A 72,089-nucleotide genomic window follows, 5' to 3' on the forward strand; every position below is an offset into this window, starting at 1 on the left:
GTCGTAAGTCTATGTTAAATATAATGACTGTCGTAAGTATATGTTAAATGTAGGAGTTACGACAGCCGTAAGTCTATGTTAAATATAATGACTGTCGTAAGTCTATGTTAAATGTAGGAGTTACGACTGTCGTAAGTCTATGTTAAATATATACACCGTGGTAGCATGGCACTACGATCCAACTACGGTTAACTACGTTAAATACTACGGTCCAGTATTTGACCGTAAGATGTGACGGCGCCTTAAGTATATGGGTTACGACAGTCGTACCTTGACGACTGAAACGGGACCCAGGAGCCTACAATGGTGTTACGATAATTGGGCTTCGAGTTTATATTTTTAGCAACATTTTAAAATTTAATAATATGGAAAATGGCCTAAACATATCAAATGACAAAATTGAAAGCATAAGATAAATGATAATTATTATTCCATTTTGTGTGGAATTTTGCCTAGTGTGGAGTCAAACAACGAATTCAAACATGTTCGATTTCACACAGAAAGAGATAAGCGATTGATAGATGCACATATCGAATGTGTGGGTGAGCAACGCAGTGTCTGAAGGAGCAGTGTCAGTCAGTGTTTTGTGACTGTTGTGTCGTTGTGTCGTTGGCCCCGCTGTCTCAGCTGGATCACGCAGTTACGTCCAACGGTGTTACGTTACGTGTTCATAATTCACCTACCCATACATTAGGACAACGGTATTATTGCCACACAAGCAGCCTAACCGCATCTGTACCCGCCGCTACATAACGTGGTCATCATCTCCTTCCTCAACTCATGAGCTTGATGTCAGCCTCATGGTGTATGGTCGCTCCGTGTTCACGGGCAGGCCACATACATCAACTTTTCACCCTTCTGTTAATTAAATCTTGTGTGTTTCTGCGCAGTTTCACACCCAGCTTAAACAAATGCGACCCTCTCTCAACCTACCTCCTCGTGTGGTCAGCGAGGATCCACTCTGCCCACTTTGCGTTGTTGTGACACGTCATTTTCTACCTTGCCCTAATCTCACCTACACATGGCCCCACCTGTCTACAACATACCACACCTAACCTACCCGCCAACACTGAAAAATACGACCTGGTAATTATCAAACCGGACCATCTATAAACATTGCAAGGTGCTGTTTACAGGCTCTCACTCGGTGCTGTCCTCGCTGGGACTAGAGAGGCAGGATTACAGGTTTGTTCAAGGATGCCAACAATTCCACGTTTAAAGCGCTCATAGAGCCTGAATCAATGTCTGGGTAATTACTTTAGGTTTTAATTGCAAATATGTGGTACATTTACTGTATTTCCGCTAACAAATGTCTTAAAACAACTTTGACATTTTCAAGAAAAATTGTACCAACAGCGCTGAATTACGTGACTTTGTGTGTGCTTTGGATATCGGAAAAGAAGCTAAATGAACTTTAGGAATGAGAACATTGTAGCATATTGAAATCCAAATACATGTACAATACACGCCTCTGTTTGGGGTCAAATACATGTACAATACACGCCTCTGTGTGGGATCAAATACATGTACAATACACGCCTCTGTGTGGGGTCAAATACATGTACAATTCACGCCTCTGTGTGTGGGATTACAGGAAACGATACACTCCTCTGTGTCCTATCGCATATAATATCTCTTTATATGGTCTTACATAATTCACTAAGCAAAACGGAACGACACGGGGTGCTGAAGGGATGATGGTAGAGGTGCTGAAGGGATGATGGTAGGGGGTGCTGAAGTGATGATGGTAGAGGTGCTGAAGTGATGATGGTAAAGGTGCTGAAGGGATGATGGTAGGGGGTGCTTAAGGGATGATGGTAGAGGTGCTGACGGGATAATGGTAGGGGGTGCTGAAGGGATGATGGTAGGGGCTGAAGTGATGATGGTAGAGGTGCTGAAGGGATGATGGTAGGGGTTGTTGAAGTGATGATGGTAGAGGTGCTGAAGTGATGATGGTAAAGGTGCTGAAGGGATGATGGTAGGGGGTGCTGAAGGGATGATGGTAGAGGTGCTGAAGGGATGATGGTAGGGGGTGCTGAAGGGATGATGGTAGGGGCTGAAAGGGTGATGGTAGAGGTGATGACGGGATGATGGAAGAGGTGCTGAAGGGATGATGGTAGGGGTGCTGAAGTGATGATGGTAGGGGCTGAAGGGATGATGGTAGAGGTGCTGATGTGATGATGGTAGAGGTGCTGAAGTGATGATGGTAGGGGGTGCTGAAGTGATGATGGTAAAGGTGCTGAAGTGATGATGGTAAAGGTGCTGAAGGGATGATGGTAGGGGGTGCTGAAGGGATGATTGTAGAGGTGCTGAAGGGATGATGGTAGGGGGTGCTGAAGGGATGATGGTAGGGGCTGAAGGGATGATGGTAGAGGTGATGACGGGATGATGGTAGAGGTGCTGAAGGGATGATGGTAGGGGGTGCTGAAGGGATGATGGTAGGTGCTGAAGGGATGATGGTAGAGGTGCTGAAGTGATGATGGTAGAGGTGCTGAAGTGATGATGGTAAAGGTGCTGAAGGGATGATGGTAGGGGGTGCTGAAGGGATGATGGTAGAGGTGCTGAAGGGATGATGGTAGGGGGTGCTGAAGGGATGATGGTAGGGGCTGAAAGGGTGATGGTAGAGGTGATGACGGGATGATGGTAGAGGTGCTGAAGGGATGATGGTAGGGGGTGCTGAAGTGATGATGGTAGGGGCTGAAGGGATGATGGTAGAGGTGCTGAAGTGATGATGGTAGAGGTGCTGAAGTGATGATGGTAGAGGTGCTGACGGGATGATGGTAAAGGTGCTGAAGTGATGATGGTAGGGGCTGAAGGGATGATGGTAGAGGTGTTGAAGATGATGGTAGAGGTGTTGAAGTGATGATGGTAGAGGTGTTAAAGGGATGATGGTAGAGGTGCTGACGGGATGATGGTAGAGGTGTTGAAGGGATGATGGTAGAGGTGTTGAAGGGATGATGGTAGAGGTGTTGAAGGGATGATGGTAGAGGTGTTGAAGGGATGATGGTAGAGGTGTTGAAGGGATGATGGTAGAGGTGTTGAAGGGATGATGGTAGGGGTGTTGAAGGGATGATGATAAAGGTGTTGAAGTGATGATGGTAGAGGTGCTGAAGGGATGATGGTAGGGAGTGCTGAAGTGATGATGGTAGGGGGTGCGGAAGGGATGATGGTAGAGGTGTTGAAGGGATGATGGTAAAGGTGCTGAAGTGATGATGGTAGAGGTGCTGAAGGGATGATGGTAGGGGGTGCTGAAGGGATGATGGTAGAGGTGTTGAAGGGATGATGGTAGAGGTGTTGAAGGGATGAAGGTAGAGGTGTTGAAGGGATGATGGTAGAGGTGTTAAAGGGATGATGGTAGAGGTGCTGAAGGGATGATGGTAGAGGTGTTGAAGGGATGATGGTAGAGGTGTTGAAGGGATGATGGTAGAGGTGTTGAAGGGATGATGGCAGGGAGGCTGAAGAACGGTGGTATAGAGTGCTGGAGGAATGACGGGGGGGGGGGGGAGGTGAAGGGATTGTGTTAAGGGGCTGAAGGGATGGTTGTAGAGGTGCTGAAGTGATAATGGTAGAGGGTGCTGGAGGGATGACGGTAGGAGTGGCGAAGGGGTGATTGTACCGGTGCTAAAGGTGATGGTAGGGGGTAGGGGGCTGAAGGGATACTGGTAGGGGTGTGCTGAAGTGATGATGGTGGGGGTATTGAAGGTGATGGTAGGGGTGATGACGATATGACGGAAGCACTTGCTGAAGTTGTGATGGCAGGGATGGGGAAGGGGGCTGATGGTTGACGGTAGCAGGTACTGTTGGGATCACCGCGAGGGGCAACGTAAATGGAAAAGTCTCACGATCCTCACATTCTAAGTGGTTCAGCTGCCATAAATCTATTTCAGAGTATGGGAGTACAATCAGCGTTACGCTAAGAAGGCTTACTACAACATTAAAGCTATATGTTGTTGGTATGAGAAGCCAACGTACCCTCGCACGTGTTGGGTATCCATGGCTTCGTGTCTCCAGCGTCGCATCACTGTCATCGACCCAGTTGACAAAATATCACAGACTTCTCCTTAATCCTTCTGTCAACAATTCTACAATGTATTAAATAAAAACAAACTGGTATTAAATGTCATTTAAAATGTCATAAGCAGAAAGTTGGGGGGTTCGTTCCATGTCGTAGGACATTTATTTTTCATTTCAAAAGGTTGTGTAAATTTCCTCCTTCCTTTGACTTTTCTGTCGGTCTTTGAAAGTGTTGGCGTGGAACCAAGTCTGCGTGGAAGCACCCGCTGATTCCGTGAACACACTCCACAAACAGTTGATTCAGAAGTTGTCCACCCAGGAGAAGGGATGATGCCGGGAACATTACTGAAAGTTTAAGTCATATAACTTCAAAACTTCAACGTTAAATAACAAATGAATCATGAGCGTGAGACTTTATGTGCTTAATTAGCCGGCGAGTGGGTCCAGGCTATTTATCCAGACTGTACTGTGGTATAACACACTGAATAATCGAGGGTGGCCATCATACAATGGCGATAACAACTGGTTGTATACATATTACTGTAGAAAAGACCTTTTTCAGTACGTGACTGAAAGCTTTTTTATTCCTCAGTCGCAGTATTACAACTTACAGTCCCTAGATAATGTTGTTTGGGCCAAACAAACCAGAACGTGATCTCAAGTACGAAAAGTGAGTAGAAGTATGAGATACACAATCAGCAGGTCACACATATAAGTACCCGACCCCTACCGCAGGCTGCTCCTTCACGATCTTGTGGTCTACTCGGCATGCTTCTACCGATGGAGATGGAAACAGATTAGTTAAGGACATGTAGAAACATTAACGATAAATAGCCACACATTTCTACATCCTGAAAAACAGTTCAGGTGTTGGTAATGGAGCACACAAACGGGTTTTTAAAGATGGAAAACATTTAAATTGTCGTTTCGTGAAAAGGAATAGCCCTTCGTATCAGCATTGCTTGGATACATTTCTCATTAACTGGTAGGGTGTTTGTTGTTATTTCTACAAGGAGAGTTATTAAAGCGATCGGTAGTAATTATTTGTATTGTGGTGTGAATAATCTGACATAATTTGTTCAAAGGAAGTATACTTGAGATAAATGCCTTAAATTACTTACTTACTTACTGTTTGGTGTTCAACACCACAATCAACAATATTCCAGCTATATGGCGTTGGTTTGTAAATAATCGGGTCTGGAGCAGACAATCCAGTGATCAACAGCATGAGCATCGATCTATGCATTTGGGATGTGATGGGGTTTCTAAATTTGTGTGCCATCATTATTTCTTTCCCCCATTTCGTATCCTGATAACATCTGCTACTTGATAAGGTCTTTTAGATTAAAAATAACATGCTCTTTTCCTGTAGACAGGTGATCGAAGAATACAGTTCGTTATATTATATTATTTTAAAATTCGAAAATTGAGCAGCTGGTTATGTAGTAATAAATAAATAAGCCCCGGAACATCTAAAACAGCTTTGGTATCAAACCAAAAACCAATATGCTCACTCCCAAATAGTAATTACTATCACATACTGTTCGCGTAGAAGAAATCTGTTGCAATTCAAGGGCGAGTGGATAGACTCTCCCAGCTTGGTAAGTGCGGAGATATACGATTATTTTACGGGTGCTTCTAACAACGGCCATTTACTTTCACCTGGGTAGTAACCATCATTATCTTTATGTAACCCACTGCCAGATCCAGTAGATATCAGTTTACATTTAGCTCATTCAGTTAAACTTGAAGAAGACTGGTAAACAGACCTTACTGCCTTATGTAAATACAGTTTACATATTTACATAAGTGTGGGGGCTTCGGGGGTATTAGTAAACTAACTTACGGGAAACATGGACTCCTGCACATTTAAACTTACTCTGCCTGCCAATGGACGATTGTCGTCGATGAGCTGTGGTAATACGACAAGGTTCTTTATAGAGCAATATCAGTGCTATTGATGTCAACACTTACTCCCTGGTCTCCACGCACCAACCCAGCTATGTGATCGGCAGGTGCTTGTAAATAATCGTCTTCTAACTGACAGGCGTACACAAAACAAATATGGAAAGTAAGACATGTTGGCTTAGCTTCAGCGATTGTTAGATAACTGCTATGTCAACGCAACCCTGTAAATAAATTTGTCATGATACGCTCTTGTACTCTGTCAGCCAGAGGCTAAACGCGGTGACTTCACGGCGTGCTGTCTGGTAAGTACAGTCTCCTAACAAGTATACTACTCAAACAAGTTAAAGAACATCAGACTCCTTCATATAGCTGTAGTTAATCTATCATGCCATTACAGGTGTGAAACTGAAGCGTTGTCAGAAGTGCCAGGTGTTAAACTGGGGAATTGTCAGAGGTGCCAGGTGTTAAACTGGGGCATTGTCAGAAGTGCCAGGTGTTAAACTGGGGTGCTGTCAGAGGTGCCAGGTGTTAAACTGGGGTGTTGTCAGAGGTGCCAGGTGTTAAACTGGGGCGTTGTCAGAGATGTTATGCGTTAAACTGGGGCATTGTCAGAAGTGCCAGGTGTTAAACTGGGGTGTTGTCAGAAGTGCCAGGTGTTAAACTGGGGCGTTGTCAGAAGTGCCAGGTGTTAAACTAGGGAATTGTCAGAGGTGTTATGTGTTAAACTGGGGCATTGTCAGAAGTGTCAGGTGTTAAATGTATATGTGGGTGAGTGTATATATGTGAGTGAGTGTATATGTGGGTGAGTGTATATATGTGAGTGTATATATATGTGGGTGAGTGTGTATATGTATATATGGGTGAGTGTATATATGTGGGTGAGTGTATATATGTGGGTGAGTGTATATATGTGGGTGAGTGTATATATATGGGTGAGTGTATATATGTGGGTGAGTGTATATATATGTGGGTGAGTGTATATATATGGGTGAGTGTATATATGTGGGTGAGTGTATATATGTGGGTGTGAGTGTATATATATGTGGGTGAGTGTATATATATATGGGTGAGTGTATATATATATGGGTGAGTGTATATATATATGGTGGTGAGTATATATGGGTGAGTGTATATATATGGGTGTGAGTGTATATATGTGGGTGAGTGTATATATATGGGTGAGTGTATATATATGGGTGAGTGTGTGTATATATGTGTGTGAGTGTGTATATATGGGTGTGTGTATATATATGGGTGAGTGTATATATATGTGGGTGAGTGTATATATGTGAGTGTGTGTATATATGTATATGTGAGTGTATATATATGGGTGAGTGTATATATGTGGTATATATATGTGGTGAGTGTATATATGTGTATGTATATATATGGGTGAGTGTATATATGGGTGAGTGTGGGTGAGTGTATATATGTGGGTGAGTGTATATATATGTGGTGAGTGTATATATGTGTGGGTGAGTGTATATATGTGGGTGAGTGTATATATGTGGGTGAGTGTATATATGTGTGGGTGAGTGTATATATGTGGGTGAGTGTATATATGTGGGTGTGAGTGTATATATGTGGGTGAGTGTATATATATGTATATATGGGTGAGTGTATATATGTGGGTGAGTGTATATATGTGGGTGAGTGTATATATGTGGGTGTGTATATATGTGGGTGTATATATGTATATATGTACTGATGAGTGTGAGTGTATATATATATGTGTATATGTGGGTGAGTGTATATATATGGGTGAGTGTATATATATGGGTGAGTGTATATATGTGAGTGTGTATATGTGTGGGTGGGTGTGGGTGAGTATATATGTGGGTGAGTGTATATATGTGGGTGAGTGTGTATATGGGTGAGTGTATATATATGTGGGTGAGTGTATATATGTGGGTGAGTGTATATATGTGGGTGAGTGTGTATATATGTGTGTGAGTGTATATATGTGGGTGAGTGTATATATATATATGGCGGTGAAGGTGAGTGTGTATATATATGGGTGAGTGTATATGTATATATGTGGTGAGTGAGTGTATATATGTGTGGGTGAGTGTGAGTGTATATGTGGGTGAGTGTATATATGTGGGTGAGTGTGTATATATATATGTGGGTGAGAGTATATATATATATATGTGGGTGAGTGTATGTATATATATATATGTGGGTGAGTGTGTATATATATGGTGTGAGTGTGTATATATGTGGGTGAGTGTATATATATATGGGTGAGTTTATATATATATGGGTGAGTGTGTATATATGTGGGTGAGTGTATATATGTGGGTGAGTGTGTATATATACTGAGTCAAAAATGAAACTTAACAAAATGTAATTTGAAAAATAATGAATAATTTTTCTCTGATGATACATCTATGTATCCGAAATGGGATCCCTATCTTTCGACTCTAGACAAACGTGAGCAAAACCCACTCAAACCCATCCATTCCTCGTGGAAATGACGTTAGTGCCAAATCAGGTTTTGCACGTGCAGTCGATCACGTGATCTTCGCATCGAAGTTTTCTTCATATGCACTTGTTTGCATTGGCCTCAAGAATTGAAAAAACACTTTTAAACCACAGTTCTAACGGTACTTGAAATAACACGATTGTCAAATGTGCAACGTGAACGTTCCGTTGGCATGTTGCAAGCGGGAAGATCAGTTATTGACGTCGCAAGAGCAATGGGATGCAGCCGTCGTACTGTGTATGACTTGCGAGGTCGTCTACAACAAACTGGCACCACTTCTGATCGCCCAAGGTCGGGTCGTCCACGTGTGACGTCACGAGCAGAAGACCGTCAAATCGTCCTACGTCACCTACGTGACAGATTTCTGCCGGCTACACGAACCAGGGCTGAGATGTTTAGAGGTCGACTGTCCTCACAGACCATTCGAAATCGGTTGCGGGCTGCCAATCTACATTCTCGACGTCCATATCGTGGGCCAATATTGACGCCGTTTCATCAACGTCAACGTCTGCTGTGGGCCCAACGTCACCTCCGATGGACCCAGAGAGACTGGAATCCAGGTTTACCCTCAGATTCGCGGACGGCAGACATGGAGTCTGGAGACGACGTCGTGAACGGTATGCCCAATATTGTGTACAGTAAGTCGACAGATTCGGGGGCGGAAGTTGCATGGTGTGGGGTGCTTTCTTTCGGAACAACCGTTCCCGACTTCTGGTAATCCGTGGAAACCTCACAACCGTTCCCGACTTCTGGTAATCCGTGGAAACCTCACAGCTGCTGCTTACCGCGACCAGGTGTTCCTTTCATGGCGGCTCATGGCCCAGGTCTACAGTTCCAGCATGATAATGCTCGGCCGCATACCGCGATGTTGACACGAAATTTCCTTCAAAACGCTGGAATCAACGTCATGGACTGGCCATCCAGGTCCCCTGACCTTAATCCAATAGAGCACGTTTGGGATGCACTTGGGAGAAGGCTTCGTGGTCTTAGGAACCAACCTCAGAATTTGCAGGAACTTGGCGCTGCCTTGCAAGAGCAATGGCGCAGAATCCCCAACCACGTGTTCACAAGCATCAGGCAGTCGATGAGGAGACGGTGTTTGGCAGTGGTGAATGCGCGGGGCGGCCATACACGATATTGAACTGAGAAATTTCGCATTTTTATTCTTGTGACTTGACATTCTGTATAGCCATGTTTTGGAACGGCGGTGTAGCCTAATGGAACTGATTATGGCACTGTCAGTGTATCGAGTACATCACACAGATCTCAGCAATGAAATAATAACAATTTAACCATCTTACCATCTCTTGTTCTTTTATAGTGCCCTGAAGAAAGAATGTGAAGTTTCTTTTTTGACTCAGTATATGGGTGAGTGTATATATGTGGGTGAGTGTATATATATATATGGGTGAGTGTGTATATATGTGGGTGAGTGTATATATGTGGGTGAGTATATATATGTGGGTGAGCGTATATATATGGGTGAGTGTGTATATGTATGGGTGAGTGTATATATGTGGGTGAGTGTATATATGTGGGTGAGTGTATATATATATGGGTGTGTGTATATATATGGGTGAGTGTGTATATATATGGGTGAGTGTGTATATATATGGGTGAGTGTGTATATATATAGGTGAGTATATATGTGGGTGAGTGTATTTATGTGGGTGAGTGTATATATATGGGTGAGTGTGTATATATGTGGGTGAGTGTATATATATGGGTGAGTGTGTATATATATAGGTGAGTATATATGTTGGTGAGCGTATTTATGTGGGTGAGTGTATATATGTGGGTGAGTGTGTATATATGTGGGTGAGTGTATATATATGGGTGAGTGTGTATATATGTGGGTGAGTGTATATATGTGGGTGAGTGTATATATGTGGTTGAGTATATATATGTGGGTGAGTGTATTTATGTGGGTGGGTGTATATATATGTGGGTGAGTGTGTATATATGTGGGTGAGTGAAGTTTTAAGCACATTGTGGTGCGTAACGTCGTGAATGCTTTAAGGAAGCCCGGGGTGATGCACGATCACCCCTGGTGGAATCCACAAGTGACTTAGGAACTTCAGTAACTTTCAGTCTACAAATAAAACTAGTTTGTTTCCCAGTTATGGTATTTTCGGACAGGTTTGTCGTGCCACCAGTACGTAAATCATTCTAGATCGTCTAGTGTTTCTAGGATAGAGGAAAGTTGAGGCGTGTTACATTGGCGACTAAGACTTAAATCGGCCTCACTACTTACACTGTAAGCAGCTGTATAATGTAACTAAGCCAGTGAGATTTACAACTATTCATGAACTAAGGGTTAGTTGAACCACGATAGGTAACCCGGGGGCTACAGGGTGAGGTGATATCGGCACAGCTAAGGGGGAGAGAGAAACATTGAGCAATGTACGGATGGAGGGTGTGCTTAATGCAATGTATCTGCAAGACGTTATAGCAATACAATCTTTGACATTATAGCGACTTTATATATAAATTGGTCAAATGTTGCGTGATTTATGAAACATGTACAGGTACATCTAACGACATTTACAACACGGTGTACAGGAACATCTAACGACATTTACAGACATTTACAACAGATGTCTACGGGTGTACAGGTACATCTAACGACATTTACAACAGGTGTACAGGTACATCTAACGACATTTACAACAGGTGTACAGATACATCTAACGACATTTACAACAGGTGTACAGGTACATCTAACGACATTTACAACAGGTGTACAGGTACATCTAACGACATTTACAACAGGTGTACAGGTACATCTAACGACATTTACAACAGGTGTACAGGGTACATCTAACGACATTTACAACAGGTGTACAGGTACATCTAACGACATTTACAACAGGTGTACAGGTACATCTAACGACATTTACAACACGTGTACAGGTACATCTAACGACATTTACAACAGGTGTACAGGTACATCTAACGACATTTACAACAGGTGTACAGGAACATCTAACGACATTTACAACAGGTGTACAGGTACATCTAACGACATTTGTGTAGGACAGATCGAACGATTAACGTTAAACACGTGTACAGGTACACATCTTAACAACATTTACAACAGCGAGCGAACGCTTTAACCACTAGGCTACCCCACCGCCCCCACTACATTTAGAACATGTGTGGAGGAAGATCGAACGATTAAGTTAATTGTACAGGTACATTTAACAACATTAAGTGAGTGAGTGAGTTTAGTTTTACGCCGCACTCAGCAATATTCTAGCTATATTGCGGCGTTCTGTAAATAATTGAGTTTGGACAAGACAATCCAGTGATCAACAGCATGAATATCGATCTACTCAATTGGGATACGATGACATGTGTCAACCAAGTCAGCGAGCCTGACCACCTGGTCCCGTTAGTCGCCTCTTACGACAAGCATCGGTGACTGAAGATCAGGTCCCAATTTCTCGAAACAAACTTAAGTCTGAGTTTTGACTTAAGTTAGAGTTTTTACTCAAATTGGAGAAAAAGCATTTCCCATCCCAGAATGAACTGAAATCGAACATAGTAGACAATTTGAGTTTGGTGAATAGATTACTTAAACTGTTTGGGCTTTATTATTTTAAAAATTCAGCTGTTTCAAATTGTCAAACTCAGTTTGAAATTTGAGTAAAAACTTAAGTTTGTATCAAGAAATCGGGGCCTGTTCTAACCCGGATTTTCACGGGTCACCAACATTTAGTGTATAAGTTCGTGCAGCGTCACCAGGAACATTAAACAGGTGTCCCTTGATTGAGACCCACTTTCCCCTTACATTTTTCTTTTTGTAGCTGAGATTCTTGGTTGTATGATAAGAAACAATGAAAACATTAAAGGTATTGTCATCAATGATAAGGAATATAAACTGGATCAATACGCTGATGATACCGAACTATTTCTTGATGGAAGGGAGGAGTGTTTATATCGTGCTATCGACACAATAAATGCATTTTATAAAATGTCAGGTTTGAAAATAAATTTAGATAAATCAAAAGCAATCTGGATTGGATCAAAAGCTAAATATACTGATAAAATATGTAATGACCTGAAAATTGAATGGGTAAAGGGTGAATTCGATGTATTAGGTATTGAATTTATTCCATATCTTGAAAACCTATGGGTAATCAACACCAGAAAGAGACTGGAAGAAATTAATAGACTTTTAGCATCTTGGAGAAAAAGACATTTAACACTTATTTGTAAAATAACAGTAATAAAAACCCTAGCAATCTCCAAACTAGTTCATATTTTCAATTCCTTGCCCAACCCTCCAGCAACATTTATTACTTCGCTTGAAATACTATTTTTTAAATTCATTTGGAATGATAAAAATGATAAAATAAAGAGGAGTGTAATAAAAAGTAGATATGAAGATGGAGGATTGAGAATCATTGATACAAGTAGATTTATTGATGCTTTGAAATTATCAACCTTAAGATTATATTTTTTAAAAAGTGAAAATAAAAATCCATGCAATATACCTTTCAAAGACATATTTAACTTTGGAGCTAATTCTGAAAGTTTTCTTGAGATTGAAAACCCTTTTTGGCATGATGTGCTAAAAGCATGGAAACTATTCCACAAACAATATTATGTTGACCCAAATAACATTAATGAAATTCTATCCCAACCACTATGGTTCAATCACAACTTCAAAAACTCTACATATTTTATAAAGAATTGGGCAGAGAAAGGGATTATGAATATTAGGGATACATGTGATGAGAATGGATTACTATCAATAGAATCTTTAAAAGAAAATTATCATATCAAAGGCACTTTTTTAGATTTCAGATATTTACTGAACATATTACCTGAATCTTGGAATTATACTTTAAAGCACTGTCTCTCTATTCCAGTCAGTAATTTGAATGTTAACCAATGCCAGATACATTTAGTAAAAGCATCCAAAGACTTTGATTGGAAAAATATATTTACAGTATATAGAAAGGGATTGCAAGATACAAAGCTTATAGACTTTCAATATAGATTTCTACAAGGTATTATTTACACAAAAAAGGAACTGGTCAAAAAATGAAAAAAATTGAAAACAGTTTGTGTTGTTTTTGCAAAGATGTAAATGAGAGTGTGTGTCATGTGTACTGGGAATGTCAGGAGACTCAAACATTTTGGATAAACCTACAAATTTGGCTTAACAATTATTATCCACATCCATTGAAATTATCAAAAAACATGATTTTGTTTGGTACTCAACATGAAAATAAACTCTGTCAAAAAAGAAACGCAACCCCTGTCCTCAGATATGAAAAATTCGTTTGAATGAAGTTATTGCTTCCAAACTAAATTTTATTCGAATGTATTGAAATGATACACGTAATTAATGAAGATTACCATCCAAACAACTGCATTTGTACGCATAAGTGTATTTTATTGCTTATTCCGTCACAACGCATGAAATGACCCTCATGGTGACTTCGCACAAAAAAAAAACACATGCAAATCATGAAAATGGCAGTTAATGTAGGGGTGTATAAAAGCCCATGTGCTTCCGTATTATATTCATTCATTTGTCGCCGAAAAGCTATGTTAAAAATGCCACGATTGAGTGCTGCCGACCGAAATATCGCCATTGGTCGTGTTCAAGCCGGAGAAAGTTTTGGAACTGTTGCACGGCACCTAAATGTTCACAAAACAACGATATCCCGACTTTGGAGCCGCTACAACAACTTCAATTTGACCAACGATCGCCCGAGAAGTGGAAGGCCAAGAATCACGACCCCCCTTCAAGATCGGTACATCCGGGTCCATCACCTGCGTAATCGGCATGCCCTACCAACCGTGATTGCCACACAAATACCAGGTTTGAGGAGAGTGTCAGCTCAAACGATTAGGAACCGTCTGAAAGAAGCGGGTTTACGTGCCTGTAGACCAGTTGTTGGACCTGTACTACGCCCCCTACATCGACGCCGACGACTCAGGTGTTGCAACAACGTAAGGATACGGACTTTACAAAACTGGAGGCGAATCTGGTTTTCTGATGAATCACGTTTTCTTTTGCAACGTCACGACGGAAGACAGCGTCTGTATAGGAGACGTCATAAACGTTTTGCGCCCATCTGCGTCCGACAGGTGGACAGATTTGGCGGAGAAAGCGTCATGGTTTGGGGAACCATCTCATACAACCAGAAATCAGACTTGGTGATCGTTCCAGGGAACCTGACAGCCCAACGTTACATCAACCACGTGTTAGAGCTTCACCTTCTCCCGATTATTGACCAACAGACACAGATTTTCAACGGGACAACGCCCGGCCTCATACTGCACGTGCAACAATGAACTTTCTGCAGAATTCCAACGTCAATGTCTTGCCATGACCCTCTAAATCACCAGACCTCAACCCTATTGAACACCTGTGGGATACTCTGGATCGACGCGTACGTCAACGTCAGCCGCCGCCACAGACGCTGCAACAGCTCGCCGTTGCACTGCAGGAGGAGTGGAGAGCCATTCCCCAGGAAAGAATCCGGCGTCTTATCCGTTCTTGTCCAAGGAGATGCCGTGCAGTGATTGCAGCGCGTGGTGCTCATACGAGATACTGAGAAAGACGCCCCCCTGGTGACAAACTGGTGTCTGTGAGATGACTTTTGAAATGACAATTTTAAACATGCCCATCTGGGTTATTATTCTGCCAAATTTCAGACTTCTGTCTTAAATAATAAAAATGCCGTGTCGTCCTAAAACTTCAGATCAAAATCTCTAAAATACAGGGGTTGCGTTTCTTTTTTGACAGAGTTTAGATTACCAAATCACATCATCATTGCTGCAAAGAGACATATTCACTTATTCTGTATTAAAAATATGCTTCCAAATCTAACTTTCTATATAAAAACTCTAAAAGAAATATTCTTTTTGGAAAAACATATATCAGCAAATAATATAAAATAAATAATTTCCATCATAAATGGAGCCTTCTCTCCCCAGTACTTAGATGACTCAAACTGTATTGACTTGTACCTGACATTATCTGTACATTATCTATTTAATGAATTATGCATGTTTATAACTATATTAATACAAAAATATCTCACCTGTACATATTACTTTAAGCCGTACGTATCACGGCTTGGTATATCTGCAATATTGTAATCTTGGGAACCAATAAAAAAAACAAAATTAAAAAAAACAACAAAAAAACATGTAGTGTATAAGTTCGTGCAGCGTCACCAACCTTAAGGTTGGCTGCCACAGAATACAGTAACCCATGGCAACCGTTCAGTTATTGATTATGTCATCATGAATGAAACTTCATTTTCATTTTCAGTTACTAGTAGAATATTCATGAAACAGAAATGAAGTAAGTAGGTTTTTATTACAAGAAGCTATAGGTTAACGCCATGACATGGCCAGTCAAACCCAGAAGATCATTGTCCACTGGGTCAGGAGAGCATATTGATATTCAGCAGAATAACATACAGATTCATGACAGTGCTTGGTATTTACAGAGGTAGCCGGTTAATGAAGCATGAAACTGTCGTAGTTGGGAGTCTTGTACAGTGACTGAACATGTCACAAATGTGTGCCGATTGTGTGGAGCTGTGTTATGAAGTGTCGGGTTAAGAAGCTGTTACCACACACCGTTACCACACGCCGTGAAGCACATGCCAACAATGGCCATTGTAAACGACCGCTGAGATAACCCTGTCGAAGCTTTGACTTTCCTTTGTACGATGTGCGATAGGTTTACCGGACACGCAAGTTGACGTGGCGGTTAAAATCACCGTGGAGTGAGTGAGTGACTGACTGACTGAGTGAGAGCCGCTTATAGCAATATTCCCAGTGGGGAAACGAACCAGGCGAACGCTTTAACCACTAGGCTACCCAATCGCCCCGTATATTGAAGAGGAAAAGGGGCTTCATTATAATCTCACTAGTTATCTTTAAGTGCTATGTACTGTGATATTAAAAAGTGGTATACATATAGCATTTATATATAATATAATGATGATGATGGTGTGTGTGTGAGAGAGAGAGAGAGGGGGGAGAGAATACATTCATTTCATGATAATGTGATTTTGACCGAAAACGTGTAACGTGTGCTCACAGACGGCTCGCCTTCCTGAGTTTCAAGCGATTTACCCACAACACCGTCTTTCTACAGTATTTCTGTGGTTTATGATTGTCCGCTGAGAAAAAGTGTGTATGTTGCATTAATAAAGTGCTGACATGGTTATCGACTGTAATATCGGCGACCCGTCCAGGCCCGCCTTTAGGCAATCCCTTATCAGTGGGTATTGTTCCACGAGTAGACCTCCCTGCTTCGGGTATGCATGCGTGCAGTGACACCCTTATTCATTGAGTAGAACAATCAACAATCAGTGGGTCCGCACAGTCAGGACATATCGGTCGGTACATTTTCGCCAGTACGTATCGTCATCTCAACTCCGATCTCAGCATGTGTTCCATGCAATGGCCTCACGCCAGCTTTCACGTACGTTCATTGCATGCGTTTAGTGCTACCGGGGACGTCTCAACACGTGTACGGCTGATTTAGCATCTATCTCCACAATACAGTGACACAGTACGACAGGCAGGACACAACTGTCTTTCATCATGAGCACCTCAAACGCTCAGGGTCTTGTCGGTGACAAGGAACACTTTCTATACACTAATGATCCAATCGCTAAGCGACACACGACAATAAACATTTCATAATCCACTAGTACACACAACATATTCTTTATAATGTAGTCGACTTAAGTTTAGAAAAACGGATAACGACCTATTGCCACGACCCCGGTCCTATTGTAAGAGTAATGTATAGATGTGCACTAAGATGGTGGATTAGGTTGATCCTATCCAATCACATGCTGAATTTACACGTTAATGAGTTCTCACAAAGAGAAGTGTTTTATTCGACTTAGGTATTGCCAATCCTTTTAGGGATTAGTGCTCCATTGAAAGCGTCCCTGTAACACCCTCTCTGCGTTGCCCTCAATAGTAGGATTACTGCCGAAGTACTGCCAGAACCGACACCCTGTGTTTGGAGGGTAGATACGGCTTGAGTTCGAGTCGAGCGGACGGGTGTTTATGTGCTCCTGAAGTGTTGACATAACTGTCATGGTAACTAGTTTTCACAAGAGAGGTGGGTCGGAAAAGTTGTAATCAATGTTCGTTTGTTTATGAATTCATATAATGTTTGTTTTGTTTTCGAGCTTTGCTGTATGTATGTGAGATCCGAGAATTTCACACGCCTGGTTCTACAGCGGGTAAATGGTTAAAATATGAACTAGGCTGCACATGTAGTGCATCTTGCACTTGAACCAAACAGCTGTTTGCTTCCAGAAACAATCCTCCCAAAACATATAGCTGAACTTAATCCTCAAGTCAGTCCACACTTGAAGACGTTTGATTTAATTATAATAACATGTCATTAGAGTACATTTCGATGTTCTCATTTCAGCAGTATACGGGAAATAACTCTAGTGTAACGATGACGTCCGAGTCCTCAGTCAATCCACCCAGCAGTAAGCTCCCCTGGGGCACGATCCTGAAGCCTAACTTCGGACTGGGTCACCAGAAGCTGAGCGAAGAGGAGATCGAAGCTGTAGTGGCCAGGTTGAACCAAGTGTCGGATTCAAAGGAACCGTCGTACGTCAGACCAAACAAAGACATGAGTCAAGAGGAAATAAATGGAATGGTGGGTAAAAGACTAAATCAATTGTACCTAAACGGTGCTTTCTGAGACACGACATTTATTAGTGGTGGATTTAAAGGCCGACGCTAAAGAGAAAGCGTCGCAAGACTATTTCAGCTATTCCGATTGGGGTGGGGTGTGTGTTTTTATCAAGGGGTTTTGACATGACAGTTGTGCTTTTTCAAACTAATATATCTAAACATCTGAAAAATTACATCTAAAAATGTTTCAGGGATCGTGTTTTCATTGGGTGGTCGCCCTGTATAGGTTGTGATAGTCCTGAGATATACCCTACTGCTCCCCACCAACACATTCATGAGCAGTGCATCAATGGAAGCAGGGACAAATAGGGAACCAATAGATACATATCGATATTCCACAGGGTAGAAGCATTCTTTACGTTATTGCTGTGTGTAGGTCTACAGGACCCAACACATATTTCTTAACAATTTTTCTGTTATTGCTGAACTTCTGTATTGCACCGCCTTTAGATTTACAAAACGCGTTAACCATTTGTGCTGGCAATCATATGCTAAACATCTATGTACAATTTGTGTCTTGGTTTATCAATCCCATGATGTTTATTATTCTTTCTAAAACACAAAACATTCAACACTCCCAAAGTAACATTGAATCAGCCCCAGACTGTTATCTCATATACATTCATCTGCAGCGATTCTCCTGTTTCAGCTTGAACGACTAACCAAATGTAAAGAAATTCCCGACAGTGACCGCCGTGTTGTGAAGTCCATCTACAAAGATATGGGCGTGGTCGCATCGTACGCATGGAAGGGGTTTAACTAGGAGAGACATGGATTGGATGCAATACTTTCCGGGGAAGACACGTTACAGGTTAAGGATGTACAATGAGTGTGTGTAGTTATGTGAACGGAATCCGACGTTTCTGAGTTGTCTTGTCATGATACATGAGCATTAACTTATTTTCATATGCAAGTCACTTCACCACTGTAATAAACCACCTACACAAATAGCGTCTTTTTCTTATGTCGTGGAATCGGTTCCCAATTGCGCAGATCGATGCTCCTGCTGTTGATTACTGGATTGTGTGGTCCAGACTCGATTATTTACAGACCACCGCCATATAGCTGGAAAATTGCTGAGTGCGGTGTAAAACTCACTCACTCACTTATGTCGTGGAGGGTGCGTACCTGTTACCAGAGCACACATCCAACACGTTTGACAAACTGGAGCAAGGGCCCTGTGGGGAGCCAGCTATACCCGCTTGGCCAAAGACTGTAGATGTGGACATTATTTTGTCTGCTCCTGTTCTAATATTACCGGGCACAGCGAACAATGGACAGAACCTAATGTTGTGTCAAGGGCGGACGTATGACACATGTGACGTCATTTAACGTTGACAGAGATTTCATACATTAGTGTCTTATCCTGGTTTGGTCTTGTTGTAACAAATACGATGCTTGGGGTATGGTGGTGAACCCTTATGGTAAATCAAGGCTTATTTTAACACCACCATGCGTGAAATTGCAACAATTCAACCAACAGATGACGGTTACAAGGCAATCGGTTGAGGAGAAAATAAGAAATTGAGTCATGGTATGTTGTCCATATAAGTTACCTATTTCTAAAAAAATGTTTCATGCACTTAAAATGGGTGACATCTGTTTCAATTTTGCGAAAATACCAGCTGCAAGTCATGCTTTGATAAAAACCAACAAACACTTAAGTGATGTACTTGAAGTAGCCTGGTTTTAGCTGCAAGCCTAATGAGCCTCAGTTTCAACATGTATACCCCAGCTGACAAAAACACTACCATTCCTTTGCCCTCCCCTTAAATGCTAAGCAATCATGATACCAGAAAAGGGTTTTACACATTATGCAAATGTTGAGAATCGGACACCTTCACTCGTGATAAGCGAACACATTAACCACATAGCTACTCCATAACCTCCACCAACAGACATAGGGCACCTGGGATGTACTGCTACAGGAAACAAGGGTTAGCTAGGGCCTACTCCATAACCTCCACCAACAGACATGGGGCACCTGGGATGTACTGCTACAGGAAACAAGGGTTACCGAGGGCCTACTCCATAACCTCCACCAACAGACATGGGCCACCTGGGATGTACTGCTACAGGAAACAAGGGTTAGCTAGGGCCTACTCCATAACCTCCACCAACAGACATGGGGCACCTGGGATGTACTGCTACAGGAAACAAGGGTTAGCTAGGGCCTACTCCATAACCTCCACCAACAGACATGGGGCACCTGGGATGTACTGCTACAGGAAACAAGGGTTACCTAGGGCCCTGCTCCATAACCTCCACCAACAGACATGGGCCACCTGGGATGTACTGCTACAGGAAACAAGGGTTAGCTAGGGCCTACTCCATAACCTCCACCAACAGACATGGGCCACCTGGGATGTACTACTACAGGAAACAAGGGTTAGCTAGGGCCTACTCCATAACCTCCACCAACAGACATGGGGCACCTGGGATGTACTGCTACAGGAAACAAGGGTTACCTAGGGCCTACTCCATAACCTCCACCAACAGACATGGGGCACCTGGGATGTACTGCTACAGGAAACAAGGGTTACCTAGGGCCTACTCCATAACCTCCACCAACAGACATGGGGCACCTGGGATGTACTGCTACAGGAAACAAGGGTTAGCTAGGGCCTACTCCATAACCTCCACCAACAGACATGGGCCACCTGGGATGTACTGCTACAGGAAACAAGGGTTAGCTAGGGCCTACTCCATAACCTCCACCAACAGACATGGGCCACCTGGGATGTACTACTACAGGAAACATGGGTTAGCTAGGGCCCACTCCATAACCTCCACCAACAGACATGGGGCACCTGGGATGTACTGCTACAGGAAACAAGGGTTACCTAGGGCCCACTCCATAACCTCCACCAACAGACATGGGGCACCTGGGATGTACTGCTACAGGAAACAAGGGTTAGCTAGGGTTAGCTAGGGCCTACTCCATAACCTCCACCAACAGACATGGGGCACCTGGGATGTACTGCTACAGGAAACAAGGGGTTAGCTAGGGCCTACTCCATAACCTCCACCAACAGACATGGGGCACCTGGGATGTACTGCTACAGGAAACAAGGGTTAGCTAGGGCCTACTCCATAACCTCCACCAACAGACATGGGGCACCTGGGATGTACTGCTACAGGAAACAAGGGTTAGCTAGGGCCTACTCCATAACCTCCACCAACAGACATGGGGCACCTGGGATGTACTGCTACAGGAAACAAGGGTTACCTAGGGCCTACTCCATAACCTCCACCAACAGACATGGGGCACCTGGGATGTACTGCTACAGGAAACAAGGGTTAGCTAGGGCCTACTCCATAACCTCCACCAACAGACATGGGCCACCTGGGATGTACTGCTACAGGAAACAAGGGTTAGCTAGGGCCTACTCCATAACCTCCACCAACAGACATGGGCCACCTGGGATGTACTGCTACAGGAAACAAGGGTTAGCTAGGGCCTACTCCATAACCTCCACCAACAGACATGGGGCACCTGGGATGTACTGCTACAGGAAACAAGGGTTACCTAGGGCCTACTCCATAACCTCCACCAACAGACATGGGGCACCTGGGATGTACTGCTACAGGAAACAAGGGTTACCTAGGGCCTACTCCATAACCTCCACCAACAGACATGGGGCACCTGGGATGTACTGCTACAGGAAACAAGGGTTACCGAGGGCCTACTCCATAACCTCCACCAACAGACATGGGCCACCTGGGATGTACTGCTACAGGAAACAAGGGTTACCTAGGGCCTACTCCCATTCACAATATGCACTGTCCCAGAAACACATGGGTTCCCTTGGCTCCAGAAATCAAACAGATGCCTATCTGCCCAGGACACTGTACACCTGGAATGAGTGATATGCCTATCTGCCCAGGACACTGTACACCTGGAATGAGTGATATGCCTATCTGCCCAGGACACTGTACACCTGGAATGAGTGATATGCATATCTGCCCAGGACACTGTACACCTGGAATGAGTGATATGCCTATCTGCCCAGGACACTGTACACCTGGAATGAGTGATATGCCTATCTGCCCAGGACACTGTACACCTGGAATGAGTGACATCCCTGTGTCTGTGTTCAGCAGTGCAGGTCACACACAACAAATATATTCATGTGCACTATAAACAAAGAAACAACAGCGTATGTTAAAGTAAGAAAGTATTTAATCCTTCAAAGCGGACGCGCAGGCCTCTGATGATGGTTCAGCAGGAATGACCCAGCCATCCGGGATACGACTCCCTGCAGGGATGTTGGGTGGTACGAGATGAAGGTCCCACTCATGTCTGAAACACAACACGTTCAGATGTACTAGTCTTACATGAACTCCTTGTCTCTGTCATTAGTATCCTGCTAAGCTATAGCAGTTACAAATTGAAACGTGAGAAGATATTTTTCTGATGTATTATGTAGTGATACATTGCCCTGTTCACAATATTGACAAAGGAGGACGCTTTTCAATACAACTTGAATGTTTCAGAGACTGAGCATCATTGAACAAACTGTGACAAAATCAAATCATTTTTCGGAGTAATTTCTTAGAGATCACATACCAATGCTGCCCAATTTCATGTAAATTAATAACAGTAATAATGCTTGTTCTTATACGACTTCACTTAGATTACTTACAGACTGGACTAGAATTTTGAGAGCGGGCAAGGGGCTCAATACAGTGAATGCTCAACATCTTCTTTACTTTTTGTTAACTTTCCTCTACGATGAACAAACATAACAGCATGCATACTTTTATACTGAATGAGTGAGTTTGGCTACACTATACAAACAAGGAGTTACAGAGCAAGCAATGTTATCACTGACTACAGTTAATGTGCCATTGTGTGGTCTGCATATGTAGCATATCTCCAGTATTTCCAGGTGCATCAGACCAAAGACAATAATACAGGTGAATCTGTGATCTGACCATTCTCTTAAATACAACCCTGAAGCAGTGAACTGACCTAATCTGCACCAGTGCTTCTATGCTGTGTTCAGCCTGAGTGTAGTAGCTATAAAAGGGAAATAACTCCGCATCTTCTGTTACAGCAGCTGAAATACAGACATGTCAATCACCATCAAATACAAATAATTAGTTCATGTGAAATACTGGTGAACAGCCATCTGCTTAACTAAGGCAACAAAAGAGATGAATACAGTGGACTCTGTCAATACCGGCCTCTCTTAACACCGGCACTCTGTCTACATCGGCACAAAGTTTCAGTCCCGGCAGAAATGCACGTTATTATCATTTAGAAACTTCTGTAAACATCGGCATCTGTCTATTCAGGATATCGGCATTGTTTTTCAGTCCCAACGAACAAGTTGTTATGAAAACGAATCTGTAAAAACCGGCACATGAAAGACGGCGTAACCCTTTGATGCAATTAGGTCCAAATGATGTAACAACACAATTCACTGTGACTCCCGAGATTATTCAGAAACGGAAACTGTTAATCGGTATCTTGTTAATCAGTGAGTGAGTGCGTAACACTTACCCAGAGTAATTAATACATGTAGTGGGCAGCTTGACTGTATAAACAAGCAAGTGTTTACATTTTGTTGATTCAGCGGGTATTGACTCGAGATTATTCAGAAGCGGGAAGTGTCAATCAGTTTCTTGTTAATTAGTGAGTGCACGTGTCACTTACATAGAGGCTAATCGTTTGATGGCGGTATCGTTGAGCGCTCTGAACATCAACAATATCACTGTACTCTTGCCGAGTATTTTCACATTTGTAAGAAGCGATTTTATTGGATAAAGATTGGTTTCTAACGGCTTTTCACTACACTCTGCTTATAAGGGTCGTGATTGGTCAAAATCAGACACGTGACCTAAGCAGCCAATCATATTATGGAAATGGATACCGTTCTCGTAGCGAAAACTTTTAGATTAAGACGAAAGTTTTGGGGTAAAATAATGCTATTCTGAACATATTAAGAAAGACATCGCTACCTATACGTAAATTATGGAACTTATTGGACATAGCGTGCTAGGTTATGGCCTATGACAAAAATGCTTCATGCATATATTTTCACATTAAGCATCGTGTGAAAGCCGAGATGTAACTTGTCAGTGACTTGACTTACATTGCATGATCGCACAAAAGTATGGAAATAGTAATTTTATATGTACGTTTGACAACTTTTATGAATGTTATTGTTGATTTCAATTTATTTAATGATTTCCTCGATGTTTGAAACATCGTTACTTTGCTCTTTGACAATGCTATTGTAGACCCGCTGCCGAAGCATAAACAAGAATCGTTGTTTGCAATAACATTGCGAAAAATAGTTTATAATTTTAATTCTGCCGATAATGTAATTTTTTGAGTAAAATTGATATTTTATACTTATCCTGACTCATGCTCTTTTTGCTTGTCTCCTTCCTCTTGCGAACATAGTGGAACACTTGTATCTCCCTAATTGAAGTTCCCTTCAATGTAAAATGACTAATTAGTACACCACGAGTTACCTCCCTTCCACAAGCGCTGGAACGAGGGCCACCCTCTACCCATGTGCCTCACTCTCTCCTCATATACTGAGCCCAACATTTGAATTTACAGGGAAATCCAAAGTGTTATTTGGGGAGGATGGGAGGGCTGACCTCATGAGTCAGGATAAGTATAAAATATCAATTTTACTCAAAAAATTACATATTTTTCCTTATCCTGACTCATGCTCTTTTTGCTTGTAGAATCCAACAGAGCGGAGGTGGGAATATATAATACTTTGGATTTTAATAATTAGTGATTTGAACTGTGATGATTGTAATAACCCTATGGGAACTTCATAAAGGCATTGAACTGATGAATTCCTGCTGCCAGCTTATCAGCTGCCATATAGAGGTTATTACAATGTACTTATTATGATAAGTATATATAATATTAATACAATGCTTAAGACTAATAGACTTAAGCTTGTTAATATGCTAGTATAAACTCCTTAGAGTTTGTTAGCTAAAATACTTTAAGATATAAACATAGCACTAAGCTTAAAATATGATTAATTTTAAGCTAATTATATAATAACAAACCTCTTTAGGGTTTGTTAGTTAAAATATTTATATGATATAGACAGTGCTGAGCTTAAGATATGAATAAGCTTAGCTATATATATAACAGCAAACTTTGTAGAGTTTGTTAGCTAATACATTTTACAATATGAGTATAGTATTGTGCTTAAGATATAATTATCTTAAGCTACATATATAATAGCCAAACTTAGTAGAGTTTGTTAGCTAATATATTTTTACAATATGAGTATAATACTGTGCTTAAGATATAATTAACTTAAGCTACATATATAATAGCCAAACTTAGTATAGTTTGTTAGCTAATATATTTTACAATATGAGTATAGTACTGTGCTTAAGATATAATTAACTTAAGCTACATATATAATAGCCAAACTTAGTAAAGTTTGTTAGCTAATATATTTTTACAATATGAGTATAGTACTGTGCTTAAGATATAATTAACTTAAGCTACATATACAATAGCCAAAAACTCTGTAGAGCTTATTAGCTAATAGATTTATAATGTAACCATAGTACTAAGCTTAAGATATGATTAGACTTAAGCTAAATGTATATAGCAAAAACTCCTTAGAGTTTATTAACTAATATACTTTTATGTTATAAACATAGTACTGAGCTTAAGATATGATTAAACTTAAGCTATATATATATAATAGTAAAACTCCGTAGAGTTTGATAGCTAATACATTTTATTATGTTGATTTAGACCTAGTATTGAGCTTAAGATATGAAGTAAACCTTAAGCTAAATATATAATAGCAAAAAACCTTTTAGAGTTTTAATAGCTAATATACTTATATGGTATCAACATAGTATTGAGCTTAAGATATGAAGAAACCTTAAGCTACATATGTATAGCAAAACTCCGTGAGAGTTTGTTAGCTAATACATGATATAATGTAACCATAAAGCTTAAAATATGATGAAAACTTAAGCCCAATATATAATAGCAAAAAAACTCTTTTAGAGTTTTGATAGCTAATATACCTATATGCTATAAACATAGTACTGCGCTTAAGATATGAATAAGCTTAAGTTACATATATAATAGCAAAAAACTCCATAGAGTTTGTTAGCTAATACATGTTATAATGTAACCATATTGCTTAAGATATGATGAAACTTAAGCCAAATAGCAAAAGCTCTTTAGAATTTGTTAGCTAATATAGTTATATGATATAAACATAGTACTGAGCTTAAGATATGAATGAGCTTAAGCTACCTATATAATAGCAAAACTCCGTAGAGTTTGTTAGCTAATGTATTTTTACAATATGAGTATAGTACTATGCTTAAAATATACTTGACTTAAGCTACGTATATAATAGCCAAAAAAAACTCTGTAGAGTTTGTTAGCTAATGCATTTATCATGTAACCACTGTGATGATAAAAAAACGAGCTTAAGCAAATTATATATAGCATGAAGCTATTTAGTACTGTTATAAGATAAGTAAAAATCTGTAAGATTGACTTATCTTCTCCGAGGAACTGTCAACTGTTGTGCAAGGACCATGGGATCAAATTGGTGGATACCTGAGATGTCCTCGGTGGTGATATCTCTCAGATAATGGTTGGCAACCACCATATCGGATCTACAGTAATAAACCCTTCATTATTTCAAATAACATTTGTGTAGATGAAATTGTAGAAGTTAGCGCTCTAATATCAAGAGTATTAAAGCTCATGGAGGGTCGGATTAGGTCCATCTGTCTTGTATGCACGTAGTATGACAGTTCTGATCCAAACGGAGATATAGTACGTGAGACTACACTCTGCGTAAGTTGATGATAGAGGAAAAAATCTGTTGTATTTTTCTTCCTGTTTGGTTTGGTGGAGATAAATTTACAGTGCTCTTGCTGGCCAGCGTGATAGCATCATCGTATCATGGAGTCCAAGTATGTCATCCAGGCATGTTCATAAACCTCACTTGTGAGGTGTTGTAGCACTATATTCATATCCCCAAGTTGGTACGTGAAACTTCCGTTTATTCTCCAAACAGAAACTTAGTAGGTTTACTAACCATCTAGTTGTGTTAGTAGCTTGATGATGAAATTCAGGTGTAGTCTGAAACGCTGTGGATTTCGATCCACTTGTATCACGTCGTCTAGGTAAATCGTTGCGATGTCCTTGACGATGTATGTGCACAACCGGGAGTTTGTGTCCTCGATGAACTTTATGTAAAATCGCCTGACTGCTGTGCCCTTGTCTAAACTTGACAGGGGAGGTCTCTAACCTGAAGAAAGCAGCCTAATCCTGAAGGTTCAGGTTAACTGGGCTGTAAGGAGGCTTGCTCGTTCATTGATATAAAGTTGTCACTTGCAACCTATGTCTTGAACTGTGAACTATGCTCGACCTCTGTGTAGGGCGTTGTTCATCGGGGTCCAATCAGAATAAGGCATTTTGATTCTGTAGAGTACCCGCGCTGTGATGTCACCGGTGTAGCAGGAAAAGGAACCTTGTATAATATAGTGCCGTCGTTGATATTAGAACAATCGTCGGTCTTCATCGTAACTTCCCGAAGTTACCCGAGTGACCACGTGTTTCGAGGATTAATGGTAAACGCGCGAAAGCTTCGGCGCAAAATACCTCGCTCTGTAATATTAATGCTGGGTAGGTTATTTTCCTGGCTGTCGTGAAAGTGCTTCAGTTTTGAATATAATTCCGACTTCTTTATATATAAAGGTACAATAACTTGTAAGTTGTCAGCTTGTAGACTGTATACATGAATGTATCGTCATAATTGTAGAATTAAAGCTGAATTTGTTGTACATATTTCTTCTCAGAAATGTTGACGATTATGAGTTATACTCGCTGTAACAAGGCTGCTGTTCAATTTCGATATTGAATTGTCTGCAGATATGCGTAATGGTCACGCATGTAGATAATCGTATCGTCGTCCGGGATTGCATATACTAGCAATTTATACGGAATAGTTGATTTCTGTGAAGATCTATGAAACGTCGTTGACAAATTAATACAGCGACGTTCTGTGTTGTAAATAGCCTGTGCAATTGTCTTCGCGTAGGCTTATAGACGGCATCTGGCATACAGTTGATAGACAACTTATGCGATGTCTTGAACGGACTGAGGAGTAGCTATATATGACGAGTGGCTAGTATATGGAGACCTTGGAGGAGACTTCCTCGGTGAACGCCGGAGACTGCACGAAGCTCTCGAAGTATCCCTTCTAGATCTACTGGTGAAGTAGACTTGGAGCCACTTAGCCTTCGCGACCTTCGCGAAGGTATCGAGTCAAAGTCCGATTAGAATATATATATATATATATATATAAGAGCGCTTGCTTCGCGAATGGCCTCTGTGTTTAACAGGATGTGGGGTCGGCGAAGCGCTACTCCTCCGCGACGTCCCTTGTAGCTGGTGAGGCTCTAGCTCCTTCGCGGAGGCGGCCTGGGACTTGCTGGTTCTGCATAAGTAGGGCCGAGTGGATCATCTTATCATTTTCAGAAGTCGTGTTACGAAATCTGGCGATAAGTGTCTCAATGATCGTTCTAGATCTATTTAGGCCAACGAACATACGTCTCGTCATGGATTCAACTGAACCAATTTACGATTGTAGTTCTTATTGTTGATATCGATGATCAACTTGTAGTTTTCATCGATGTCTTAAGCATTGAAGAAGGGGTCCATGTTGTGCGTGGAAAACTTCTAGGCGTGAAAGTTCGGCAATTATGGTGTCTGAACTTTTGTGGCTTTATGGGATGCTATGTCTAGATTCTGTGCTACCGCAGCAATCGGGTCGATCGGAGGTAGGGTGATAGCATCTGCGTCGTCTTCCTTCATCAGGTATGTCTGCGTCGTACTGCCACTCTAGGAAGGTGATGTAGACTTGTGTGCAGACTTGTGTGGTAACCTGTGAGGCGATCGATGTGGTGATGTACGAGGAGATCGGAGACTATTGACAGCTTCGCGAAGCTCTTGAGTAGTCCCTTGACTCTGTTAAATGACGATCTATATTCGGGTGTCCTTCCCGAGTGCCTTCGCGAATGCCTTCGCGAACGCCTTCACGAACGTCTTCGCGAACGCCTTCGCGAAGCTTCCTCTGCGTTCGGTGCTGGGGAACGGCGATTTGAGCTTCGCGAAGGCTTCCGTGAGGTCTGGTGGCTGAGTCTGCATCTAAGGATGAAGCCGAGGAATGTGATGATCTATCCCGCCTTCGCGAAGGCTGTACATCTGGGTCCTTCGTCAAGGTGGTCTGCGACTTCCTTCGCGAAGGCTGCATCGTCTTGGCTGCTACGTTGACTGGAGGTGCCTCTAGAGTGTTGTCTAAGTTGGAGCCTTCGCGAAGGCTCGTACTCTGGGCTGGCTGCTTCTCCAGTTTGTAGTGACCCTCCATCACGACCATGATTTGCCGTAGTAGCTCGTCTGGGATGGTCTGCGACGAAGTAGTCGGTGCCATCTCTGCGCTGTTAGTGGTGGGGCCCTCAGGTAAGTCGTCTGACATCAGTGTAGAGACATCAGGCTGCATGACGATCTCTGCTGATGTCATTGTAGCTGTCACCGGTCGCTACTTGTCTCATACGTCGGGGATGATGATCGGCTGATCATCGTAGAGGCCAAGTTCAGCGGCTGGAACAATCTCGGTTGAGAAAGTCCTAGTAGACTTCGTTGAATTCCCCTCAGAGGTCGACGCTGCCCTGGGGGTGCGAAGTCTGCGTTGAGTGTTGGTAGCGACGGGACCCTCAGGAAGATCATCGAATGTTGATCTGCGCTGACATCACTGTTGCCGACATCAGTCATTCTTTGATGTACATCAGGAATGATGATCGGCTGATCATCATACAGGCCCAAATCTGCGATGAGAACAATCTCGCTGAGAAAGTTCTAGTAGACTTCGCTGAATACCCTCAGTGCGCATTTAAGGGATGTCTGGGGAAGCAGGACGCTTTGGAGGCGGCGGACTACGCCCCACGCCTCTCCACCATTCTAGCGGAAAACCAGACGGGAGGGGGTCGACCAACAGCAGTAGACTGGCGAGGGTTCAGGTGTATCAGTCATGCTAGACTCTGCATACGTGACCTATCTGCTGCGCTGCTGCCTCAAACGCAAAGTAATTATTTATTAAAGGTAGAATTGGATAAATTAGTATCGCAACTGCAACGTGAATCACATGAAACATGGCGCAGTACAGCTAGGGCATATTAATTGCGGATCAGCAGCAGAATAAAAAGCGTAATGTGCAACAGTACAGAATTTTATCAACGTAATCCACTGCAACAGCACGCGGGCCCCGCATAAACAGTAGAAACACGACTAAATATCAATATATAATTGTTGAAAGATACTAGCTAAACCTCTATAGATCTCTATACGAGGTAACTAACTAAACATAATCAAAGGATATAGTGTGTCGGAGACACAGGCGCTCACATATGATCAGTTGAAATTCAATAAGAGATTTCAGACATTTTTATTTGATTTAAACAACATGAATGTGCATTCAGTCACTGCCTTGTTTCTTATTCAAACATTTTGTTAATGCTAAAGTGACAGTACGACAGCGAACTTCCGTGTGCGCAGGCGTCATAAGCGAACCTAGCTAAACCGGCACTCTGTCAAAACCGGCATTTTTACTTGGTCCCGACTGATGCCGGTATTGACAGAGTACACTGTATGTCAAGATAATTAGGTTGTTATACTGCAGCGTAGCACATCACATAGTGTGTAGATATTTGACACCAGAACTTAGTTTGAACTTACTGAAGTTACTTCAATGATAAACACATACACACACAGTTCATATTTTCAGGTTAGACTTAGTTAATACTTTAAGTGAGTTCTGGCTTTGTTTTAGAGCAAACTGCCTGAAAAGATATACCCTGTGCTTGTTTGGGGTAGATGATTTTGATGATATTGTCCGACAACCATAACTCACCTTTTTTCCCAAATAATTTTTCCATGGCAAGTTTCTTGTCTCGCTTCTCCTTGGCCAGTTCCTTCAAGCGTTTAATCTCCTTATCTCTCTCCATGGTCTCCTCCTCCACTGTGTCCAGCATCACCTACAACATGGCCGACAGGAGCATATCTCTGGTTATCTATGGTGGGATAAATAATGTCCAAGAGGACAACACTGGTGAAACAGTAATGAGATCTACATGAAACTTATGAAATAAGACAGTACCTTCAATGTCCTCTCCTCACTCTCATACACTGTCTGCTGTGTCTCTATCAGTGACGTCAGCATCTTCATCTTCTTCTCAAAGTTGTTGTCATACACATCGGAGGCATAGCGGCCTGCAACCAACACAAGATTATGGTGTATTTGCCACATCATGTTGTGAAGATCAGGGTTTTTTCCATCTCAAGATTGTCAATTATTTTATTCACAACATATTTGCTGTCATGAGCTAAGCTGGCGTTGAAATGCTGAAAATTTCTATGGGGACCTCACACTCACCCTGGTTTATGGCGGCGACTCTCCTGACTTTCCGCAACTTCTGGAGGGCCTTCAGGAACTCCTGTGTCTTCTTGGCATCTGAGATCTTTTTCCGGACAGAACTCAGTGTGGTATCGGCAGACTTCTTCAGCTCTTCTTTCTAAACATATCAATTTCATTTCATGTAACTGTCATAACTGAGGAGGACCTGGATGTAACAAAGGAGGAGGAACAGGATGTAATTGATGGGGACACAGATGTAAGGGAGAAGGACCTGAATTCAGATCAGTATATAAAATGAGGAAATTTCATCGCAGCAACACCAATCTGTCTTATAATCTGTCCAATAATTGTCTTCACCTGTTTTTCATGTTCAGCCTGCTGTGACATCTTCTCCCTCCATTCCTCCAGCTGCTTATGACGCTGTTCTCGTTTTTTCAGCTGCTGCTAACTTCATCTCATACTCCTCCTTCTTGCGTCTCTTTACCTGTACCTGTAACACCAGTCAATTCAGCTCTTACAAAGTTCAAAACCGGGGGTTACGTTTTCAGGCTCTTATTAAGCTCCAAACACAAATGTACAGATTTCTGGTGATCACAAAACTCCACACTGGGAAGTACCAGGCTCCACACATAATTATCTACATATTTCAGGCTCTTACCAAGCTCCACACAATAACCAACAGAATTCAGGCACTTACCAATCTCCAAATAGCAATAAATATTCCAACTTATCCATAAACCTTTGGGGCATTTACATAACGGTATTAACCATAATAAACTAAATTTTTGTTGCCTTTTGACATGATGGACCGAATCCCAAATTTGGCTGTGATCAATGTTGATACAGGGAAATCAATATTTACTGGATCAACAGACTTCAAATACCAAGATCGCACACCACATGTTCTTAAACATGTTCAAGTATTATTATTAGTAGCAGTAGTATATTTCATCGTACATAAACCAGCAAGAATAAAATTAAGAAAAAGTCTCAAAAAGTTTTAAAAGATAGGTATCCGTCTTAATGCATGTATTGAAAAACTATCCATTTATATACACTGACAATAACTTGTATTTTGAACCATGACCATCACAATCAGATCTCATACTAGTCTGCCAACCCTACATTGTGCAGATATGGTGTGGACAGAAATATCCACTGATGGTAGTCTTCATTGTCTGTAATTCTGAACCAGTCCAATTTGTAACTGAATACAATGGTCAGAGTATGTAGGCATAGTAAATGTATTATGTACTCATGCATGACTAGCTACAAACACTAAGGACTACTCAGTTGCGTTGTTTCTTAACACAAATAAAAAAAGGATTGTCAAGTTTGAGTCATTAAGCAAATGAATGAATGTTGTTTAATGCCGTTCAGTAGATATTTCAATAATACCATTAGTGATGTGTATTTATTGCAAATATGATTCATGTGCTGCGATAAATACCATTATGCTTTCTGTCATCTGTAAGTTGTAAGAACTTCATAGTTATGCACCATTTTGTTTGATTTTGCAATGGTCACAATGCATAATAAACACACCATATATTTTCACATCTTCGATTACAGGAATCAGTTGGTAACCTGTGATTTGGGGAAAATACATGATTTCCCAAAATGCACATCATCAGTATTTTCCAAATGAATCAAGATGAATGTTTGTTAATATTTCAAAATTTGCCACACTGACACTGAGTTACTGGCAGCAAGTCACTAATACAGAGGCTCTGCTAGTCACTACTGACATGGACTCACTCCCACACAGTCAGTTACACAGTCAGTCACATGGAACCAGTACTTACACAGAATGATGTAAGCTCTCAATAACGATGGCAAGGTGAGCTGATTTGAGTCTGTAGTCATGCTAGTTCACCTAATCATTTTGGTATTGACAATGTGAGCCTCAGTCTTCAACACACATCAATAGAATGTGTTAGTGTAAGAGTGCTTCATGTAACCAGTATTTGGTGTACTAACCCACTGACCCAAGTATTTAACAGATTCATGTCACAAGATGCAATATATATTGATCAATGACAGGTGTAATGCAGTGTATGATATACAACCCAATGATGTAGATGAAATATAATTCTCATTCTGACAGGATACTTCTCTTTCTTAAGTTCATATTCTTTCAGCAGGTAATCATTCGTTTTCAAATTTCAGAGATTGGAGATAGGATATTGATGGCCAAAATCATTAACTAGAGGGTACTGTAAATAGCAAATATTATATAATCCTCTACTTTTCAAGGGCTAGCATTTCCAGTATATCACAGTTCTGAAATCAAATAATTTCATTTCTTTGAGTATTGTTTTATATATTTCACCAATATCATGGCTCGACACACCAGAAATGGGTTCACACATTGTACCCATTTGGGAGAATTGAACCCAGGACTTCAGCGTGACGAGCGAACATGATTCATTGTGCATCTTGTTCCTGCCTGTAGCAGTACTAGCCAGCTCTTTACCACTCCTGGCTTGTGGGAAAGGTTCACCCTAGACCAGATCATACCCCCTCTCTCACTCCAATATTGGCCAGTTCCATCCGAGATCTAAGTCTGAATAAACCTTCCCCATCTACAATGAGTTCATAATCTGAATCAGAAGATTTAAGCATGAGTAGGGAAGAACAGGCCTACAACATTCCTTCTCAAGAGAATATTTAGGCTCGTACTACATGTACAGCTGTAACATAACTTCCCCACAGTGTCTGTCCACGATACATGATAAAGGATACAAACATAAAGGATACAGTAGGTTAGATCAAAAAGGTGTCTCAGTCAAGAGAACAACACTGAAACACAACCATGACTGAAGCCAGTTAAGTTGACACTTACTGAAAGAAAGAAAATCATTAACATGATAAATGTGTGTATGGTTCAAGATGTCTAAACACATTACAACATAAACATGAAAAGACTAAATGAAGAACAACTTTAAAGAATTTCTTTTTTATTAATCATGTTAATACTGCAAAATTGTCTGAACTAAAGATAACTCTTCAGTATAAAAACTGTTTCCAACTATCAGGGTAAAACACAAGATTTTGAACCAATTATTTAACAGCAATATCTGTAAGATTACCTATCAACATGATCAATATCATTTGTGAAATAAAAAACATGAACAATCATGAATACAAAAAACTTGTTCATTGTTCATTAACTTGTTTGTATACATCATCAGCTGTGTATACATATCACATAGTGCCATCAACTTTTGTGTATGAGTCTATGAACCTACCCTCTTTCTCTGTCTTGCTTGACTTTTTGCCTTGATAGTTTCCAACATTTCTTCATTGCTGAGATACTTGTGGACATCTATGCACTTGTCCTGTGAGTAGAACAATAATCCTTACGTCTAGATGTCTTATGACACTCAAATTTCAAATGGACAAAATTCATGCTGCGATGTAACTAGTACCATGAATTGGTAATAGACACTTAGCATATGGATGAGATGATGGTGAGATGCAGAAAGCAAATCAGCAACTTTGTACAGCTTGGTGCCTGCCCTGAGGCTGGGTAAGGCAACAGAAGGACTGCAGCACAGGCCACACCATCAAAGTACAGGAACAAACTATCAGCTTCTTCAACATGTTGTTACCAAATTATCCAGACATCTCTTTGCTCTCAGTAGGGTCCTTGAGACCAGTTCAGCCGCACACTGCCCACAACATCTGATTATTCAGCTCAGTGCTCACTAGCATCATTGTTTCAGGATTGAGTTCTATCCCTTTCTTGAACATATGTATTTTCTTCTTCCTAAAAGACTGATACAGTGGAATCTGTCTATAACAGCCTGGCTTGGGACTGACTCATTTCTCCGGATCATAAAGCAGTTTGTTACCGTTGACACTGCCATGATGAAATGGTAATTTTACTTAAAATGTTAAAAAAGGAATGTTCATGTTAACTGCAGTGAAACCGTGTGCCCCTCCAATATTTATAACTTCAGCCTGCATTATTCACAGCAATCACTATCATACTGCATCTACTCACGTCTCAAAATGAAGTGTATTTGACAGAAAATGGATATGCATACTGTTTCTGTTTTGCTAAAAGTCATATTTAGTGTAGCTGGACGATCACATGTCAACAAAATGTTTTCGCAGTGGAAATAGCGAGAGTTTGCATGAAAACCTCATTGGTGACAGGTCAAATTATGCAAACTTTCAGCATTATAATTAGTTTCTTTGCATTTACCATGCAAATAGCATGCACAGTTTGGAGGCCTCTTCAATGTTCATATTATCAAGCTTATTTCTGAGTATGCACATCTTCTTCTTAAATATCATAACTGTATTGGTCATCCTGGTCATGGTAATGAAGAAAACCATTGAACAAATTTGACATTGGGTCTTTCTTCCAAGAATGTCCAGTAAAATGTTGTAAAACATATGAATCAGGAATCTGTTTCCTTTTGGAAGATTTGTAAACAATGGAATACCAGTCAACTAAATTATCATGAAACCAACAACTACTACAGTCCCAAGTAGAAATCTATCATTATTCTGAATATTCATGACCATATGTAAGTTTACTTTATACTCCTCTGTAAGATTCTTCTCGGACTCCCACACTTGGGGGTCAGCTGTGGTGGTCATTGTCTCCAGAGACTGTAATTGATGATGTAGTTTGGCCAGGAGGATGATGCTTTGATGGAATGCCTTCTGGACATCTGGGAACTAGTAATACATGGAATTATCAATTACACATGGAATTAGTTTCGCGCACTTCTTAGCATGTTTAGTGTATTAAGATACCAACTGAGGACACTTGTACTAGATTTATATAAAAGTATATTTTCACTTGCCATCAATACATCTTTTTTATGAAAAGATGTTCCAACTTAGTAAATGATAAAGAGGTTAGTATGGCATTGCAATTCCAATTACATAGAGAATTAAGCCAATTCATATTGTTTAATTTACCTTGTATTCTGCTGTTGTCACATCAGAAGATTTCTTATGTAATGGCATTGGCACTGTTTTTAATTTCCCACGTTTCTTTAACCAATTCTGTAACCAATTCTGATCGTTTTCTCTTTGATATTTGTCATAGCAAGGGTCAGATTTATCTTCATCATCTGATAAATTCAGCATCATATTGTGACCAGACATATGCTCAGAGTTATTGTTCCTCATGTCCATAGGCTCTATTGTGGCCTGTGTGGAATGCAAAGGCATCATCCCTACAGTCACCATATCAGGACCCCTAATGTTTGAGGAGTTAGCATTTCCGAATGTCATTGGTGGTGGTGGTAGTTGGAATGAATGATAAGTACTACTTGAACTGTTGGGTATGCTGTTCTCACCAATTGAGAAAGGTGGTTGATTAAACAGTGGAAGTGCTGAACTTTGGACATTCATATCAGCTCGTTGATTCAATATAAATGTATCACGAGGCGAATCTTTTATATGGGAAAAGGGTGGTTGCATCCTTGGCCCTAAATCGGGTGCATTAGGAAACTGTGACCTCGGATTTGTGTTTTGAAACATTGCTTGATTATGTACTGACTGGCCAGAATGGGGCGGACCCATGATGGATGGTGGTGGTGGTGCACCGAGAAAGGGTACGTTGGGTCCTGCCATCGGAGGTCTCCCTGTTGTCGTATCAGAAGGCCCATGCTGGTACACTTGTGGAAAATTCGGTGGTTGTGGAAGGCTTATGTGTTGAACGTGTGGTGAATTTTCATGAGTAAAACCATGGTGCGTCACCTGCATTCCTCTGGGTATATGTGCATTGAGCCCATTTTGAGGTATACTGTGTCGCATACGAGGAGAACGTGATGGAAACATATTTCAGTGACAACATCAATTCTCAAAAGCCAAGCATGTAACTGCTTCTCACACATGGACCGCCATTTTATCGCTGAGACTGTAGAAAAGATACACCAAATGACAAAACGGATTGGATATTTTGATTAACAAACTAAACGCGCTTCCGCAAAGACTTACAACATGAATAATGGATAATAATGAATACGTTGAAGTGAATATCATTTGTCAATTACACAAACTTAAAAATCGTAATGAAGGTCTAGGTTAGCATTTTTTATTCGTTTGTACAAATTGGCAAGTGGTTGTCCTCGTACTGGTTTTATAGATTGCAGGCGATGGCTCAAAAGTTAAACATGTTCCCGGCTTCCTTTGCGCGCTAACTTGCGATATGCGAGACGGGGCCCAGCTTATCTCTACAGTTAGATTAGACAGAACATAGTTTACTCAACTATATTTCCACATCACACTAATAATGAAATCAGTTAATAAAAACGGTTTATGTGTTTTAAGGGATTAGGAATTGCAAACGATTGAAATTAATAATTCACCATTGACATGTATTTTGTCACGTGATGCAAACAAACAAAATGGCGGATCAAAGAGGGGCACGGCTTTTTGCAGACATAAACAGTTGCTTCAGGAGAGATCCACTGATGTATGTTCACCCAATCGTAATTACCAAAATACATTTTCAACACACTCGTGAATGCTCGCTTCACATGTCTTTAGAAAATTGAATGTATCCTGCAAAATAGATCACATTCTCAAATAAAACGCGCAGTGAGCTGATGGCAGATTGACTTAAAGTTGAGACGAAGTTGAGTAGATCTTATAACATGAGTAAAGTGACACATCGCTATGGAAGTCTCTGAATCCCTGTAGACATTATAATTGTTATAACACGGCGAATGCACATAGATTCGGGCACACCAGACATACCCTGTTGGTTCGGGGATAGGCAGATCGACGGAGAAAGTCAGTCGAACGTAGTGTATTTAGGATAGTGATATTGTGAAGGGAGACGGTGATATATGTGGTCTACGAATGGTGCGTTAAACTCGTTGACACTGCCAACTGGTAGACAATTTACATTAGACTCGTAGACAAACCGAAGGTGTATTCGTTGAATTTCTGTATATTTCTTGTGTGTGAAACTAAGCACTGATCAGTATTATTATCATTATTATTAAAACTTAGTGAAATATTGGCTTGTCTTTTATTTACTTCAGTAACAGTTTGGTAAGAGTTCCTCCCGTTCCCCCATCCCAAATAATATGTGTAAATATTCTAGAATTATAAACAAAACTTAACACAACAATTACTAGAGAACTCACAAAATGATTAAAAGTCCAAAATTTAAGTTAGGGCTAGGTTTAGGGTTATGTTGAGAGTTTGGTTTAGAGTTGGGGGAACGGAAGGAACTCTTTCCAGCAAGTGGATTACAGTACTAATATTGTAGTCATTATTTTTTTACTTGCAAGATCTTTTGATCGCTAGTAACAGGGCTCCAGATAAGGGCCGTATCGGCGTATGTACGGATGATAAATATGCACGATATGGTTGGAAATAATTTAGAAAACATAGCAGCCGCAGCAATGGTGTATGGTCTTAGAATCATTTACAGACTTATTTATCTGAAAAAAGTATTGTTTTATTGCGTTTTTTACCTGTTTACACAAGAGTATCAATGTTGTGGTGCATATATGAAACGAAACACAAGATCACATACTCCATTAAATTCCATTCAGTACTTACGTTTTTCCAGTACTCCTATTTTTGAAAAATAAGGAATACATACTCCTAATGTTGAAAAATTATCTGGAGCCCTGCTAGTAAGAAATTAGAAAGATATCACTTGATCCTCACATCATGCTGTACTGGCTGCCAAACAGTTTTAGCGGTATTTACAAAAGTACTCCGCCATTCATTAGATTAATGAAACAGAATTAATTATGATACTTAATTATCTATTCACCGATGTGTCCATGCCGTTCATTGCCGCCGATGATGTTTTTAGATAACGCAGTGGAAGGGAATCACGGCAGTACAAATAGGTGTTTTCTCACAACAAACTGTAACAGTTATCGCCACATCAGAATGTATTATGTCATTCGGGAAATAATATATATTTATGTCCTAAAATGACCTTGAATAATTGATTGTGTGACCACTTGAGGTTTTTTTACGGTAGATTGATAGGGAATGAAACAATTAATGACTTATATGAACTTGCTATTATATAGATTGTGTGACAACATGGTATAAAATAATAAAACATCAACAAACAAAAAAACAGCAGTGAATGCAAGAGATTATGTTTGAACACTGAAATATCACAGATTAGTTTTGTTATGTATGAAATGATATAATGTTATTTGACTTATGTATGAAGTATAATCTGACCGATATATAAGTATTGTAAAGAGATAAGAATGTTCTATCTTGTAATTGGCAGTTATCCCCGGTCTAATAACACACTGCTTAGTTTCCTCAATTTATGCCTTCTTGGAGATATTGTTAAGCTTGTTATAGGTAACAGCACCCTTCACTCTAAATGTTTATGGTTGTGCTGGTTCCAAAATTAGCAATTATCAAGAAGTCCAGTAAACTTCAGTTCAATAGTAAACTCAGCTAGTAATACATGCACTGAAAATAATGCTGAGATTCTAGTTTGGGCAGACTGAAATATTTTGGTACAAATTGATATTTTTAACTTCTCACCGTTGGTTCAACCAGGAGGCAAACTGTCAGATAAAATAGATCTCCAGTATTGTACTGCAGTACTCACAAATGTAGAGATTGAACGCAGGAAAATAGACTGTGTCCCAAGGGATGTACAAAAATATTCATTCTACTTTCAACACATTAAGAGCAGTTACGGGCAATTGTCTTGTCACCCATCAGTCAAGACCACTGTCCACATGATCATTGACTAAACGATCTAAAGTAATGATCTAAGTGTATTGTTCACTACTCAGTTTATTTACCATGTAGGATCTTCACACTGCATGCAAGGACCTTTAACACTGATAATTGGGGGGTCCCCTGGACCTCTACTTTTGTATGTCATGGTTAACCCTGGTTCCCTTAGTAAATTGAAATGTATATTTTTGAACTAAATTGAAGTGTATGATATCTGAATAATGTCTTATATTCTCCAAATATTATGACATTTGTGATAATTGCTATGTACATTTCTCATTGGTAGCTACATGGCCCTCACATGTCAGGCTGTAAGAGCACAATGAAGTTTTCCGTGCTGTGATAAGACTTAATACTGTTTGAAGCAGCTATAATCCTTACTCACTCACACATTACACATGCTAGACTCTGACAAGGTTGGCTATGTAGAGTACAAGTTAATTACACACGGGTTGATAGATAAGTTGTAAGCTGTTCATGGAAGGAATTGCGTAAAAATGAAATCTTTCATTGTGGACATTACATGATGCAACAGAGCCAGTGAAATAAGCAGGGGCCTTCTTTTGAAAATGGAAAAATTTGAGAAAGTATTTTGATCTTTTGATGACATTGACATATTGAAAATCTCTCACGGGAATTAGTACCAGGATTGAAAACACCTTGAAAACACTAGCATGTTAAGGAGATATATTGAATGTAAACCTCTTAACATATGTTAAATGGACAAGTAAAGTATACATATGTACTCTCAAGAAAAATTCATAATTGATTTAATTCTCTAAGTCTAAATAGCACCAAACAACTGCTCTAATTCCACAACCTGTGCATATGCATAGCGTAATCCCAGCCTCAGCAGAGTTGTTTCGCTTTGTTTACAGTGCATTCATCTACATAACATGAGAGTGATTTTTCTGTTACTCTGAGTGGTAGACATGAGATAGCATATTTTTTCGTGGAGATGTCCCAGTCCATCCAAAAGAGGTACAGCATATATGTTATAAATGGTATATGCTCACAGCCACGTACATGACATGCAACTTTTCAAAAGTAAAGTCACCTGAAATCATGTAAATCTGTTGCAAATTACAAATTCAAGTCTTTCTGTAGTGACATCTGATAGGTCATCTTCACTTGATAGATCTACTTTACATTCTTTGATGCACTCAAAACTTGTTTACACAGCTAATACTAATATTTGAGAATGTGTAAGGTCATTGTGCAAAAATTCAATATTTTTATTTGTGTTATTGTCTGGTGATGCCATGGTGAATGCTAGTTATCTACTAAACACTGTACTGAAACACTGTACTGAAGCACTGTATATATCCTTTAAGGTTGTCTAAGTAGCTGATCAGAGTGTATTCAGTGCAGCAAAGTAGGGAAATCATGAACAGATTACATTTACACCTGTTCTATGACCTTACCATGCTTACTGGCTCTTCCACAGAGATGAATACGACTTCTTGCCAGTGACCGAACCAAAGCACAACAAGAGTCCATTGGTGGTGGTGGAGCACAAGCTAGGTCTGGAGGCATGGTGTGTTAAGATCCTCTTCCGATACTGCTATGACAGGCTTCTAGATTGGAGAAGTAAAGAGGGACAGGCAAAATTTGCACGTGAGTATACACATAAGACTGAAAGCCAAACCGTGTGTGACATACCATTTGGTTCCCTGCTGTCATCAGTACTCCCCATTGCACTGTGGAGTCATCTGTACTCCCCATGCCTCCATGCAGTCATCTGTACTTCCCATTGCACCTTAGAGTGATCTGTGTACCCAATGGCTCCATGCAGTCATCTGTACTTCCCATTGCACCGTAGAGTGATCTGTGTACCCAATGGCTCCATGCAGTCATCTGTACTTCCCATTGCACCGTGGAGTGATCTGTGTACCCAATGGCTCCATGCAGTCATCTGTACTTCCCATTGCACCGTGGAGTGATCTGTGTACCCAATGGCTCCATGCAGTCATCTGTACTTCCCATTGCACCGTAGAGTGATCTGTGTACCCAATGGCTCCATGCAGTCATCTGTACTTCCCATTGCACCATTAGTAGTGATCATCTGTGCACCGTACCCAATGGCTCCATGCAGTCATCTGTACTTCCCATTGCACCGTAGAGTGATCTGTGTACCCAATGGCTCCATGCAGTCATCTGTACTTCCCATTGCACCGTAGAGTGATCTGTGTACCCAATGGCTCCATGCAGTCATCTGTACTTCCCATTGCACCGTCTGATCTGTGTACCCAATGGCTCCATGCAGTCATCTGTACTTCCCATTGCACCGTAGAGTGATCTATGTACCCAATGGCTCCATGCAGTCATCTGTACTTCCCATTGCACCGTAGAGTGATCTGTGTACCCAATGGCTCCATGCAGTCATCTGTACTTCCCATTGCACCGTAGAGTGATCTGTGTACCCAATGGCTCCATGCAGTCATCTGTACTTCCCATTGCACCGTAGAGTGATCTGTGTACCCAATGGCTCCATGCAGTCATCTGTACTTCCCATTGCACCGTAGAGTGATCTGTGTACCCAATGGCTCCATGCAGTCATCTGTACTTCCCATTGCACCGCACCATAGAGTGATCTATGTACCCAATGGCTCCATGCAGTCATCTGTACTTCCCATTGCACCGTAGAGTGATCTATGTACCCAATGGCTCCATGCAGTCATCTGTACTTCCCATTGCACCGTAGAGTGATCTGTGTACCCAATGGCCCATGCAGTCATCTGGGCTCCATGCAGTCATCTGTACTCCCATGCTCCATGCAGTCATCTGTGTACCCAATGGCTCCATGCAGTCATCTGTACTCCCCATTGCACCATAGAGTGATCTGTGTACCCAATGGCTCCATGCAGTCATCTGTACTCCCCATGGCTCCATGGCTCCATGGCTCCATGCAGTCATCTGAACTCTCCATGGCTCCATGCAGTCATCTGCACCATATCTCCCCATGGCTCCATGCAGTCATCACTCCCATGGCTCCATGCAGTCATCTTGCACCATAGAGTGACCTGTGTACCCAATGGCTCCATGCAGTCATCTCTACTCCCATTGCACCATAGAGTGATCTGTGTACCCAATGGCTCCATGCAGTCATCTCTACTCCCATTGCACCTTAGAGTGATCTGTGTACCCAATGGCTCCATGCAGTCATCTGTACTCCCCATTGCACCGTAGAGTGATCTGTGTACCCAATGGTTCCATGCAGTCATCTGTACTCCCCATGGCTCCATGCAGTCATCTGTACTCCCCATTGCACCATAGAATGATCTGTGTACCCAATGGCTCCATGCAGTCATCTGTACTCCCCATGGCTCCATGCAGTCATCTGTACTCCCCATTGCACCATAGAGTGATCTCTATACCCATTATCCAGCCTCATGTAAGAATGTTAAGTTTTGATTGGTTCACTTGACTCTGATAAAATACCATGTACACCCATCACGATCCGCGAGCAGGGAGTACAAAAGTCATATTATCCCGCCATGCCTCGGTGACCACGCGAAGTGAGAAAAGCGTGCATAGCCAAGCCTTTAGTAACATGCGCTGCATTGAGGTCAATCTGTGAACCGTGGCATCTCACATAAATAAAAACAAGTCGATTCGATGTGTATTGTTTTCTTTTGATTTAGTAAAAACATTCGGCTAGATAAATGCGTTATCACATCGTGTCAAGGGAAATACGGGGTTTTATCAGTCCCGAGTAAGGTTGTATTCCCCGAGCCGGAGGAATACAACCTTACTCGGGACTGATAAAACCCTGTATTTCCCTCGACACGATGTGATAACTTATAATGGCTCCATGCAGTCATCTGTACTCTCCATAGATCCATGCAGTCATTTGTACTCCCCAATTCTCCATGCACAATTGTTGTGATATTTTAAGTTTAATTGAATCATCTAAAGGTATGGGGAGGCTTATTTTTAACAAAGGCATGCCCAAATTATGGAGGCTTGTGTCTGGTGACCTATGGCACATTTTGAAAAATTTGCATTTCTATCCTTGCTTTAGAGTTGCGCTTCATCATTCAAGATTTCCACCAGTCCCAAGGAGAATTTCGTTCATCTTTCTTTACATAATGTATTTGTTTGTGTCTCACAGATCCTCAGGAAGTTTCTGGTCTGTCAAGAGCTGTTCTTCTTATTCAACCCGACTGCTACACAGTCTGGAATATTAGGTAACTATCCAGTTTCTGAACTCCATTTTCACTCAACACCAGTGTCATATATAACTGTATCTTGACTGAATGTCTAATGCATGATTTATGAGATGAAACACCTTGTTGTGCTAAAAACCTCAGAGATCAAGCAGTGCTGAATGAGGCCTCGATGGCTTCTTTGAAGAATGAAAATGCTGGTCCTAAATTACTTGATTTAACAATACTGATATGGTTCCCTTCTAATGAAGAAATGTAAAGTTGGCCGGAACTATCCCGGAGTTGGAGATATGACAAACTTGGTCATCAGGATGTTCACACCTGACATATTCAGGGCAGCGGTCTCACAATATTCAGAATAATCTCATGAGACTTCCTAGGGGGCATCTCGATATATGATACACAATTGTAAATACACAATAATTACCAACGCATGGAATTTATGATGAAATTCATGACTATTAATCTGACATTCTTCTTTGTAGGAAGGACCTTGTGGAGTGTGGGGATGTAACAATTGCAGATGACTTGAAACTAGGATCCTTGATTCTATCTAAACATCCTAAAAGTGCTGAAACATTTATACACAGGTAACATGGTGTTGGGTGTAAATGATATCAACTAATTCTGCAGTACTAGAAGTGGATCTAGAAACATTCCAAATTTACATCTCCATTCTTTCTAATGACAGTTGATATTAATGAGGTAAATGATGTCACTGATCCGTATTTCTTCTATGTATTGCAGCAATCTTCATGTCATTAGTAGACATTAATCTCAATGTTCTTCTGTTATGAAGTTGTGTGTGACAAAATCAATAGCATACACACTGTTTATATTGGTGCACTGTTTACTGGGATTGCCATGGTTATGCAGTCTTCCAAGATTCACATAGTTAATTAACAATGTATTCCTGTGTTCAGATTTGAAAATGTACATGAGTTTTCTTTCAAATATCCTGTAAGGCACATGTTGAGTTTTAGATAACAAAGCTGTTCTGTAGTTCTCTCTGCACAACTTGTGACTCAGTCACCTGACACACCACCTTGGCCCTAAACCCGTTATGTTGATTCTGGACAAGGGATGCACTGGCCATTCTAAAACTGTATAGATGATTCAAACATAATAAATTACGCAAAATTATTGAAACATTATTTATCTAGCAGAACATGGTTTAGTCATAGAAATTTCAGGAATCTGTAGATTCTTCTTCCAGAATCAATAGATTCCGATGAATACTCCAGTACACAGTGCTATGCTTGTGGATATAAGTCCAAGATTCACCATGAATATGTTTGTCAGCTTTGTTAGCACAATAACCATTCCCTGGTGGCAGACCCCTACCATCTGATGCCACATTGACTTGTACACCATGATATCACTGAGCTCCAAATGACTCTCTCTGCATGTCTGTCAGGCGATGGCTGCTGCTGAAGCTGCTCAACCAGTGTCTTGCCTCCAGTAACGACAGCAATGCCAGTAACAACAGTTGCCAACAAGATGGCTGCATCAACATGGATGCTATTGGTGTGGACTTCCTGCCCCACGTGGATGACCACGCCCCCAACAATCACATGCTCCAGATGGCCATCCACAGAGATGTCCAGGGACAGATGCAGGAGGAGTTGAGTGTATGCAGGCGTGCCGCGGACAGGTACCCATGTAACTACCACGCCTGGAGCCATCGGATCTGGACATTACAACACTGCTATAACTGTTCAACACGGGTATGTCATCTGTGTCCATTAAGACACCGCTGTGACAGTCATCTCAGGGCTGTTAATGCTTAAAGAGGTTAATGATACTAACAGATTCAAACTTGGCTTTAACTTTTCAAGCTTTTATTTATGGAGTAAGTGTGTAGCAGAAGTTAGGTTCAGTTACCTGATGTAGGCAGAAGAAGTTAGGTTTAGTTGTGTGAGTGTGATACCTGAGGCAGGTTGGGTGGCAGACACTGATTGCAGGGTTCTCATGGTTGAACCAATACCTAGTGCTATGCTGCCAAGAGAAACTGGTGCTGTTTGATATATGCACTTTCTCATTGCTTATGCTGAGTTATGCTCGTAAGAGAAATTTCCACAGGAGTTAAAAGTAAATATGAAAATAATAGATTCAATTTTTGAAACTTCAGGCACAGTACCTCACAGTACCATAAGCACCTGCCTGACACCTGTAGTGAAGGTGTCTTGTGTGGAGAACACCTGTTAAGGTGTCTTCTGTGCAGAAAACCTGTGTGGTTAAGATGTCTTGTGTGAAGAACACCTCTGTGGTTAAGGTGTCTTGTGTGCAGACACCTGTGTGGTTAAGGTGTATTGTGTTAAGAACACCTCTGTGGTTAAGGTGTCCTGTGTGAAGAACACCTGAGTGATGAAGGTGTCTTGCATGGAGAACACCTGTGGAGAAGGTGTCTTGCATGGAGAACACCTCAGTGATGAAAGTGTCTTGTGTGGAGAACACCTCTGTAGTGAAGGTGTCTTGTGTGAAGAACACCTCTGTGGTGAAGGTGTCTTGCATGGAGAATAGGGCTGCGCAATATAACCGGTTTACCGGTATTTACCGGTTCAGACATGAACACGATACGTATTGCGCTATGCTGATCGAAAACCGGTATTTTGACATGCATTCGGAAAACTTCCTAACACCAGGAAATCTTTGGATATTTCCAATTTTTAAATCGTTCCTTTCCTTGTTTCATTTGTGCCAAACATTATTTACATTTATATATTGTCATCATTAAAAGTTCTTATCAAAGCCTAGTCAAGCATAGTGATTTTGTTCTGTTTTTGCTTTATAAATCAAGCATTAATTCGATAATAAGTAGTTTTTGCTAAAAAAAACTTCTTACAATATATTGCAATACATATTTCAATATATGCTTTCGCATCGCAATATGAAAATTCTATGCAATACCCACCCCTAATTGAGAATACCTCTGTTATTAAGGTGTCTTGTGTGTAGAACACCTCAGTGATGAAGGTGTCCTGTGTGAAGAACAACTCTGTGATGAAGGTGTCTTGTGTTGACCACCTCATTGATGAAGGTGTCCTATGTGAAGAACACCTCTGTGATGAAGGTGTCTCGTGTGTAGAACACCTCAGTGATTAAGGTGTCCTGTGTGATGAACACCTCTGGTTAAGGTGTCTTGTGTGGAGAACACCTCTGTGGTGAAAGTGTCTTGTGTGAAGAACACCTCTATAGTGAAAGTGTCTTGCATTGAGAACACCTGTGGTTAAGATGTCTTGTGTGTAGAACACCTCTGTGGTGAAGGTGTCCTGTATGAAGAACACCTCTGTCATGAAGATGTCTTGTGTTTAGAACACCCCAGTGATGAAGGTGTCCTGTGTGTAGAACACCTAATTGATGAAGGTGTCTTGTGTGGAGAACACCTCATTGATGAAGGTGTCCTATGAGAAGAACACCTCTGTGGTTAAGGTGTCTTGTGTGTAGAACACCTCTGTGGTGAAAGTGTCTTGCATGAAGAACACCTCTTTGGTTACGGTGTCTTGTGTGAAGAACACCTCTATGGTGAAAGTGTCTTGCATGGAGAACACCTCTGTGGTTAAGGTGTCTTGTGTGTTGACCACCTCAGTGATGAAGGTGTCCTGTGTGAAGAACACCTCTGTGATGAAGGTGTCTCATGTGTAGAACACCTCATTGATGAAGGTGTCCTGTGTGATGAACACCTCTGGTTAAGGTGTCTTGTGTGGAGAACAACTCTGGTTAAGCTGTCTTGTGTGAAGAACACCTCTTTGGTTAAGGTGTCTTGTGTGGAGAACAACTCTGGTTAAGCTGTCTTGTGTGAAGAACACCTCTTTGGTTAAGGTGTCTTGTGTGAAGAACACCTCTGTAGTGAAAGTGTCTTGCATGGAGGACACCTGTAGTTAAGATGTCTTGTGTGTAGAACACCTCTGTGGTGAAGGTGTCCTGTGTGAAGAACACCACTGTCATGAAGGTGTCTTGTGTCTAGAACACCCCAGTGATGAAGGTGTCCTGTGTGTAGAACACCTCTGTGGTTAAGGTAGCTTGTGTGTGGGACACCTCTGTGGTGAAAGTGGCTTGTGTAAAGAACACCTGAGTGGTGAATGTGTCTTGTGTGTAGAACACCTCTGTGGTGAAAGTGTCTTGTGTAAAGAATACCACAGTGGTGAAGGTGTGTCTTGTGTGTAGAACACCTCTGTGGTGAAAGTGTCTTGTGTAAAGAATACCACAGTGGTGAATGTGTCTTGTGTGTAGAACACCTCTGTGGTTAAGGTGGCTTGTGTGTAGAACACCTCTGTGGTGAAAGTGTCTTGTGTGTAGAACACCTCTGTGGTATGGTGAATGGAGCATATGCCTAGAGTGGAGAAAGTCAGTGGTTTGATCCCAGACTGTACTTGTTGTTGCCCTGCCTGGCGGTGGTTGACCTGGAGACAGTTTTCTGTTTTTAAGCCCTATTTCCCATCACCTTGTGTGCATTCTGCTGATATGAACTGCCTCCACTCCCTGCCTACAGGTCCTCCTAGCAGAGCTTCATGCAACACAGTCTTGGGTTTCTAAGCACATCTCCGATCACAGTGGCTTCCACTACCGCCAGTTTATCCTCAACCAGCTGCTCCAGCAAGCTGACATTCTCAGGGACAAGTTCTGTACTAATGCCCACAACCTTCTAGAGAGGGAGCTTGAGCTGATCCTTGATCTCATCAATTCCTATCCCAGTCATGAAGCTCTCTGGTATCACAGGTAATGTCCTTGATCTCATCAATTCCTACCCTAGTCATGAAGCTCTCTGGTATCAAAGGTAATGTCCTTGATCTCATCAATTCCTACCCCAGTCATGAAACTCTCTGGTATCACAGGTAATGTCCTTGATCTCATCAATTCCTACCCCAGTCATGAAGCTCTCTGGTATCACAGGTAATGTCCTTGATCTCATCAATTCCTACCCCAGTCATGAAGCTCTCTGGTATCACAGGTAATGTCCTTGATGTCATCAATTCCTACCCCAGTCATGAAGCTCTCTGGTATCACAGGTAATGTCCTTGATGTCATCAATTCCTACCCCAGTCATGAAGCTCTCTGGTATCACAGGTAATGTCCTTGATGTCATCAATTCCCCCAGTACCCCAGTCATGAAAGCTCTCTGGTATCACAGGTATCACAGGTAATGTCCTTGATACTCATCAATTCCTACCCCAGTCATCAATTCCTACCCCAGTCATGAAGCTCTGTGGTATCACAGGTAATGTCCTTGATCTCATCAATTCCTACCCCAGTCATGAAGCTCTCTGGTATCACAGGTAATGTCCTTGATCTCATCAATTCCTACCCCAGTCATGAAGCTCTGTGGTATCACAGGTAATGTCCTTGATCTCATCAATTCCTACCCCAGTCATGAAGCTCTCTGGTATCACAGGTAATGTCCTTGATCTCATCAATTCCTGTATGCAGTGTGTAGATTTGACACATATCAGTTTCACAGTTCACAATGTCATAGACCTGAGTCATATATAGAGATTAGTACATGAGCAAGTGTGTCATATGACTTATGTGAAATGAATGTGAAATTTGTAGCGAGGACAATACTTAATTTTGCATGAGTTTCGTATAAGTTATCTGACACACTTGCTCGAATGTAATAATTTCTTTATAATCCATTTTATTCATGTACATTTGTGCAGTAATGGTAAGCAAGTGTGACGTCCCTCTTCATTGACGTCACGTCACATTCAATATGACACTGGTTATGTTTCACCATATGGGTAATAATTGTGTTTAAGCCATTTTTGTGTTTACATATGAGCTGCCAACAAAAGAGTTTGGTTAAAATCCATCTTTATTTGGCAAAATCAGTATCCTGAAATCAGCTTCAGTGGATTCTAATGTATTTTCCTGGTACTATCCAGAAACCAACATGATAATTTTAGTACTTGGAACGAATATCTTTTCTCAATGGTCATAATAATCAGTTTCATTAAAATTTCGGTATGTTTAGCATACCAGCAGCCTTTCAGGTACTGACAGAAAACTGGCAGTTAGTGGCAATTTTATCTACATCCATTGACTGACTCTCTCCAGAAAATTCGTCTTCCATTCACTTCATCATTCCCTGAGTAAAACTGCCAAGACCTCCTCCCACTCCCAGCAGCCCCTCTCATGTGACAAGAATGGCGGCTCGTGTTCCAGTGATGAACATGGAACCACAGATGAGCATCAAGGGCAGAAAAAGTTCAAGTCAGAGAACAGCGAACAACAAGGGCTGGTCCTGAGGGAGCTGGACTCTGTATCCCACAAAACAGCCCCAGACTCACACACACGTCACCTAGCAACACGATATAAAGAATGGATTCAACAATGTTTTAGTCATTAGAAACATGTTATAGATTAATGTATAATTATACGTATACTTTTAATCTTAATCTTATGCATTGTTATGAAAATGAAGTTACAGTGATATTAAAAGTGAGTGAAGGGAGTGATGTATTGCTGAAATCATTCTGTGATGTCTGTATTGTGCTATACATGTGTTGCTGTGAACATAATCAGAGGAATTATGTGTCTCCTGAGATTGGTAGAACAGTTTCATGTTGAATGTATGAAGTGAATGAGATTAATGAGAGATACATCAATAGCTTTAGGCTACTTTTGTATTTTGGGTTAAGTCTCTAATGTTCCCAGGAGAGTATTTCTCTCCAAACACACTACTTGGCAGGGGTTTGTGTGTCAAGCGCTCTGCTGTCAGGATTTGTTGCGATAAACCTTGGGACATTTCTCAAGAAATATGGTTCATGTAAACAGATCAAATACATTTTCCTTAAGACTTTGTATACAAATAGACCATATACAGATTTTGGTGTGTTGCTACTTGGGTAACCAGTTTTCTTGCCTCATCTACTGAATCATCACTGGATAGAGTGAAATCCACATAAGAATTCTTTTCAAAACCTTCCTGAAATATCTTTGAGAAATATCACCCAGCCACACTAGTGTTTACATTGATTTTTTCCCCATTTATTACATCAAACTGATTTCTCCCTCCACTGCTGATGAGATGCTGTTAGATGAAGAGGTACAGCGATCATTGCATGTTGTTTTCATCAGTTATCTGCCAGTTTAGTATAAACAAGATGTTCAATGTGATTATCATTACACCCAATCCCCAGGTCCAAATCCCCACATGGGTAGATGTGTACAACACATTTCTGGTGTCCCCTACCATGATATGGACTATTGCTCAGAAACCCCACATCACTCAGTAGAGCTGGACTAAAATAAACTGGCAATCTGGAAATGTCATTATTGCCATTCCAAACTTACTGACCCGATTTCTGACCTCTCGTGACATTTATTGCGACATCTGGCAGTCTTGAAATATCCAACACAGTCAGTCTGAAACTCAGCAACAGACAAGGGAGATAATATTTTGTTAATCTGTTTGCACAACGAGATGAGTTGACTGCTGAATCTTGATGAAATGGTTAGGTTCAATATGTTACTGTATGAGTTCTGTACCCACAAATCTTGGTTTTGACCCCTACTCAAACATTCAGATGTATGGAAGTTGCGTTCCCACTTCCGGCTATCCTTAGGCTGTAACTGATTTGCTTTGCTCAAGGTTGCCTTTTGTGAGTTAACGTTAGACGCCGGCATATTGTTATGTCAGTTTCCAAGGGGACTCACTGTCAGTCTGGTAGAATTGATCCATCCAACATGTATATGTTGTAGTGGTAGTGGTAGCTGTAGTGTGCAGTAGTAGTCATACTACTAGTAGCAGCAGCAGTAGTAGTAATAGTAATTTGCATCAAATCCGTACCGCCAAGCATGCTCAAATTGCAACATTATTCCCCTAGTCAGTTGATCAGTGTGTGCTCCACTTCCACGCTCAGCTCCCTGTGGAGCACACAAACCATGCAACCTGTAAAGGTTAACACATTACCACCTGAGATTAGGTACCCATTTACTGCTCCATGAACAGAGATATATTTCCTACAAAGTCACTTCTTCAGGTAACAGGAGCGGTAGGATAGCCTAGTGGATAAAGCGTTCGCTCGTCACACCGAAGACCCGTGTTTGATTCCCAACATGGTTACAATGTGTGAAGCCCATTTCTGGTGTCAGCGCCATGATATTGCTAGAATGTTGTTAAAAGCGGCATAAAATCAAACTCACTCACTCACTTGAGGTAACACCATATGTATTGTGGATGCTACGTTGATGCTTCAGTATGTATTTACTGTTGTCTAGGTTAGAGGTTGGGTGACTGTAACCACTGGTAGTAGATGCAGCTCCCGCCATGTAATAAATAAGTGACTACCTATATTAATGGAAGATGCAGATTCAGATGCCAAAACCTATGCAATGCAAACATAGCATATTTATATGTGAGCATTTTCTGTTACAATGGATCCTGTATGACTGCAACATATTAAGCTGTTTATGGTTGAATTGTATTAAAGCACATGTGTAGATCGCTCCCCCGTGGACTATTCAAGATAAGAACATATAGTTGTGCTTAAGGTCAGGGTACCATAGGACCACCAAATGTGACTCAACCTTAACAACAGCAAAGGGGGATAACTCTCTGATAGTTCACAGTCTGCCGCATGATTGCCCAAACTATTACAGATACTGGACACCACTAGGAAGGATATTACTGGTGCTTCACAGATTCAGGCAGGCAGGCTCATGACAGCCGAACCTGCACAAGCAATTGAACCAGCTGTGAGTTCAGGGATTATCCTAGACAAGGAAGATATAGTGATGGAAATGGTCAGTCTGTATATTGGCCTCGTGTAATTTCAGTTCCAGCTATCTCATGTACAGGTTGATGTAAGTCTGTCCTTGAACTCAGGACTGTTAGTTGTTGTACCAGTCTGACACAGTATATATATAGTTGATCTATCTGTATATTGTAACCAGATGGTTTGGTTTGACCCAGTATATATATAGTTGATCTATCTGTATATTGTAACTAGATGGTTTGGTTTGACACAGTATATACATGTATAAAGTTGATCTATCTGTATATTTTAACTAGATGGTTTGGCTCAAAATGCACTGATCAATTGTCATAATAAATCAAATATAAAAATATGTATATCTACATAATATTTTCAATCAAATAGAAACATGATTATTTTCCCAGATGATAAATCTAAAAAGTATTTTTATGGTCAATGAAATGTTTATAACCTATCAAGGAAATTCTACAACTGTAGTTAGTACTCATGGTTGAAACCCTCCCTTCTCCTCCCGACATTGTTCATGTATCTCTGCTTCCGACACTTTTATCAGTAGGATCATCTGCACTGGTTTCTAACTTTACACATTTTGTGTGGTACGTCCACCAAAATGGCATTTGTTCATGTGTAGATAAATGCCTTAAAATTCTTCTCTTTTAAATTCAGTTGATTCATTACCATTTTTCTGGTTGAAACAAGTACACAGTGCTCTTCCCTTCACACTGATAGGTGGCAGTATCTTGCTAGATTTGACACTCCAATATAAACGTCCACAGTTAGCTCCCTTGAGTGTTGAACTTCAGACTTTTGGGTTGGCGATACATGGATGATGTTCAATGGCAATGTTTGGTTCATGTTTCCAGATATTATGTGCAGCTGAAGGATGTTGGTAGGAGAGCGATGTCAGTGTTGTGTGTCGGGTCATACATGCCAACAAAACAAACAATTATATATCCTGTTTGTTTGTTTTGCCCAAGTAGTGCACATCCTTCTACACCAATGGTTGTGGTTTATACTTAATTCTGGAACCATTCGCCTAGAATATGACACAAACATGTATCCGCCATCTTCTTTTATCAAGTGTATTATTTATCTGCCCTATAAGTGATAAGTACTGAGGGTATTTCTGATGCTGTTTTGTTTCCAGTCCATATTGTGCATTGTGTTGTTTAAGCACCCATTTAGTTTCTTGTTTTTCATATTAATTCATAGCAGAATGTTTTTCTTCATGATCTTGTTAGATGGTAGCAGATGCTTTTACATTCATACAAGTATTAGCATCATTTGGGTTTGTTTTGTTGACACTACTTTTGAGTTAATGAGTCAAAGCGAGTTTCTGTTTTTGAATTGTTTCGTCAGCTTTATTGATATTATCTACCTCAGAGTTCATATTATATCTGCCGTAGACCTCACTGCCATACTGAAGGCAAAACACCAGATTGAGTTGCATAGGCTCTGTTGTCTGTGGTATTGCTGTTCGTCATTAGCTGTTGCCCAGCAGTTTGTGCTACCATGGATACATAGAGGTCTCTCATTGTTGTACAGGTGTACTGGATTGAAGGTTATATGTCTGTGTTGGCACAGATAAGGTTTTGTGGGACCCTCCCGAGAACCATTTTGTAATCAACTGTGAGATGAAATCTGAACACAGGGAAACGGGATGTGACTTGTAGTAGTACAACATGAATAAGTGCTTGTATGCACCAGGTTTTATACCACAAATCACAGGCATTAAGCCACACAAAGCCCCATGTGATATTGCTTCAACAAATTTATCTTGCCAACATGTTTTATTCTGCCATTGTGAAAGAATTTAATCAAATGTAAATTTGATAGAAAACAGTGGTTCGATTTGTACAGTGTCACATGAATTCTGTGACTTGTTCACGATGTGTAGCTTTTCCTTCAGGCGGTACAAGGAATTTATTCTGCTCAGAAATATGTTTCCACCCAAGTGGGTACATAGTATTTACGCCATATAGCTGGAATATTGCTGAGTGTGGCGTCAAACTAAACTCACTCACATAGTATTTTATCCTGATGACATGAACCAGTCAGATATCAAGGTTCTAAGATGGAGGTTAGATTCAGCTTTTGTTGACCATACTGGAGCAGTGACTGCTGCTTGAATTGTTTTCATGATAAGAGTTGATGCACGATGTTCAGCATCTGAATAGTCCAGGATTTCAAGTTGCAGTGCGGCGTTGTCTCCACCCAGGATCCGATATCATTGGTAAGAACTACACACAAACCTGGTTGTTGGTGGGTCTCCTGTATATGTTGGTGTTGTAATATTCAGTGATTTCCTCTTGTTCCTCTAGTCAGCTGACATGCTGTGATGTAAGTGAATTACTGTAGTGTTAAACCAAACTCACTCACTCACTCATTACTGGTGAATCCTTTAACTACATCTTGTCCTGTCCTGGTAAATGGAATACAGGCCAATGTCCAGTCCAGTTTTATATCACCTGTACTTTGTAGCGATTGTAGAGTTTTAGGGGGGTAAATCCCACTCAGAATTGTGTCACATTTTGTTTGTTGATAGTTGTTATAAGTATGTTCTCATGACGCAGTTTGATATCACGTAACTCCTGTAGTTGGGTTGATTAATCTGGTGGTGGTGATGAACCTTGTGATGTGTGAAGCCCAGGAGTGATGCAGCATGATAGTGTGAACTAGGGGCAAACAACAGAGCCTCTGTGTTGAACTGCGGACGTCAACAGGGAATTTGATACCTCTAGTTGTAGTAGAGAACTGATAGTAATTCAGATATTCTATGGAGGAAGTATTCCAGGGATAATTTTGCTAGCTGTATAGTTTAGTCAATCATACTCATGAATCAATATCAAATGGTGATACAGGGTGTTTGTGAAATGGTGAGTGGTAGCAACCATCACAAACACATGCAAAGGCAAGTTAATTGGCTGAAAGAACACAGGAATAAAGGCACAAGTCAATATAGGGAATTACGTTATGGCATTAGTTGGGTGGAGCATGTTCGATTGTATCTCAACAGTTTGGTTGCTGTCAAGTTTCCAACTGTGTTGTGTTAAGCACTTTTTTCTACAGTGGATGTAACAGGATTTCAAATCTCCCCTTGATACATGATGGTGATGATGATGATGATGATGATGATGATGATGATGATGATGATGATGATGATTATGATGATTTGGAGATTTAAAGTGCACTTTCCAACATAATGCGTATTTTGCACACGGAAGCCCTTGCTATGTACAAGCATTTCACATGTATAGTATAATTAAGTAAGGCAGCTGAAACAAACACTAGCAAATCAAAACAGTTATGACTACAAAATGAATACTTGTGATTTCTTTCATCTATATAAAATATTTTTGTTTACATATATCATTTAATATAATATTCAACAAATGTCAATAGCACCATATGAGTTAATATTGCTAATATCACTGAATGAGATTGACATTTTAATGTGTTATAGCAGTATTTATATCCCACCATTTACCACATTCAGCCTTTTATTCATTACTCATATATGTTCTGTTTGTTGACACATTATGATGGTCATATTGTTTTGTGAAGAGCAGCTGAAACAATGCTTGGTAGTAATCTATAGTCTGGGCCCTGAATCAGAACAGTCTGGCCTAGATGATGGACTAAATGCATGCTTGCATGTACTTCATCATTTTCCTGTTATTGTTACCTCAGAAGTTCCACAGTAACTACAGGGAACACTTAATGGCTACCAATATGCAGAGACTTTTAGATTTTCATTTTATCTTGAGACATGTTTTTGCTGAATTGCCAGATACCAAATAGTGGATGTTTACTGGCTGATGGTACCTGTTCATTTTATTTTTTCTTCTTTGGGAATGTGTTCCTGTTCTTCCTTGTCATCAGTTACTCAAGTATTCCAGAAACCATGTCCGTCATCAAAGACAATATACAGACTCCCTGCTGTCTCCTGGACATACACCAAACGATATTTCAGTCTTTAAAAAAACCAGGCAGGTGCATGTCACACCTGTTTGTGATCTGACAGATACAGTTACTATGCAAAATTTCACGAATATTTAAAACTTTCAAACATATGATTGATATGTTTTTGATTGTTTGCCATCCACACCTTGAACAGTAGTTTGTCATAAGTCAGTCATCAATCTCAGAATTCTCAGATCTTTTACTTCATTACATACAGAACCTCTCCCAAGTGTCTTTCAAGATCAATTTTATCAAAACAGTAAATATCCAAGCTTGGAAGACAGGAGTAACATTCTGGTTATCATCCAAAATCAGTCTTCCTACTTTTTCACTTTGGAAATGTTAATTACCAGTGTCTTGACAATACAGATGACCAGCTTCGGTGGCAGAGAGGTCAGTGATGTCATTTGATTGTGACTTCATGGTAACCCAGCAACTCAGTTTGTATAGTATTGTGATGCACTTTCAATGTAGCAATATCTCAGATTGCTTCATCTCATTCTCAGTTTGGATTTGAATTAGCTTGGGTTCCAAGTAACCATTATTGATGTCTCACATTAATATTCATTAGATGTGCATTCTCGGCCAAACAGTTTCATTCAAACACTTCAGGATGGATTGTGATTATGTAAAGTCAGGCAGTGATAATGCAGCATAAATGCAGCTAACGTGGAGTGGTGATTGTTGAGGGTATTTTGAGAGGCGTTGAAAGAAAAGTACAGTCTTTATATGAAAAACTCTAACTTCTTAATTCGTTTAGACAGCCTCTGGTTAGATGATCTGTTAGGCATGGGTGTTCAGAGTGGAATATGGGCATATGTGTGGGTAGTGGTGTGATTGTTCCAAGGACACTGTATGGAGACCCCTTCATAGTGTCTGTACTTAAACACAGTTTGTTGTTTTAATTTATATCCCAGACGAATTTTTTACAATTTTATCACAGTTGCCATCAAACTAATGTGTTTTTGTCTTCCCTCAACTCAGAAGACATGGCAGAACCTATTGATGAATAAACTTTTTACTTTGATTACTTCTTCTGCAGTGTTCTGTTTTATGTCAGGAGAGGGATCGGGGTAGGGGATTAGCTGCAGATCGGATACTACTGTGATCCTGTGGACTGGTCATGCTGCAGATCGGATACTACTGTGATCCTGTGGACTGGTCATGCTGCAGACCGGATACTACTGTGATCCTGTGGACTGGTCATGCTGCAGATCGGATACTACTGTGATCCTGTGGACTGGTCATGCAGACCGCTACTGTCATCCTGTGGACTGGTCATGCTGCAGATCCGATACCTGTGATCCTGTGGATACTACTGTGATCCTGTGGACTGGTCATGCTGCAGACCGGATACTACTGTGATCCTGTGGACTGGTCATGCTGCAGACCGGATACTACTGTCATCCTGTGGACTGGTCATACTGCAGATCGGATACTACTGTCATCCTGTGGACTGGTCACGCTGCAGGTCGGATACTACTGTCATCCTGTGGACTGGTCATGCTGCAGATCGGATACTACTGTCATCCTGTGGACTGGTCATACTGCAGACCGGATACTACTGTCATCCTGTGGACTGGTCATGCTGCAGATCGGATACTACTGTGATCCTGTGGACTGGTCATGCTGCAGATCGGATACTACTGTGATCCTGTGGACTGGTCATGCTGCAGACCGGATACTACTGTGATCCTGTGGACTGGTCATGCTGCAGATCGGATACTACTGTCATCCTGTGGACTGGTCATGCTGCAGATCGGATACTACTGTGATCCTGTGGACTGGTCATGCTGCAGACCGGATACTACTGTCATCCTGTGGACTGGTCATGCTGCAGATCGGATACTACTGTGATCCTGTGGACTGGTCATGCTGCAGACCGGATACTACTGTGATCCTGTGGACTGGTCATGCTGCAGATCGGATACTACTGTGATCCTGTGGACTGGTCATGCTGCAGATCGGATACTACTGTGATCCTGTGGACTGGTCATGCTGCAGACCGGATACTACTGTGATCCTGTGGACTGGTCATGCTGCAGATCGGATACTACTGTGATCCTGTGGACTGGTCATGCTGCAGACCGGATACTACTGTGATCCTGTGGACTGGTCATGCTGCAGATCGGATACTACTGTGATCCTGTGGACTGGTCATGCTGCAGATCGGATACTACTGTGATCCTGTGGACTGGTCATGCTGCAGATCGATACTACTGTGATCCTGTGGACTGGTCATGCTGCAGATCGGATACTACTGTGATCCTGTGGACTGGTCATGCTGCAGACCGGATACTACTGTCATCCTGTGGACTGGTCATGCTGCAGACCGGATACTACTGTCATCCTGTGGACTGGTCATGCTGCAGACCGGATACTACTGTGATCCTGTGGACTGGTCATGCTGCAGACCGGATACTACTGTGATCCTGTGGACTGGTCATGCTGCAGATCGGATACTACTGTGATCCTGTGGACTGGTCATGCTGCAGATCGGATACTACTGTGATCCTGTGGACTGGTCATGCTGCAGATCGGATACTACTGTGATCCTGTGGACTGGTCATGCTGCAGATCGGATACTACTGTCATCCTGTGGACTGGTCATGCTGCAGATCGGATACTACTGTGATCCTGTAGACGGGTCATGCTGCAGATCGGATACTACTGTGATCCTGTGGACTGGTCATGCTGCAGATCGGATACTACTGTGATCCTGTGGACTGGTCATGTTAGCTTCGGATTCACGACACTCTTTCTTATGGCCACGGTGAATCCATTGTCTATTCTGTTGCAAACCCACAACACGATTAGCCAAGGTTTTGGGGTCCAGATTCTAACAATGTGAACCTTTCGTTCAGTGTTCCATGTCAGTGAGAAGGGTTAGATGTAAAGGTAGGTTATTGCCAGACTGACTGGATAGGATTGCCCAGCTGTTCTACTTATTCTTACTGAACCACCCACTCATTCTGTTGACCTCAGCAGATACTGGTTAGAAGTCGTCACCAGCAACCTATGGTTGTAAGAGGCAACCGAACACATGGGATGAACAGCCGTAAATCCTGTGCTGACTCTATGCGATCGCATCCCCACAGTATGAATAGTTGCTCACACTGTCGGACACTGAATTGTCTTCACCTTGAGTCATCTAAGATTCCATACTTCGCTTGTGGGCAGGACCACTGGTGGCTGTGGGCTGGAATTCCGGTTGGTCCAATATATATCTGTATGTTAGTCATCGCCATACTGGGTTCATATATTTCATCAAACTGGTAGACATCATAGACCTGCGTCACCCGGGCCTGGCCTGACACACTAAGCTGACACGCCGTCATACCGGAATACCTTCCAAAGCCTGTTAAAGACAGCACACTCTTGCATAAGGTAGAAATGCATCCCCAAAACATTAGAAAATTACAACAAATTCATTGTTTAGATTTGCGGTTATTCTAATGCTTGCTGCAGGTGTCTGGTGTTTTTTGGAAAGTAATAATGGCAGAATGTCGCGAGAAATCAATATAGATATGTGTATAAATTGCTTTTTAGCGTGATCATTGCCATTTTATTAGATGTTAAGAGCAGAACATATTAGTCACGAGAGACAGAACAGATTAAGCTAACGTTACAACGACCTAGAACAGTAGTAAATGGATGACTATTGTTGTATTATAGTTTCTAGTCTGTTTCTTGCATGTCTAGGTTTGAATAGAAATACAACTGAATAACTAACAAACAGCCGACAAGAGCTACCAGAACGAAAGGAACATGTTATAACCACTCTTTTAGCAAAATGAAAATTATGTTCCTTCTAGTCCACTGAGGCTATATTTCAATTACTCACAAGTTCCGTGTACTTTTCACAAAACTAGTACAGTCATGGCAGCCTTGAACACACAAGCAAGTTCCAGGGGCGTACCCAGGAAAGAAATGAAGTGTAGGCGTGATACTTCTAGTTTTTATCAATAAAAACAACAACTTTCCATGCATTCTCTTTGGGGTGTGTGTGGGGTTAACAGACATCAGTACACAATTCATATGCATACAGAAAAATCTATCGACTGAAGCCAGTTGTTGCATGTGGTGTTGTAAATACATATTGAATGCTGGATTACTTTATATATAAACATAATCTGAAAAATGACAATTATGTGGATCAATAAGAAAAGAAAATCTGTATTCCGAGGAGTAAACTTTAATGCTGTCAGCACCTTATGTATAGTCTTACACGAAATCCATGCGCCTCCTCTTCCGAGCAGCAAATTTCTCAGTGACGCGGTGCGTGTATAAGTGCAAGGGAACGCATACGGACGTGGAGCGAAGGAACGTCTTGATCCTCCTCGTTGCACTGAAGGATCTCTCCCTTGATGCGGATGTCACGGGCATAGCAGTGAATTGCCGAAAAACTTAAGTGTAGGCACGTGCCTAAAGTACCAAATGACAGGTACGCTACTGACAACTACACTGAAAGGCAAAAGAAACGTCGCTGGATATTGTGTCATAAAGTGGTTGCATTGTAACGTTCCCTTGTGCGACGCCAGACCCTAGCTCTCCCATCAGCCACTGAAATGCAGTACCGACTTTCATCAGAGAAGATTCTCCATTTTCTCCCACGCCAGTTTTGCCGCTGTTGTGCCCACTGGAGACGTTCCCGGCGGTGACGTTTGGCGAATATGGGTCCCCTGGCCTGACGTTTAAAAAACAGGTTCCTGGCTTGGAGACGTCGCCGAATGGTTCGGTCACTGACTGGTCGATGGTGGTTTCCTATGGCCCCCCGAGCTGTTTCTGTAGCCCTTGCGAATCGGTCTTGCAGGTGTTGATGGATGATATGACGGTCCTGGCGACGTGTTGTTACACGGGGTCGACCACTACGTGGAAGGTCATCAGTGCTGTTGGTGGCGTTGTATCGCTGCCTAAGACGTTCTATCGTTCGTCTAGACATCCAATGGCTTCTTGTCGTTCATCACTCGTTAACCTAACCATAGCTGCTGTGTTCAGAAAACAAGTAAACAATTGCCACTCAAACCAGCAATTTATGCCTGAATGCATGCATGATGCACGTGCATCTCGATTTCAATTTTGTGTTTGTGCGAACTCTTCCCTTTCCACAAAAAATACATTTCTAACCTCAATCTCAAACAATACTTTATTGGGCAAAACAGTCTATACGACCACGATTCATGTTTTCCCAAACTTGACTTCCGGTGTATATTTAAAAAAAGAAAAATAGGTTTAAATCCTCCATTGATGCTTGAATGTCATTTCCAATATTACGACGTGTTTTTTGCCTTTCAGTATATTATGGGCGATACTTTTCATGTTACAAAACTGTTAGGACATCACGGTGCACATGTTTGAACTGACTGTACGGATAAGGAGGTAATCACTCACACACGAGGTAGCTACAATAGGTTGTTATTACCTTACACTTCGCCTAGCAAGCCAGGCAAACAACTGTTCAGGGGTCATTGCAGCTGATGATTCTACTAATGTTAGGCATACCTTTGACAGGGTTGGTCATGGAGAAAATACATTTACTTCAAAAACCTTTCATCATAAAATACCTGGGAGTGCCCAGATAAATCCTTGTGGTAATGGACTGAGGCATATGCAACTATTCCTGAAAGGACACTCATGTTGATGTAAGCGACACCAGTACTTCTACTGTCCTCCCATGTTGATGTAAGCGACACCAGTACTTCTACTGTCCTCCCATGTTGATGTAAGCGACACAAGTACTTCTACTGTCCTCCCATGTTGATGTAAGCGACACAAGTACTTCTACTGTCCTCCCATGTTGATGTAAGCGACACCAGTACTTCTACTGTCCTCCCATGTTGATGTAAGCGACACAAGTACTTCTACTGTCCCATCCCATGTTGATGTAAGCGACACCAGTACTTCTACTGTCCTCCCATGTTGATGTAAGCGACACCAGTACTTCTACTGTCCTCCCATGTTGATGTAAGCGACACAAGTACTTCTACTGTCCTCCCATGTTGATGTAAGCGACACAAGTACTTCTACTGTCCTCCCATGTTGATGTAAGCGACACAAGTACTTCTACTGTCCTCCCATGAGATGAAGGAGATCAAATGTTGAATGAATTGATTCCAGAATCAGGTACTGATGGTATAAATTGCAGCCCTTTATGAAACAGGGATGTGGCTAACACCTCAATACAGCATTGCTGGGGTATCATCGAACACTTAAACAGTTTACTCTAGTAGATGTCCCTTATTACTCTAGTAGATGTCCCTTATTACTCTAGTAGATGTCCCTTATTACTCTAGTAGATGTCCCTTATTACTCTAGTAGATGTCCCTTATTACTCAAGTAGATGTCCCTTATTACTCTAGTAGATGTCCCTTATTACTATGGACTGGTTTGTCGCTTCATTCTTTTCCACTTTCTGTTTCTATCGACACTTGTTCGATAATGGTCCAAGCACCGGTACCGAAACGCGTCATTGAAGTTGGGATTCGGTTGAAATGTCAACGATAACGAAGCAAACGATATTATAGATAACATCTTGTTTGTTGACTAGAGCGACGTTTCGGTGGGGATTCGTATAGCCTACCGGTATCACCTCAGCTTGATAACGGTGTAAGAATCTCCACCGAAACGCCGCACTATGCATCAGATAAGAAGATGGTTAATGTCGTCTGCTTGGTTATTCACTCATCAACCTCTAGTATGCCGTAGTCAGTTTCATAGTGCAGGTATGGAGAGTGCAGCACATTGTGCACTGAGATAAGTTGAATGTTGACACGGGTTCCGGTGTAGCGAGTCGATACAGCGTTAATTGACATAGTGGCTTGTCCCGATGGTTATTCCTCATCATTAGCAGATAATGGAAGTCTGTTTGCAATATTTATTAAATTAACAGTGGTCGAATACACACGTCCGCGATTATTGTTTACATTAAGATCGATGTGTTGTAATTCAAAAGGAACATAGATGGCATAAATTCAAGGGAGAGCCGTATCAGTCGAGACAGACAATAGATAAACTCGTTGTTGCCAATAAAACATGTCTACGACCTTGTACCCAAGTATGTGAGTGTCTACACGACCCACTGAGCGTAAGCTGGGACGGTATAGCACTTGACCTACGTTAGGGAGTAGTCATTTTATCTGTATGGGAGGTGAGGAGGGAGGGATTTATTTCAGAACAATCTATTGTTTTCCCAGCTATATCCAAGAATTATTTATTTACCAAACACTATCAATCAACCTAACTTTTAACTATGAACTTTTTCAACCAACATAAAATTGACGTTTGGGAATTTTCCACGAAACCAGCTATTCATTTTTCTCTTAACTGCGAAAAGAATATTTATTTTAGGCAGCAGTTCTGTCACTTGTGGTAGAATATTGCATATTACGACGACAAAGAAACCAGTATACTGGCTCTTCTGGATAATGAGAAAGCATTTTCCAAGAATACCTATGTTTCATTCAGGTGAGTTACACAACCTTATGGTTAGGCAACGTGAGTATTTGTCCTTGGCAGTGCACATGTCTCATGACAAATGGATCATTACCTTGTTAGTCAAGAGACTATATCAACACCACTTTCATATGTCCATTACACGTAATATGCTCCCCGCCAACGGGACTGAGAGAATCGTTATTCTCTTTCAACACTTTCAATGGATTAGTAAACGGTAATATAAAATAAAGTACCATTAAATAAACAACACCGTAATGTCAGCTTGCCTTCTGATAATGCAAGTGTGCAAAGCAACGAATCTACAAGTTTCATCTAATTTTACACTCGGACAGGTTCAGCCTCAATCTAAGGGTCCACTTGTTGCCATGACCCTGAATTTCAGAACCCAATATGTTGAATAGTTTTTTTAAAAACAACATTTTATGGATCCTTATTAATTTATATGTCAGTTATGTGGCAGTGAGTACATCTGTCCCCACCCGTCAAGAGTAAGCCCACTGACGTAGCGTTCTGTAAATGTTTCTGATAACCTACGATGCCGTCCAAGATTTATGTCAGTTATATACATAAGGTTGACAACGCCACCTACAGTAGGTCAATTACAATATTATAATCATGTGATCGAACCAAAGAGCCGTGGGTGTTGGGACGGCCTGTGTATGATCGAGTCTGGACCCCACCAAAGGTGATGTAATGATAACACCATATACCGTCGGTGAACCATGACACCCAGGCAGCCATGTTGCCAGGACTGAAACCCTGATTACCTCCAGTCCCCCATCTTGTTTTTTTGTTACTTACTACATACAAATCATCATCAAAGAGAAGACAGGAAAAGCTGTTTCCTTGCAGCCATAATTATTTAACCATCACCATCCATTAGTAACAGAGGCTTGTGACGCAAAAACACTGGCATCAAGGTATATACTGTCACTGACGGGGTCGCAGCACTATATGAAAAGATCCTTATAAATAATTATTGTGCTAAGACCCCGTCAGTGACAGTACATCGATTATTGCCAGGCCTTTGTGTTACCAGCCCCTGTGATATTAGAAGCATATTCTAATGGTCGGGTGCTGCTCAAACACCCATGGTAAGTAGGTTCTTCAGGTGCGAATGACGCAACGTTAGTAATCGTTGATTAAACTAGCACTGGTTTCCACTGTATTAACAAAGAATAAATATTGATCTTGTCCTAACAGTGTTTGATGTCGGGGTGCCTGGTATGGTCGGGGTGCCTGGTATGGTCCAAGTATCGCGTTATTGTAATTGTATGTAGTTTCTGGATGATGGTAATCTATTTCTCCTCATGTTATACAAGTTTCGAGCTTTCACTTACACGTTTGGTTTGCTGCAGAGTATGAAAGCGTTGAACCTAGTCTAATGTTTGAACTACATCATTGCAATTACAAAATCAACCATAGTTCTCCTGTCCCTTCAGCAAGAGTATGAAGTATTTCTACACCTCTGGTTGCGCCTGAGAGTGTGTATAGGCAATGGACGTCGCCAAGAGGAGTGTTTTGTCAAATCTACTTGTCTTAAAGTTGTTTTCTTTTCTGTCATTTTAAAATTACATTTTCTAACGAAAACTAGATAGTTACCGTTCTTTCCGGGTCATCCCGGTTCGGAAACATACTCATCATTAAAATCAGATCTGATGGTGACAAGTTACATGAACTTGGGACCAAAACATTGCTAGAAAATACACTTGCGTGTATGGAAACACGTTACCTTGTTACCAAACAATGAGGAAAATACCATTAATATATATAGATAAGTAGAAGCGACAAACCCATTTCCACGAGTCGATCGTGCGATTCCGACTATAGCATGAAAATGTATTTATGGTTGACGATGAAATAGGTGTTCGGGAAAGGTATGTTTGTGTTACCTCACAGATGGCATCTATCACAAACACATGCAAACACCAGTCAAGTGTTCATCGAACCACGACGAGGAACATATGGTACAATCGGACGTCATTCTTGTTACTGATGCGTCAAATTTTGAAATATCCTCCATATGTCCATAACACTTTTGGAGTCCTTGAATGTTGAAACTCTGATGAACCAGTTTCTGAGCAAGCATGTTATGACTTTGAAATCTTTGTAGAAACAGCTCGATTATACGTAAACCAATTTTGACAAATAATCACCAATAGGTAATCCAACAGAAAGATCATTGGCTGTGTCCTGACCATGTTAGAAAAATCAGAAACTCGTGAAAATACATTTTCTTATGAATAAGCAATATTCCCATTCATTAACTATTGATCAAATAAAGTTCCCCAACATTGACCTGAGATCAAACAACAACTATATTTCTCCCTACGTTTGTGCTGTCTGTATTGACGTCTCGTTGAGCTCCACCCGAGTCACCAATCCCCTGCTGCAATGGTTCGCTCACCGATGTTGAGGCCGATGATCACTACGCACTGAACGCCTGGACTAGCTGCTAGGTCTCTTACTCTCTGGGGAACTTACATATGATGGACACACTATTCGTGTTTCTTGTGTGGTATCTGTGACTGTTCTGTGACTGACCGATCTGTGCAGGATGCAGCTGTGTGCCAACAACAGTCCCTTGGCGATCGACATGGACAGGACGACGGACATGAGAGAGGCAAGCACAGCGGAGATACTGGCCCCTCCGCTCCTCGTGCTAGGGGCCTGCTATGTGGGTGAGTGTATGATGCTGTTGTTGGCAGGTTCTTCTAGCCTGGCAGTGGATATCCAGGTATATTATCATGAATTCATTAAATCTGTCTCTTTTAATCGTAAGTGTTTTCTATCACAGAGATAAACTGCATCTTCATATGACATTATCAATGTAGGAATAGAAGCCTACAATTAAGTTAGTCTTCCCTTTTTCGCATATCTTATTGTATTTTGTTGTGTGACAAGGAGAGAGGTTTCACTATTGGTATACTATTTACCCGACGTCCTCGTCTCGCATAAATCTGAGGTAGTTTAAATGTAATATCAATGATTAGGTTGCTGTCTCACAAAACTATGTCCAAATTACCATGTGATCAGACCAGTGCACGTCTACTTAAAGTTGATCAGACCAGTGCACGTCTACTTAAAGTTAAAGTTTATAACGCACGCACGCACGCACATATTGAGGTGAAAATTTCCAACTAAATGACTTGACAAAGTATCATCGGTTTTCGGACGTTGCATGTGACGGAAGGGTTTACTCTTGTTGTAATATGTCAGGCTGCTTCACACCGATTGATGGCTTGTGTTGGAGATACAGTTGTCCTTTAATGAGTGGCATGATATACAATTCTTCATGTGACAATCGAGACAGCACCGGATCTTCTTAAGCGTCCGAAAACCCACATCACGATGATACATAGCTACCTTGTAAGTGTGGGACAAAATAATGTTGCTTTATGTTTTGTATAAAGGCTCCAATTATCAAACGGTACCCAGTTACCCTTAGACTGATCTGTGTAGCAAGTTTCATCAAGAATGATTCAACAGTTCGGTTGCCGCACCACCTCCATGTTCGGTATAAACCAACCTGTCCACATATATATAAACATTTAAAACATAGGAAATGTACACGAATCCACGACAAGCCTGATCTCTATGGATAGTTTCACCCACGAACCCACCACTAGACTGATCTCTATAGATAGTTTCACCCAGATAGATTTAACAGGTTTTGAGTTCTGCTCAGAAAAGGCTTGGCGGACAGACAGTCGGACGGACGGACATGCTGATGGCAACAGCCCCCTTTTATTCACACCTGGGGATATACATTGTTAATACAATTAAAGTGTTTGTTGGCTTGCTTATATCTATCTGCTTTGTAACACACGCACGCACACACACACACACGTGCATAATCTTTACTCATGTGTGTTTGCACTTGAAGACCAACCCAAGCTTGCTTCGCAGAAAAACACATATCCTTGTTTTGCCTTGCTTTGATGCACATCCTTCTCCCCTTTCTTTGAAGCATTAGTAATAACACATAAACATAGAATCCTCAAATAAAGCTCCAGACAGAGAACATCGTGTACAGTGCGTTTGAGTCAGAAACCCCGCCGCGACAGATAACAACTTTTGCGTTTTCAATAATGATAGTTTCTTAAACAACTTTATTGGTGGAGTCCGGAAAATTTTCAAATATAAGAAAGCTGTTGGGTATTAGTAAATGATAAACATGTGTACTATTTATATTTATGTGGCAATTTTGTACAATTATAAACTTTGCAATTCATCGGTCCGTTTCTGACTCAAACGGACTGTAGCATTCGATGTAATGAATTTGTGGAATGATTATTTGTGGAAATTGTTAAGTGTATTCTTTCCTTAACATCAACTTCTCTCCGGCACAGTGGATGTGCTTGGTACTTCTTTGCGACCAGTTTGAATGTTAGGACGTTCTACAGTTATACATCCCTGTCGTCGTTTACGTAAATAACTTTATAATACCTTATAATTCTACTTCAAGTTTTGTTGGCCTTCGCATACAGTTGATGAGCCATTCATTGATGTAACATGGCAGTATATAGCCGTGAATCACCTGACTAAGCTGGGTTGATGTCTGCCCCTGGTCTACATGCTCCAACACTCCTTACCCGTGCTGTCGAGAGATCTTACCAATCAATGTCATTTATTGTCATTACCATCTTTCTAGATCTCCAAGGTCTCCTTCCGGGAGACTGAATGAGTTCTTAAGAACGGAACACATCACACACCTTCACAAGTCATTCTCAAACTATCCCATATCCGTCTCAAAACTGACAATTGGCCTGCAAGAAATCTTACCAAACCGCCAGACACGTGGCTTCACTTGGGACTTTCCTCCAAAGTCAGTGCCTCATACTGATACATAAGATGATAAAAAAGTTTAATTTGAATCAATCTTGGATGGGAGAGGGAGATGTTGAGTGGTAGTATTCAGTCCACTCGTGACAACTGGATGTGATCTTTGATGGCCATAAGGAAATCACTTGATAAAACACGTTGTGGAAATGTCGATGACACCCGCACGGTGAACAAATAAATAACGGCTCATTGACAACTCGCCATTACCATAAATATGGACGCTTGAATACAGCGTGGGTGAACCAGCCGTGACAAGTCGACCCTTTAACTTCGCGAGTCCGGCTTAATTAACGAAACAACCTTACTTCACAGTGAGGCCCTAGTGGGCAGCTAGATGGAGTTTTGTATCCTGCTCTATAATTAATGATGGCTTGTATAGGATCCGGTGTGACCAGAACCATTGATCCCGTATATTGCTTGGCATCTTGGTTATTACTGCTAAAGAATCACCGACCCAATATTATCTGACCGAACAGAACCACGCTACCGTTTAATCAAATGGTAATATTCCATGGCGGTATATTAAGGACGTAATTTGTGTCTGGGGAAATACTTGACATGCATGAAATGGCAGTTTCAGAGACCGAGCCAGCTGTCTACTGCGCAGATTCAAGGAAAAGGTCAAACTAAGATCCCATGACCCGATTTCGTTGATTCATGTTTACTTGCGTAACGGAACAGTGAATTCATAGGGCTCATTCGTTTCATAACATTCGGTGCCGTTTCCAACGTGTTTGTTTAAGAATGCATGTTTGTTTGAAATTTGCCCGAGGTGTTTCATATAAATTCAATTAGTTTCGGTAAACATTTGCAATCAATATTCATCGATATGTGTTCATACTGAAAGGGTAGTTACTGAAAAGTACTTGATATATGTTGACGTATTATCAAATTGCATTAGTGCTGCAGTCGAACGGAAGCGAACTGGTTTGTAATATTGTTTTACACGAAATTGATGTTCGAAAATCCATCGTCATACCTGGTTATAACCATTCACAATATACGATGTCTGATTGTAAGAGGTTATGGCGATGAGCTTCGACAACAGCAATTCATTTAACCATTTGGGAGATGTTTCCATTCTCTTTGTCTCCATTGTATATATTTACATTACGTGGGCATAAATCCATCAATACATCCAAGTTTATTTTTTGGGTAAAACAATTTCACAAACTAAGTGATCTCGTCAAGGTGACTAAACATGGATGTATTTATTCCGCTGGAATGTAAACCTGATTTCGACCAGAATCGTCAGATACCGTAAAACATATTTCTGTCTGTTTAAAATGCATAGACCCATCTCTCTTTATGTGACAGGGGATAATTCCCCTAAATAATGTAGCCCCTGTAATCTGACAAGATAGGAAGAGATTGGCATACGTTTCGGATAGTTCCTGGAAATGGATTTCCTTCATTCTTCAAAGTCAAAATTTGAAAACATACGTTTAATTCTTCCAAACTATAATTCATCCAAGTGACTGGTTTAAGATTCAAACGATCCTTTCAATAAAATATATCTTAAGAAGCCAGGTCGTAAAAATATGCACCCGCGAAACAGCTGTGCTGATCCGTAGTGTCTAAATGTCTAGAAAGATTATGTATTTCGAAGAAACATGAAATGTCCATTCGGTGGTGATATATTTGATCTGGACATCATAGTCTTTAACTGTACGAATGGACTTTAACTTACGAATGTTTTAAACCTAGTAACTGTTTTTATGTTTAGTCAGATGGGATTTTCACAAAGCTTTGGAGTCAACTTTGTGTGCAGACCCTTTCAGTGTTGTCACGACCCCTAGTGTACAGTACACAACCATGTGCACTAAAAGAACCCACGAATCCGTTGGTATATGACCAGATGGTGGCCACATGTATACGTGCAAACACCTAGTTGCGGGTACAGCACCGTGCAGTAAACTTGGACAAAGTACTGTGACTATGTGTCCCAGTCCACCCAGCTGTGAATGGGTACCTCGTAAGGATGGGAAAGCCACACTAACTCGGTGCGCATAGTGGCTGCAAGAGTTGTACAATCCCCGGGGAGTCGAGATTGATAATACCATAAAAAACATTATGCCGATGAGATTGACATCCAGTGATCGAGGGAAACAATACCAGCGCCTTGAGTATGTACTATAGTTGCGTGGATAGTCTATACTTTTTCTTGGTAGTCTACGTTTCACTCTTCAAGAACCAACACTTCGTGTTAACATTCAGCTCGCCTTGAACTGATCATGTTCCTCAAACAAAATACAATGCGGGATCCAAAAATGATCTTATCCGGAGAGACTAAAGTGAGTAAAGGTATTAGTACAACTCGAAATTGATCTTAAGTACAAAAATACTTGCGTCTATCTTTTGGTATGATCCAATGTTTTGATAACTAATTAATAGCTAAGATCACAGTGCTCATCCGTCGAATGCATTTTACTACCTGAAATCAGAAATTCGACGAATCGGTACACGACCGAACTAATTGGGTCTTATGTCGTTCTTGACCAGGATACCATCTTACAGTGCGAAAGGTAACCACACACACACACACACACACACACGCACGCCAGCACGCACACGCACACACACACGTGTATATTCAATCAGTTTTTTGTTGGGCCTGGGTAGCGGCGTGGCGACTCCAGCGACAGGTTACAATTCTATG

At 41.2% G+C, this 72,089-nt stretch overlaps 4 protein-coding genes across 12 annotated transcripts in view; 3 read left to right on the plus strand and 1 right to left on the minus strand.

Moving 5' to 3' along the window:
• Positions 1–6,205: 6,205 nt before the first annotated feature.
• LOC124261727 lies at positions 6,206–19,069 on the plus strand. 3 transcript variants are annotated; one of them, XM_046696078.1, is made up of 3 exons: positions 6,206–6,224; positions 17,847–18,083; positions 18,771–19,069. In XM_046696078.1, the coding sequence occupies exons 2-3, from the start codon at positions 17,877–17,879 to the stop codon at positions 18,882–18,884; spliced, it is 321 nt and encodes a 106-aa protein (XP_046552034.1). In that variant the 5' UTR covers positions 6,206–6,224; positions 17,847–17,876; the 3' UTR covers positions 18,885–19,069. The 3 variants fall into 3 exon arrangements, with proteins under 3 accessions (XP_046552034.1, XP_046552033.1, XP_046552032.1); XM_046696077.1 differs by lacking the exon at positions 6,206–6,224 and adding an exon at positions 17,319–17,528 and having other exon boundaries at positions 17,850–18,083; XM_046696076.1 differs by lacking the exon at positions 6,206–6,224 and adding an exon at positions 17,322–17,528.
• Positions 19,070–22,286: 3,217 nt separating this feature from the next.
• On the minus strand, positions 22,287–37,649 carry LOC124261718 (programmed cell death protein 7-like). 7 transcript variants are annotated; one of them, XM_046696065.1, is made up of 9 exons: positions 36,511–37,623; positions 36,121–36,264; positions 34,821–34,910; positions 31,927–32,059; positions 31,588–31,726; positions 31,312–31,424; positions 31,066–31,189; positions 23,097–23,184; positions 22,287–22,424 (listed from the first exon to the last, which is right to left on the minus strand). In XM_046696065.1, the coding sequence occupies exons 4-9, from the start codon at positions 31,954–31,956 to the stop codon at positions 22,304–22,306; spliced, it is 615 nt and encodes a 204-aa protein (XP_046552021.1). In that variant the 5' UTR covers positions 31,957–32,059; positions 34,821–34,910; positions 36,121–36,264; positions 36,511–37,623; the 3' UTR covers positions 22,287–22,303. The 7 variants fall into 7 exon arrangements, with proteins under 7 accessions (XP_046552021.1, XP_046552023.1, XP_046552022.1 ...); XM_046696067.1 differs by lacking the exons at positions 34,821–34,910; positions 36,121–36,264; positions 36,511–37,623 and adding an exon at positions 33,375–33,444; XM_046696066.1 differs by lacking the exons at positions 34,821–34,910; positions 36,121–36,264; positions 36,511–37,623 and having other exon boundaries at positions 31,927–33,368.
• Positions 37,650–37,782: 133 nt separating this feature from the next.
• Positions 37,783–52,521, plus strand: LOC124261717 (protein prenyltransferase alpha subunit repeat-containing protein 1-like). Its single transcript, XM_046696060.1, has 7 exons — positions 37,783–38,014; positions 41,729–41,898; positions 44,396–44,471; positions 44,936–45,040; positions 45,868–46,177; positions 48,943–49,169; positions 50,505–52,521. The coding sequence occupies exons 1-7, from the start codon at positions 37,932–37,934 to the stop codon at positions 50,794–50,796; spliced, it is 1,263 nt and encodes a 420-aa protein (XP_046552016.1). The 5' UTR covers positions 37,783–37,931; the 3' UTR covers positions 50,797–52,521.
• Positions 52,522–66,986: 14,465 nt separating this feature from the next.
• Positions 66,987–72,089, plus strand: part of LOC124261720 — a 14,226-nt gene continuing 9,123 nt past the window's right edge. Inside the window, exon 1 of the mRNA XM_046696068.1 lies at positions 66,987–67,266. Within this exon, the coding sequence (XP_046552024.1) occupies positions 67,143–67,266 (124 nt within the window). The 5' untranslated portion in view covers positions 66,987–67,142. The remainder of the gene's footprint in view (positions 67,267–72,089) is intronic.

The sequence above is a fragment of the Haliotis rubra genome, unplaced genomic scaffold (assembly GCF_003918875.1).
Source record: "Haliotis rubra isolate DU_JTF1 unplaced genomic scaffold, ASM391887v1 Scf805, whole genome shotgun sequence".
Classification (NCBI taxonomy): Eukaryota; Metazoa; Mollusca; class Gastropoda; order Lepetellida; family Haliotidae; genus Haliotis; species Haliotis rubra.

Excerpts from the sequence above, each read along its gene's own strand:
- LOC124261727 (XM_046696078.1), top strand. The coding sequence starts at position 17,877 with ATGACGTCCGAGTCCTCAGTCAATCCACCCAGCAGTAAGCTCCCCTGG. Across the intron at positions 18,084-18,770 it reads AAGAGGAAATAAATGGAATG|CTTGAACGACTAACCAAATG; the intron begins GTGGGTAAAAGA and ends CTCCTGTTTCAG.
- LOC124261718 (XM_046696061.1), bottom strand. The coding sequence starts at position 37,377 with ATGTTTCCATCACGTTCTCCTCGTATGCGACACAGTATACCTCAAAAT. Across the intron at positions 34,911-36,120 it reads ATCTTACAGAGGAGTATAAA|GACAAGTGCATAGATGTCCA; the intron begins GTAAACTTACAT and ends TTCTACTCACAG. Across the intron at positions 32,060-34,820 it reads AAGCAAGACAGAGAAAGAGG|GTACAGGTAAAGAGACGCAA; the intron begins GTAGGTTCATAG and ends CTGGTGTTACAG.
- LOC124261717 (XM_046696060.1), top strand. The coding sequence starts at position 37,932 with ATGCAAACAAACAAAATGGCGGATCAAAGAGGGGCACGGCTTTTTGCA. Across the intron at positions 41,899-44,395 it reads GGGACAGGCAAAATTTGCAC|ATCCTCAGGAAGTTTCTGGT; the intron begins GTGAGTATACAC and ends TGTGTCTCACAG. Across the intron at positions 44,472-44,935 it reads TACACAGTCTGGAATATTAG|GAAGGACCTTGTGGAGTGTG; the intron begins GTAACTATCCAG and ends TCTTCTTTGTAG.